Source organism: Zootoca vivipara, chromosome 11 (assembly GCF_965207765.1).
Source record: "Zootoca vivipara chromosome 11, rZooViv2.hap1.1, whole genome shotgun sequence".
Lineage (NCBI taxonomy): Eukaryota > Metazoa > Chordata > Lepidosauria > Squamata > Lacertidae > Zootoca > Zootoca vivipara.
In genome coordinates this window covers 33,752,743-33,803,669 of record NC_142594.1, presented here as the reverse complement: position 1 = coordinate 33,803,669, position 50,927 = coordinate 33,752,743, and the positions used below count along the sequence as shown (strand labels likewise).

The 50,927-nt window shown below is 43.3% G+C and overlaps 1 protein-coding gene across 12 annotated transcripts; it reads right to left on the bottom strand.

The window, feature by feature from the left end:
- Positions 1-12,254: 12,254 nt before the first annotated feature.
- Positions 12,255-50,366, bottom strand: LOC148684259 (uncharacterized). 12 transcript variants are annotated; one of them, XR_015946478.1, is made up of 5 exons: positions 49,972-50,324; positions 27,954-28,064; positions 27,184-27,371; positions 13,416-13,463; positions 12,255-12,511 (listed from the first exon to the last, which is right to left on the bottom strand). XR_015946478.1 is itself a non-coding variant. In XM_088654515.1 (3 exons), exons 1-3 carry the CDS (start codon positions 50,093-50,095, stop codon positions 12,426-12,428), a joined length of 321 nt encoding a protein of 106 aa, XP_088510641.1. In that variant the 5' UTR covers positions 50,096-50,307; the 3' UTR covers positions 12,255-12,425. The 12 variants fall into 12 exon arrangements, 1 of the variants encoding a protein (XP_088510641.1); XR_015946475.1 differs by having other exon boundaries at positions 27,203-27,371; positions 49,972-50,323; XR_015946479.1 differs by having other exon boundaries at positions 27,211-27,371; positions 49,972-50,323.
- Between the last annotated feature and the right edge of the window lie 561 nt (positions 50,367-50,927).

The following is a 50,927-nucleotide window of genomic DNA, read 5'->3' as shown; positions in this document are numbered from 1 at the left end:
TTTACCAATATGTTAAAAACAAAACAAAAAACCCACAAAAAACGGAGAGATAAACTTCAGCTAAGCATGCAGTAAAAGAGACCAACAAAATATGCAACCCTGTGTATCTCAGAGCTTACTAGCAGTATCCAAAGTCAGAGGCTGTTACCATATTAATCCTTGTTTATGCAATGAAGAAATTCCAGAACATTTTAGCTCTGACCCTTTGTTGACTACGTTGGTTCATTGACATATTGCTATGGAACTAGTCCTCTTCAGGCATCATTAAACTGAACGCTTGTTTGAGGCGAAGGGTCATGAAACCATCTTCTCCACTCTTGACAGGTCCAAAGGGGTCTTGTAATCTTGCTTGGCTTCGGATTATGGGTTTGTTTGTTTTTGTCAACACAAGCAAGCAGACCCTCTTACAAGGCTTATTCAGACCTTGCTACTAAATGCTGCTACAAGGTTACAGGGGAACCATGTGTAGGCCCAGCATGCAAGAACTCATTGAAGAGAATGGCTGTGAGTGCCATAGGACAACAACAATATTACCATTGTGATTTGTGCCTGTCATTTGCCCCTCAGCCATGCAAGCCAAGGATGGGCAGCCTGTGACTCTCCAGGTCCTGTTAGATCCTGCAGCTCCCATCAGCCCCAGAAAGCATGCCCAATGGTGAAAGAAGACCAGCAACATCTGGAAGTTCAGATTCCTCACTCCATTATAACAGTTAGCATTTAGTATTACTATTTAGTTAGTAACGCTATCTGCTAGTCAATTCAGTTTGTCACTGACAGGACGTCCCAGGGCATTTGGATCCCTGAGGCAAAAGACAAAATGGCGCCCCACTTTCGTTCCATACACAGAAGTGGACTAGACTAGACTAGACTGGAAGTTCACTCTTACTCCAGTGCTGCTGGTGGGATTGCGTCCTACACCATGCCTAAGGGCAATAGGCCACTGTAAGGAGCCCAGAACTGGCTGCATGGCAGACACAAATCTGTCTTCCAATTTGGGGGACGGGGGACGGGGGACGGGACATGTGCAGGAGAAATGGCAGGGAAATACTGTTGCCTCTCTGCTCCCCCACCTGCCAACAGATGGCCACCTTGTTCTGTGTTTTAATGTACTTAAAATTGTCTAGTCCACCTTTGGAGGAAAAATTCCTCCACAAAGTGGCTTATAAATATGAGAAAACACCCCCTCCCATGTAATGGTGGAGCCAGGACAGTCTCTAGAGTCTTGTAGACAACCAGCAGTTTGTTTGCTTGTCCATTTATTTCTGACCCCATCCTTGCCCTCCAGTTTTCCAAATAGAACTCTAATGAAATCTGTTTTTGCTGCTGAATAGTTATTGGGGAATTTAATGTGTGCTATAATTTGTCAAGAAATTAGTTTTGACAGAGAAGTTCATTGGCAGTTCAACTCCCAGCCATTTTAGAGGGCAAAATTGTCATGGTTATGGCTGCTAGAACTGTATTCTCGTTTTGTAGTGCCTTATTTTTGCAGCTGTGGTATATATTTACTTTACCGTTAGAGCTTAACCATTACATAAATACAGTAAAATAGACTAGGGAGCAAAAGATGTGCTGTTTATGTCCATCTTTCTTGGCTTCTCTAAATTGTGGGCTCATATTTTTATATTTCCCGTAACCGATTCTTTCCTGGAAACAGCTGGTAATGAGCCGAAAGCTCACCAGAAGAATGACCAAAAAGAGAGGAAAAAATGATCTAGAAAACATGGCAAACAGAAAGCAGTTTTTCTAAGAAATATTAGAAAATAAATTAAACCCAGATAAAAATAATTGGTGATTTTTTTAATAAAGTAAAATAAGGTTAACAAACTGTTAAGTTTGGGTCCAGATTCAGATCTTTTGGATCTGTTTGGCCGAAGTTATTTGGGACTGTGGTTTTGAGGGATACATTGACCTCTGTAAATAAAGACAGAAAGCCCCCAGGGAAAAAAATAATCATAGAACTATACATAGGGTTGTAGCTAATTAAGTTACAACCCATAATGGGCCGTTGTTGCTCCAACCAAAGCTAAATTGAGGGCATATTCATATGTCAAAAAGTGGAGCTTGAGGTTAGACAATAGAAACACGGAAAGATAAAGTGACCATGTTTCTGAAGCCAATCATGCAGAACACCAGATATTTGGTCTTCTGATTGAGTCAGGGAGCACTTCCTGTTATTACCAAGCATTAAACTGACTAATCATGTTTCCTGAAAGAAGCATAGTATATCATAACTGACCCCGCCACTGTCTCAATTTTAACATGAGAGAAAATAAATGTTTATTTTCTTGTTGGAACATAAGCATAGCCTTTTTCTTGATGAGACCAAAGATCATCTGGTACAGCAACCTGTTCCTCTCAGTGACCACATTTATCCCTCAAGGAAGGCCACAGGCCAGCATGAACAGCCCTCCTCTGCTCTCTCTCTCCCACCCAGCAACTTTTACCCAAGGGTATATACCCAAGGGACGCAGGTGGCGCTGTGGGTTAAACCACAGAGCCTAAGGCTTGCTGATCAGAAGGTCGGCGGTTCGAATCCCTGCGACGGGGTGAGCTCTCGTTGCTCAGTCCCAGCTCCTGCCAACCTAGCAGTTCGAAAGCACGTCAAAGTGCAAGTAGATAAATAGGAACTGCTACAGCGGGAAGGTAAACGGCGTTTCCGTGTGCTGCTCTGGTTCGCCAGAAGCGGCTTTGTCATGCTGGCCACATGACCTGGAAGCTGTACGCCGGCTCCCTCGGCCAATAATGCGAGATGAGCGCCGCAACCCCAGAGTCGGTCATGACTGGACCTAATGGTCAGGGGTCCCTTTACCTTTACCTATATTACTTTTTGGCAGTGCATGCCATAAATTAAATTAATAAATTAAACAAGCCTATTCCAAATCTACTGCTAAGTAATTGTGCTTGATGGCCCCAAGTTCTAGTGTCATGTGAAAAGGAGAGGGGAAATTGTGTCCACTTTCTTCATTTCATGCATAATTTTATAGACCTCTGTCATTCATGCCTCTGCAGAGCCCTTCAGATATTTGAAGATGGCTATCCTATCACTTCTCGGTCTTCTCAAACATACCTAACTCCCACGGCTGTTCCTCATAAGGCTTGGTTTCTAAAATGTAGCTGATGGTAACATTCTTTAGTAACTCACTGTTGAAAAGAGACCTTTTGGTTCCATTGTGTGCTGGTGGTTCAGCCGATTCCAGAGCCTACCGTATGTGCAAATTCCACTTATTTACAGCCGGAGCAAGAGAAACAAATCGAGTGTTGTAGGCAATGTGAATAATTCACCAGGGTGTGTGCGTCAGCTGTAAAAAATTCACTTTGGTAGATCACATGACTGCAGACGTGGCAGAAATATTTGTCATGATCCCAGCCTTAAATAATTGAGAAAATATTCTGCAATGAAACTGTTACGCTTGTGAAATAAAAGTCTGTAGTGTTTTATGTCCATTGGCATCACAGGATAAAAACGTAAAGTGTGCACCACTGAGTCCTCCATCATTGGCAAAGATGTATGGATTTCTCACTAAGACCTCCACCTGTTTAATCCAATAGATTAACCACTGCATCACAATATTTTACCAGAAGCAGGGATTTTATTAACAATTGTTTTTCATTTTGTTTTCATATAGCGATTTTAGTGAATTCATTTAAAATGCACACTTTATTTTGCACAGGCACCTATATTTCTTTCTGGTGGTATTCTGCATGTTCAACACCTTTCCTATACTGCAACCGGCTGCCGTTCACCCTGTTTGAAGCAAGTGGAACAAATGAAACGAGACCTAAATACTTCTCCTCCTACACCCTTCCTTGAAACTTTCCATCCTCTTCTGCTTGCGCAGGTATTATGCTGATACTTCCTTGTGCTGCTTTTAGCACACAGATCTTGTCCACACCAGAGTGAACCATGTACCTGCAGCTGCTTGAATACCCATTCGATTTGCATAATCCACAGGATGTTACCCTCAAACAACACAGGTTCCAATGCTTCCTCCCTGTAATTTCGGGTTTACTCGATAATGGGGATAATCCAATTAACTGGGAAAAATCAGGCTGCAAACCCTTTGGGGTCACAGTCAATTTGCTTTAGTGCTTCAGAGTGGGTGGATCAGCCTTCACATTCTGCTGCTCCACTTTCTATGCCCATTACTTCCTCGTTGCTTTCATTTCTTTTCCAGCTAACATGCCGTCTGTCTCTCTCTCCCTCTTCTTTGATCCCTCAGATTACCACAAAACCAGCACAGGCAAGCCACGTTAAAACTTCCTACATTGGATATTGCGCAGCAATCTGAAAAGTGTGTGCTTTTCATTTATGTTCTGGTGGTGCTCTAAAATATTTCCAGTGTAGATAATTCACTTTGCATGTGCTTCAAAGGTTTAGTGTGCCGGCAACCTGATGGTGGCTCTCTATGGACTCAGGCAGAGATCTTCTCCATTGCTTGCTACCTGATACTTGTCAGTGGCATTGCTGTAGTTTGAACTCAGGACCTTTTCCATGTAAAGCTCCTATTCTACGGCTGATCTAAGGTCCTTTACCCTTCAACCAGACAAGTGACACATGGCATAAAAGATTAATCTACTATTCTTAACTAAAAATAGAAACACCTCATGCAACTCTGCTTAAAGACCTCCAAAGAAGGAGACTCCACCACACTCCTTGGGAGCAAATTCCACTGCCGAACAGCTCTTACTGTCAGGAGATTCCACCTAAACATTAGGAAGAACTTCCTGACAGTAAGAGCTGTTCGGCAGTGGAATTTGCTCCCAAGGAGTGTGGTGGAGTCTCCTTCTTTGGAGGTCTTTAAGCAGAGGCTTGACAGGCATATGTCAAGAATGCTTTGATGGTGTTTCCTGCTTGGCAGGGGGTTGGACTGGATGGCCCTTGTGGTCTCTTCCAACTCTATGATTCTATGATTCTAACTCAGGCTCAAGACTTCCACAGCACCGTGCACCCCAGCTGCGGTGAAATAAGGCAGCTTTTTGCAGCACTAGGGAACTATTGCTCCGGTTAGATTAATTTTGAAATTATATTTCAGAAGTCAAGGCTTCCCATGAAACTGACGTTCTTCTAAACAATTCAGGTCTCTTAATCAGTGTTATAATGGCGGGCAGCTGGTCTTTCATGTCGCTATCCTCTGCCAAAACAGCTTTGTGTTTCATTTCGTTTAGCAGGAACTCCTCAGTGTTTTGTTTTGGGGAAAGGATAAAGACACTGGTCTGTTTGCTCAGACAAAAAACTGTAAAATGCACATTTCTGGGGAGGAAATGCCTGCAAAGCATCAAGCAAGGGGAGATTTTGCTTCATTACTGAAGCAGGGGAACAAAAAAACCATGCCAGAATAATCGATTCGAGAAAGAATTGAATTAAGTTACATCCACACCATATATTTAACACACCATATATTTAAGATTCCCCTTCATGGATCAATGCCTTGTCGTGGCGAAGGGGCTTGAATAACTCAGAGAAGCTATGAGCTATGCCATGCAGGGCCACCCAAGATGGACAGGTCATAGTGGAGAGTTTTGACTAAACGAGATCCACCTGGAGAAGGAACTGGCAAGCCACTCCAGTATCCCTGCCAAGAAAACTCCATGGACAACACGCATATAAAAGTTATGACGCTGGAAGATGAGCCCCTCAGGTCGGAAGGCGTCCAACATGCTACTGAGGAAGAGCGGAGGACAAGTACAAGTAGATTCAGAGCTGATGAAGCGGCTGGGCCAAAGCCGAAAGGTTGCTCAGTTGCGGATATGCCTGGAAGCGAAAGGAAAGTCTGATGCTGTAAAGAAAAATATTGCATAGGAACCTGGAATGTAAGAACCATGGATGGAGGTAAGCTGGATGTGGTAAAAAATGAGATGACAAGAATAAATATCGACATCCTGGGCATCAGTGAACTAAAATGGAAGGGAATGGGCGAATTCAGTTCGGATGACTATCATATCTACTACTGTGGGCAAGAATCCCGTAGAAGAAATGGAGTGGCTCTCATAGTCAACAAAAGAGTGGCAAAAGCTGTAATGGGATGCAATCTCAAAAATGACAGAATGATCTCGATACGAATCCAAGGCAGACCTTTTAACATCACAGTAATCCAAGTTTATGCACCAACTACCGGTGCTGAAGAAAGTGAAATTGACCAATTCTATGAAGACATACAACACCTTCTAGAAATGACACCAAAGAAGGATGTTCTTCTCATTACAGGGGATTGGAATGCTAAAGTAGGGAATCAAGAGATAAAAGGAACAACTGGCAAGTTTGGCCTTGGAGTTCAAAATGAAACAGGGCAAAGGCTAATAGAGTTCTGTCAAGAGAACAAGCTGGTCATCACAAACACTCTTTTCCAACAACACAAGAGACGACTCTACACATGGATATCACCAAATGGGCAGCATAGAAATCAGATTGATTATATTCTCTGCAGCCAAAGATGGAGAAGCTCTATACAGTCAGCAAAAACAAGACCTGGAGCTGACTGTAACTCAGATCATCAGCTTCTTATAGCAAAATTCCAGCTTAAACTGAAGAAAGTAGGAAAAACCACTGGGCCAGTAAGATACAATCTGAATCAAATCCCTTATGAATACACAGTGGAAGTGAGGAACAGGTTTAAGGATTTAGATTTGGTGGACAGTGTGCCTGAACTATGGATGGAGGCTCGTAACATTATACAGGAGGCAGCAACGAAAACCATCCCAAGGAAAAGGAAATGCAAGAAAGCAAAATGGCTGTCCAGCGAGGCCTTACAAATAGCGGAGGAGAGGAGGCAAGCAAAATGCAAGGGAGATAGGGAAAGATACAGGAAACTGAATGTAGATTTCCAAAAAACAGCAAGGAGAGACAAGAGGGTCTTCTTAAATGAGCAATGCAAAGAAATAGAGGAAAACAATAGAATGGGGAAAACCAGAGATCTGTTCAAGAAAATTGGAGATATGAAAGGAACATTTCGTACAAAGATTACCATAATAAAGGACAAAAGTGGTAAGGACCTAACAGAAGCAGAAGACATCAAGAAGAGGTGGCAAGAATATACAGAGGAATTATACCAGAAAGATATGGAGGTCTCGTACACCCCAGGTAGTGTGGTTGCTGACCTTGAGCCAGACATCTTGGAGAGTGAAGTCAAATGGGCCTTAGAAAGCACTGCTAATAACAAGGCCAGTGGAAGTGATGATATTCCAGCTGAACTATTTAAAATTTTAAAAGATGATGCTGTTAAGGTGCTACACCCAATATGCCAGCAAGTTTGGAAAACTCAGCAATGGCCAGAGGATTGGAGAAGATCAGTCTACATCCCAATTCCAAAGAAGGGCAGTGCCAAAGAATGCTCCAACTACCGTACAATTGCGTTCATTTCACACACTAGCAAGGTTATGCTTAAAATTCTACAAGGCAGGCTTAGGCAGTATGTGGACCGAGAACTCCCAGAAGTGCAAGCTGGATTTCGAAAGGGCAGAGGAACCAGAGACCAAATAGCAAATATGCGCTGGATTATGGAGAAAGCTAGAGAGTTCCAGAAAAACATCTACTTCTGCTTCATTGACTATGCAAAAGCCTTTGACTGTGTCGACCACAGCAAACTATGGCAAGTTCTTTTTTTTTTTTTTTTTAAAAAAATATTTTTATTAATTTTCCAATTAAAACCAATTATATCACATTCAATATTTCAAATTATACACATATATATATCAATCAAACCGAATGTTATGCCAAATCATCTAAATAATTTATTTTTGGGTTCCCATGCTTCAAGAAATTGGGAATTCCTCGCAACTGTCCACTGCCGTCTTATTTCTAAAGTTCAAATCGTCCTCCAAGCTCATAATATTCCAAATCTTCCCCTTACAGTCACCTAGATGTTTTCCACTTTCATCCAATTGTTCCAGCTGCTGAGATAAATGTCAAACGAAGTTTCACAGATGTTCTTTCTCCTGTGTGAGTTAATCAGTCCAGCCTCCCCATAAATCTTCTTAGTGGAGCTCCCTGTTGCGACGGAGTAGCAGCGCCATCTTAAAAGGCTCAAATCACTTTCATTTTCTCTCATAGCCATGAAGATTTACGATTTATTTATCTTTATAGAATTTACAGCTTTTTCAGGCAGGAGACCCAAACATCCAACCATGAACTCTTGGTAAATTAATGGATCTCCTTGCCCTATAGCTGAACTTAGCTTCAGGTCGCTGCTCCAATTTAAAGTGCGTCACAGCTCATAAATCCTCCGAACGCGTCCAGGACTCCTTCCGTCTGACTAGGGGGGGGCTTTTCTCATCGGCAACTTCACATCTTTAAGAAATATGCTCAGTAACAACAGCTATAGAGTTCAACTCACACAGTCTTTTGCTTCTCTTTCACTCCAAACAAGCCAGGACATCGCGTCCGGGAAGATACGAGGCAACAATATGAAGAAAAAATAAAAACTTGCTTCCCTTATCGCTCCGTCCCCATCAATCCTTCTTCCAGATGCCGTACATTCTTTGACTCCTCTCGCTCAGCAGCATAAAATTCTCAGCAGTAAACAGCGCTTCTTCCCCTCCTTCTGAAGTATGTCCATAGATTTAAGCCTAATTATCTTCTTTAACCATGGAAATCCCCGCCATGCAGATTAGCGTCCGGGAGTCCTGGCCGTCGTAAGTGCTCAGCCCAAGCTCCCCCCACTCCAAAAACAGTCGGAGTGGGTCTGGGGGCATCGCGGGCCAGCGGCCCCTCTCCGTAACCCCCGGAGAGGGTAGGGGGTTGCCATTTACTCCCCTAGCAACCGCCAAATTCCTTACGAAGGTCAGAGAGATGGAAAACAGGTCCGCCATTCCTGCAGGCGGAAACCGGAACCAACTATGGCAAGTTCTTAAAGAAATGGGAGTGCCTGATCACCTCATCTGTCTCCTGAGAAATCTCTATGTGGGACAAGAAGCTTCAGTTAGAACTGGATATAGAACAACTGATTGGTTCAAAATTGGGAAAGGAATACGACAAGGTTGTATATTGTCTCCCTGCTTATTTAACTTATATGCAGAATTCATCATGCGAAAGGCTGGACTAGATGAATCCCAAGACGGAATTAAGATTGCCGGAAGAAATATCAACAACCTCAGATATGCAGATGACACAACCTTGATGGCAGAAAGTGAGGAGGAATTAAAGAACCTTTTAATGAGGGTGAAAGAGGAGAGCGCAAAATATGGTCTGAAGCTCAACATCAAAAAAACCAAGATCATGGCCACTGGTCCCATCACCTCCTGGCAAATAGAAGGGGAAGAAATGGAGGCAGTGAGAGATTTTACTTTCTTGGGCTCCTTGATCACTGCAGATGGTGACAGCAGTCACAAAATTAAAAGACGCCTGCTTCTTGGGAGAAAAGCAATGACAAACCTAGACAGCATCTTAAAAAGCAGAGACATCACCTTGCCGACAAAGGTCCGTATAGTTAAAGCTATAGTTTTCCCAGTAGTGATGTATGGAAGTGAGAGCTGGACTATAAAGAAGGCTGATCGCCGAAGAATTGATGCTTTTGAATTATGGTGCTGGAGGAGACTCTTGAGAGTCCCATGGACTGCATGAAGATCAAACCTATCCATTCTGAAGGAAATCAGCCCTGAGTGCTCCCTGGAAGGACAGATCCTGAAGCTGAGGCTCCAATACTTTGGCCACCTCATGAGAAGAGAAGAATCCTTGGAAAAGACCCTGATGTTGGGAAAGATGGAGGGCACTAGGAGAAGGGGACAACAGAGGACGAGATGGTTGGACAGTGTTCTCGAAGCTACGAACATGAGTTTGACCAAACTGCGGGAGGCAGTGGAAGACAGGAGTGCCTGGCGTGGTATGGTCCATGGGGTCACGAAGAGTCGGACACGACTAAACGACTAAACAACAACAACAACAACAACAACAACAACAACAACATATTTAAGATTTAAAGCACAGATGACACATGTGGCTTCTTCCCCTCAACTCCCTTAACAAACTTCAGTTCTCACAATTCTCCGGGAAGCTATGTGGTCTAAATGTGCTTTCACTATATGGTGTGGGTGTAAACTTAGTGACAAATTCTGTCGTCAGTAAGTAGAGCGAGATATCTGACAATGCTAGGTTCATGTTGCTTCCTTGCTGTGGGCTGGCTTAAACTGTCTTAAGCCCTTAAGCAATATTTACCTTCGGGATTGACCCTTTGTGAATACTCATGTACAGGCTGTTCTTTGGCTGTGGACAACTGAGCAGTGTGTCATGCAGAAAAATGATGCTTTACAAAACAGCCTTTATATCCTTAAGAAATGTCATGATGGATGTTACTTTGGCAAGCACAACAAAGTTCAGCTGAACATGTTCCTTAAGCACCGAGCTAGGGAAAGGCCCAGAGGGTTGTGCAGACAGCAATGAATTTATGGAACTCTTCAAGCTACCTTATCACTGAAGCATACTGGGTCCTCTCATAATGAGGTCTGATTGTGCAGAAGGATAATCACTGTAACTACTAATGCTGGTTCCCCCCCCCCATATCCATTAGTAGATTAGAGCCCATTCACCCTAGAGCTTCCTTTGTGACAGAAGTGACCCAAGGGATTAATTATATGTTATGGTGTTCATAGGAACATAGGAAGGTCCATTGTGGTGTAGTGGTTAGATTGTTGGACTAGGACCTAGGAGACCAGGGTTCAACTCCCTGGTCAGCCATGAAACTCACTTGGGCCAGTCGCAGTCTCTCAGCCTAACATATCTCACAGCTATTGTGAAGATTACATGGGGAGAAAAAGAACCATGCATGCCACATTGAGCTGCTTGGAGGAAAGGGGGTATATATGTGCAAGAAAATGAATGGATAGATGGATGGATGGATGGATGGATGGATGAAGCTAGCTGCTTTATACGAGGTCAGACTAAATGCCAGTCTAGTTTCTGGAGGAATGGTGACCCTCCAGAAGTTGCAGAACTTCAACTCTCATAGTTCTTGGCCATTGGCTCTGTAGCCTGAAGCTGTTTGGGGGTTGGAGTCCAACAACATCTGGAGGGCCAGAGGTTCCTCATCCCTGCTGTACTCCTGATTGTGACTCTCCACCACAGGATCTCAGTAGATAAAGGTCCTCCTCATATTTACTGGTATTTGATTAGTTTAACTGGAGATGGCAGGAGTTGAAGCTGGGACCCATTGTCTGCAAAGTGCATGTTCACTCACTGAGCTGCAGTCTCTCTCCACCTTGTCCGAGAAGAGGATTGCAGGGATGAATCCTGTGCCTCCCCCATCTTCCCACCCCCCATTTTTAAAAATTAAAATTTAATAATGGCAGGTTACGGGTGGGTGGGTGGGAGATAGACAAAATAAAATTTTATTTACAGAGGGTAAGTTTTCACAATTGCCAGTAAAGAAATATAGGCTACAGCTATCCAATTTACCGGGTCAATAATAAAACAGACTATCAGTTCAAAGAAATTGTAGGTTATCCTCTTGCGCAAACCCATCATGGGAGAAACTTTGCCTTCTCGCTTGTTTGGGGCTCATTTGGCTGTTGGCTCCATCGCTGGAACTGCAGTGTGCGGAAATCTGAAAAATGTCCTGCATGGAAATAGTTCCATGAATAGAAATTGGGGATTATATCAGAAGTGTAGTTCGACACCTTCTCCTCCATCGGTCACCCTATATAATGTTGTATATATGTGACTCTAAAGCTTGGGTTCAATTTTATATCTGCTTACAGTGACTTCAAAAATGGTAAAAAACAACAACTGATAAATAATTTTTTAAAAATCATTTTGTGCGTGAGGTTTTTTTTTATCAAATCTCTTTGAAAGTAAGATTTTATCTAATCTTTAATCTTTAATGAAAGCTCATCAAATTATGATACAGGGAAATGAGGTTGTAAAAAAAGTCATCACCCTATGGTACACACTTCTTCGCTTCCTCAGTTAATTCCCACTACTACAGCTCTGTGGGAGGTAGGTTGGGCTGAGAGATGGTGGCTGGTCCAAGGGCACTCATTGAGTTTCATGGTCAAGTGGGGATTTGAATCCTGATCCCCCAGGTCCTAGTCTGACACTCCAAGCACTACACCACACTGGCTCTCAGTGTAGCCATTTCTTGATTGGAGAAGTGAATTGCAAAATCCAGAGAAACGTGAATTTCAAAGGATAGCTGTGCTTTGGTTTGTGTTTCGGGAGGTATGAATTAGGCAGGGCTGTACTAAAATGTAAAGTGAACGAAATTTTCTGATGGTTTCACTGTTTCCCTAAAATGACAACTGGAAGGAGGAGGAGCACAACCTCCGCATCCATCTGAAAATATTTTATCGTTCCGTCTTTCTAACTGGTGCATCTTCCGGTTCTTTCATCTTGCACCTATAGCTTCTCATTTTCTTTGTAAAACTATCTAAGGAAAGAAAACATGCAGTAATTGGAAGTACAGCAGATGGCTGGGATGGTAATGTCAGGGATGGATGAATCAGTCTGTTTCTTCTCCATGCCTGTTCCACACATGTTCATCCATACTTCCCATTTCTGCAGTCATCTGGGTTTCTTCTACAAAACCTGCATGAAAAAAAATGCATTAAAACAATATTTTAAACATATTTTCTCTCACATTTCTAATAGTATTCTCTCTCACATTTTTTAGCCAAGAACTGCATTGTCATGTCTAGAACGTGGTTCATAACTAAACCCTGCAATTCTAACCCACTTTAAAGGTAAAGGTAAAGGGACCCCTGGGCATTAGGTCCAGTTATGACCGACTCTGGGGTTGCGGCGCTCATCTTGCTTTATTGGCTGAGGGAGCCGGCGTACAGCTTCCAGGTCATGTGGCCAGCATTACAAAGCCGCTTCAGGCGAAGCCAGAGCAGCACACGGAAACGCTGTTTACCTTCCCTCTGTAGCTTTACCTATTTATCTACTTGCACTTTGACGTGCTTTCGAACTGCTAGGTTGGCAGGGGCAGGGACCGAGCAATGGGAGCTCACCCCATAGCGGGGATTTGAACCAGTGACCTTCTGATCGACAAGCCCTAGGCTCTGTGGTTTAACCCACAGCGCCACCCGCGTCTCCTCTAGCCCAGTTTACCTAGGGATAAATGGGGATTACATCTGAGTAGACATGGTTAGGATTGCAACCTGTTATCAATCTATTCCTTCCAGCAGCACCTTAGAGACCAACTAAGTTTGTCAGTGGTATGAACCATAGCTGCCAAGTTTTCCCTTTTCTTGCGAGGAAGCCTATTCAGCATAAGGGAAAATCCCTTAAAATAAGGGATAACTTGGCAGCTATGGTATGAACTTTCGTGTGCATGCACACTTCTTCAGAACTAAAGAAGTGCACACTGAAGAAGTATGCATGTACACGAAAGTTCATACCAATGACAAACTTAGTTGGTCTCTAAGATGCTGCTGGAAGGATTTTTTTTATTTTGTTTCGACTACGTCAGACCAACATGGCTACCTACCTGTTATAGATCTGTTAGTCTGGGAGGTGTGGATCAGGCCAGTTCATACTGAAATTCACAAAGATCAAATTCCTGTGTTAGGTGCTCTGCAGACTACAGCCGCCACTATCCCCAAACATTCACTATCCAGGCTGGGGCTGATGGGAACTATAGTTCAGTACATATTATGCTGACTATCCCTGTCCTAAGTAGTAGTTAAAAAGGTAAAGGGACCCCTGACCATTAGGTCCAGTCGTGACTGACTCTGGGGTTGCGCGCTCATCTCACATTATTGGCTGAGGGAGCCGGCGTACAGCTTCCAGGTCATATGGCCAGCATGACAAAGCCGCTTCTGGCGAACCAGAGCAGCACACGGAAATGCCGTTTACCTTCCCGCTGTAGCGGTCCCTATTTATCTACTTGCACTTTGACGTGCTTTCGAACTGCTAGGTTGGCAGGAGCTGGGACCGGGCAATGGGAGCTCACCCCGTCGTAGGGATTCGAACCAGCGACCTTCTGATCAGCAAGCCCTAGGCTCTGTGGTTTAACCCACAGTGCCACCCGCATCCCTGTCAAGTAGTAGTTAGCATGGACAAAACAGCAGCAGACTTCAAATCTGACTGTAACTTCTGTTTCTTTCCTCTCCTCCCCCCTCTCTTTCTTTCTCTCTCTCTCTCTCTCTGAGTTCTAGGATTATATTGGTCCTTGAGAATGTGCCCACTTAAATCTCCTTCTGTCTGATATAGTATAAATTCAGGTCCTCTTTGTTGGACAACCTCTAGATGGCATTATGGTACTATAAAGCAGTCGAAAAGGAATGTGTATTTAAGAAATCATTAAATTTTTACCAAGGGTATAATGTGTTCAAGGGGCTACTATCCAGACCTTTCTTGGGCTATCACAGAATATCAATTCCCAGTGTGTACGGAGTGGCCCTAGTGTTAACACTGACGTACATATTTTAGAAAGTATGAGAAAATTATTGAACATTAATAATTGAACCTCAAGTAACCGTGCTTTAAAATATTAATAGAGATTTCATTCATTTTTAAATACCAAAAAAGCATAGTACTTATTTTCCTATCAGTGGGGGTTTTTAATATATAAAAAAGAATAGAATATTTATAGCAGTCATATTTGACTACTATAGCAGTCATCTTTGAGTTATAAGAGTGCAAAGTGAAGGTGTCAAAATAGAAGAAACCTCTCTCTTTTTTTATTTGCTTTGGTAAGCTGTGGTGACCTTTTCGTATTTTAAACTTTACATATGGGTTTGAAAGAAAGAAATATGTCACAGTTTCCCACATATGCCCTGCTGGTTACGCATATGCCAAAAACACTTGTGGTTGAAACACTCTCATGTCTCGGCATCCACGGTTCCTGTCTATTGAGACCATTGCAGCAACTGTACACATGACTTTCTCCTCAGTTTTTTAAAAGATCAGGTCCCAAAGGCAAGGAGGTGTATGCTGTATTCAAAGAGAAATATAAAACTCAACCGAGTCTTGGAGTGCTTCCAGATGGGGGCCTAATTTGGAAACAGGTCATTGGCAACAGTTTCTGTATTTCCCGATCCTATTTCTCCTGAATTAAATTCTGGGTCAGGGGTACACTCTGGGATTTTGATGCCAACAACACTGTGTGGTCCCACAATAAACACCCAGCTAGAACCACCCTTGGCATCTCTGCTTGGTATCCTTGTTGTGTTCAGCTTAGCATGCATATACTTTTGCTCCATGACAGGGCTGGCCCAACCATGAGACCAAGTGAGGCAGCTGCTTCATGCAGCAGGTGTTGGTGTACATGAAGTAGCAGTGAGGTTTTGGAAACACACGTGCCACATGGTCTACCCTGTGCCACCTAAACTAGGCTCCTACCCCGAAACACAATTACAACAACTCTTGCTTGTAAGTAAGGAAGAGATCTTTATTAAGACTATTTAGGCTCAACCTAAGGCCAAGAAGTCAAGGCACATGAACAAGGCAAGAGGTTCATAACCCCACAGAAGCTATGACGATGTCCTGACAGCTGGCATGCCCCCTCCCACCAAGCTTTTAAATGTAAGGTGATGGGACTCTCTTGCCCTATGAGTCTGCTGTAGGCACACGCGCGCCATCTGGGCAAGATCTCCCAAAGGTGGCACCTGGATTTTGGTTGCAAGACTGTGTCCTGTCTCTCTGCCCCTCTGCCTCCCGCTCCAATGTTTCCTCCTCCTCCTGTTCAATCCCATCCTCTGGCTGGTTGAAGTCCTCCTGCCTCCTTGACGAGGCTCTCTGCTCTGCTGGAGGGACTGTAAGACCTGCTTCTCCCTCCCTGCTTCTAGATGTCAGAGCCACAAGTGGAGAAACTCTTCCTTACAACCCTGGGTGCCAGCCTTCCAGCCCCCTACTTCCTGGGTCTTCTGGGCTTGCCAAAGCGTGCCAGACCCTGATGGAGCCGAGGGGCCCATGACAGCTGCCCTCAGGTGCAGTGGATGGCAGCTTATCTCCAGTGTTAAACTAAGATTCAGCTACCTGCCAGGTTGGCTACAGGACATGGAGGAAGTGGGCGCCATTTTGTCTTCCACCTGTGGTAGCAAAATGGCTTGCACCAGTCCTGAATCTGAAGCAGATGATGAAAGGCATAAGTACAGTGCAACTCATTTGTTACAGTAGACCAGAGGTAGGCAGTGCGGTGCTCTCCAAATGTTTCTGGGACAACCACCACCACCATGCACAGCCAGCATGGTCAATGGTGAGGGATGAAGGGAGTTGTAGTTCAGCATCATCTGGAGGGTACCGCCTTGCCCAATATGTACATGATGTTGACTGAAGCAGAGGCCCAACACATCCCTACTGCTGGTTGGACCAACACTTTAAAACATCCTGCTGTGTCGTTCAGACACAAATTCCTGCTTTCATTTGTTCCTGCCTGCCTGTTCCTGCTCTTGAAGGTGACTGACACAGTCAGTAGGTCACTTTGCCCTGCTGCATGGCAGAGGCCGACCTTGACAGTAGCTAATCCAGGCTGATAAAGATCAAACCAGAACAATATCCCAAGCCATACAGCAAGGAAAATGATTGTTCGAAGGAGGAGGAGAACCTGGGGTAAGGGTATTGGGAGGGCAGTCCTTTCTGACCCACAAGAATCAGGGCATTTCCAGAAAATAAAGCTAGTCAGAGAGAGGGGTGGCTTGAATTGCAACCTCTTTGCTATGAGTCCTCAATACTATGCAGTTTCTTGGCCTTTGCTCTACATCTGCTTCCCCACAAAAGCTCAGGATAATGCAGCTGTCTGCTTCAAAAGGCAAAATGGCTTAACAGAAGACCACACCTCTGGCATAGCAAACTTCTTGGCCTCTGCATTCTGGCAGAGCAGCTGCAGAAGATGTTTCTGGGAAGATGGTGCAAACTTACTGTAAACTAATTTACAGTGCAATCCATTGCATGTGTAGTCACAAGCAAGTCACTAAGTTCAATGGGACTTGCTACCTTGTGAGTTTAGCAATGCAACCCTTTATACACTTAACTGGGACTGAGCCCCAATTGAAGGATTGCACTGTTACAGGTTCACTGCTACACATACCCCACTGAACTTAATGGGACTTACTCCTGAGTAAGTATGCATAGGGTTAGAGACCTACCGTTATTTGGACCTGTTTCTAGCACTAACAGGTGTAAAGTAGGGAACAAGGGGGTTTTAATCTATAGAATGTGTCATGTATAGGCACATTCTTCTCAAGAAATAAGTCTGCAAGACTAATCAAAACAATTTTAATACGTGTCACATGATTAATCACAAGGTAACATTTTGCTGCAAGGATATCCCACTGGGTTATTTGTCAAAAATGTAAATGCACTCCAAACAGAATTTCCTGCCTGGCTCCGTGTACACCCTCATTCATTATTGGTGTTCATGTACAAGATAAGCATATGAATTATGAGAAAGGGGTGGAAGCAGATAATATTCCTTTTCTTAAAATGTTTTGATAAAAGATTCCTCAAAGAAAATCTCCACCCCACCCTGCCAAATCAAATCCTACTGTGGTTTGAAAGAAAACCCACACACCGTAAAATGGAGATGGGATATATTTTCAGAAGCCTTGAGAAGCTAGTCACTGAACAATGCAGAATTTTTTTTAATTGTTGTTTGCTACCTACTAAAATATGCTAACCGAAGTTTACCGAAGGAGCCTCAGGAGATATCATAATTATGATGATCATGCTAGTTGTACCCTGCTTTTTATCTTCATTATTAGCTAATTAATTCTTCCAGCATCCTGTGAGGGAGGAAGCACAAACTTATTGGCTCCATTTTTTAGACACTGGAAAATAGAAGCAGAAAGGTATGAGAGAAGTTGCTGTAGGCAAACAAAGGAGATTTTGTATGTCAGAAGGAGGAGAAATTAGTTGGCTATGGTTATTTTCTGCCCCTCATCCATCTGTACACTCTAATATAATTACCTCATTATATAACCCCTGCTACCGCGTTATCAGCATGGTTTATCAAATGGCAGAATGCCTATGATGAGGTACAAGGAATCACCCATTGGCACAATCCTGAAACTGAGTGACATCGACTTGATTAAGCTCCAGTGGAGAAGCATCTGTCAGCACAGTTGCATGTGCAAAGTCATCTGTATTGTGCTGGCATCACAGAGAGAACATTGTTGAGGGTAAGGAGGTATTTGCTTTCCCTGCTCCACTTTTGAGAAGGATGTTGCATTGGTCTAGAGTTTGTGTTGATGGGTTGGAGAAAAAATAATTTGAGGAGCACATTGCTGAAATCATCACCATCATCTAAATGCATTCCAAGGATAGGATGGGAAAGAAGGAAAAGAAGACTGTCGAGAAGATGCATTGGTTCTTTGAATCTTTTATTTGCAGTGGGCCCCTGCTCCTGAGCTGACCTTTTCAGGAAGGAAGTCTGAGGAACTGAAGCAAGGAGTGGTGGCAAGAGAAAAGCTCTAATGTTGCCTTGTTAACGAAAAGCTAAGAAAACATTGGTGCAGATGGTATCCATTCAACCAACCAGGGGTGCCAACTTGAATAAAATATTGTGGGGGCCCAGGTAAGCCCCGCCCTGCCTAATCAATCACATTATGCAGTGCGCACGCACACACACACACACACACACCATGTGAATAGGAATGCCCATCAATGTTGTGGGGGCTGAAGCCCCCAGAGCCCCTAGGAGTTGGCTCCTATGCACCCAGCAGTTCTTAAAGAATTCAAATGTGAAGTTGCTGTTCTTGCAACAACAAAATGTACCTTGTCCCTAAAATCAGCCTTTGCATCTGAGGACTGGAAAATGGCCAAGGTAAAATCTATTTTTACAAAGGGATCCATGGGAGATCTGTGAAACAAATGGCCCACTTGCTTAATGTCTGTGGGAAACATTATTAAAGATAGATTTATCACACATATAGAACAACAAGTATTGGTGAATAAGATCCAGCATGGTTTTTGCACAAGTAAATCCTGTCCATTTCATATTTTAGAGTTCTTTGAGAGCGTCAATAAGGTGATTCAGGAAACACTGTGTACCTAAGACTTTCAAGGAGCTTTTGATAAGCCTCCAGAGTAAGCTTCCTAGCTTAGCAATCTATTTTCTTATGAATCAGCAATTGGTGACAGAAAAGGAAGCAGAAAGCAGGAGCAAAAGAACATTTTTCACAGTGGAGGATTGTAAGAAGTAGAGTCATCCAAAGATCAGTATTGGGATCTGTGCTTTTAAACTTGCTCCTAAATGACTTTTGTCTTAGAGCTGAGCAAAATAAAGAGACGGCCAAGTTTGCTGATGATGCCAAATTGTTCAGGTCACTATGAACAAAAAGGGATCACAAAGAGCTTCAAAAGGATTTCTCCAAGCTGGGTGGATGGTCATTAAAATGCAAAATGAGGTTCCATGTAGGTATTATCCCTAGATTCAGAGCTTTCAATTTTTTTAAAAAAAGCAAGTCTCTAGCTGCACTTTTAGAACTTGGCACATTTTTTACTTATTTCATAAAATGTATACACTGCTTGATTGTAAAAAAGAAGCTCAAAGCGGTTTACAAAAGATAAAAGAGTAAAATCAAGAAGAAGAAAAATCACAACCATTCTTTTAAAACATACAAAAGTTAAAATACTAAAACAGGTTTAAATCACCTCAACTTTCTAAGCATCTGGGTAGGCTTGCCTAAGCAAGAACGTTTTTGGCAGGTGGCCAGAAAGAACACAGTGCTTGATCTCAATAGGCAGGGAGTTCCAAAGCGTAGATGCTGCCAAATTTCTTATAAATGCAGAACGGGTATTGTTCTGTATCTGTAGTAGTGCCAGTTCTTCTGATCAAAGTTGTTGAGTGGGCATATGAAGCATAAATCACAGGCTTCTGAATACCAGTTGTTGGAAACTGCAGGAGGGGAGATTGCTACTGTGCTCAGGTCCTACTTGCATGCTTTTTGCACAGGCATCTAGTTGGTCCATGTGAAAAGAGGGTGCTAGATTAGATGGACCACTGGCCTGATGCAGAAGGCTGTTCTTACATCCCAGTAACCGGATGCTTGTTATGTATGTTTATTTATTAGGAGGATTTGCCCCTTCCCAACAAATCCCTGTTAACAACATGCGGAGAACATAATAAATCAAATCAAAATGGTACATTTATAAGCATCAGGTAGAGGGAATAATAGGATGCAATTGGGGTGTATGTAAAAAAAACTTGATAGAAAAGAGAGATTTTTTTTTTTAAAAAAAGAAGAATGAATAAAAACCCACAGGACTGATGAATAGCTCCAGCATTGGAGATGGGCTGTACAGTATTTCAACCCGTGCTTTGAACTAACCAGCCAATCCTTGGCCGGTTGTTTCCAGGAAGTCTGTGCTTTTTGAATACAGCTTCTAATTTTTACGATGGCAACCCAACTGCACCTCTTTTGTTCCTGTGGCTTTGATTGTCGAAAGGGTCTTCGAGAGACTGACATAAGGGAAATGCAGGGGGTAGCCTAATTGTACATTTTGGATAAGTACGAGGAGAAATGCTCTGACTCTAGTTTCTGTCCTGCTGAGGGCAAATTTATTGTGCACGCCTATATTTTTTGAAATTGCTCTTTTTGTATCATTAAGGAAAAGTGGAGAAGAAAATGAAAGTATTTACATTCCATGAAATCTTCAATAAAATTCGGAGAACAGAAGCTGTTCCATGCTGAACCTCAATAAATAGAGGGCAGTTAAATATTTCATCTGTTTGTGAAAATGCTGCATTAATAATGCAAAAAAACAATTCAGAGGAACACAAGTGCAGCCCAGGCCTTGTTCACATGTTGTCTTGGCATCAAGTGTATTGCACAGAAAGCCTTAGCTTTTCTTCCCCCTTTCTTTTGACGTTTGATGTCTGGATGAATTCAGGATTGAGCTGGGGTGGTGGTTGACGTTCCATGGAATAAGAAAATCCACCTTTTTATTGAAAAAGGTTTTGATCAGCTTGTCCATTCTGTTGAGTTTTACATTAGCCCGCTGTCTGCTGTGCCAGGGTACGTGTATGCAATGTGTATACACATAGAAGGGACATGGGTGGCGCTGTGGTCTAAACCACTGAGCCTCCTGGGCTTGCCGATCAGAAGGTCGGCGGTTCGAATCCCCGCAATGGGGTGAGCTCCCGTTGCTATGTCCCAGCTCCTGCCAGCCTACCAGTTTGAAAGCATGCCAGTGCAAGTAGATAAATAGGTAACACTCCGGAGGGGAGGTAAACTGTGTTTGCATGTGCTCTGGTTTCCGTCACAGTGTTCCGTTGTGCCCGGAAGCGGTTTAGTCATGCTGGTCACGTGACCTGGAAAGCTGTCTGTGGACAAACACTGGCTCCCTCGGCCTGAAAGCAAGATGAGTGCCACAACCCCATAGTTGCCTTTGATTGGACTTAACTGCCCAGGGGTCCTTTACCTTTTTTTAATGCAATGTGCATGTGTGTCTGGAGGATGGGGGTACGGCATAGATGGGGGGATATCTCTCCGATGCACACCTCCTGCTCCATAGGTCAGTGGAAGAGCTCATGCTTTGCATGCAGTAGGTCCAAGGTTCAATCCCTGGCATCTCCAGTTAGTAAGGACCAGGTAGCAGGTGATGGGAAAGGCAGAGCCCATGGAAATACGATGCCTCTCAGACTACACAATGCTGGGCTAGATGGGCAAATAGTTTCATTTGGTATAAGGTGGCTATAGAGCACAAAGCCCTCCAACTTTTCCAAAGATAAATCCAAGACATCCCTCCCATCCCGCCTTACCAACCACTCAGTAAGCTTCAGCCTTCCACTGCCACTGCCACTGCCCCACCCCCCTGCACGACCTTGCTGCTCGCCTCCCTACCCGCTCAGGTTGCATCACCCCGCCACCGCCAACCTCCTGCACGACCTCGTCTCTCCACCCATGCCGTTTCCCCTGCACGATTCTGCTGCTTGCCTCCCTGGCTGCTAATGCTGCCTCGGCCCGCTGCTGCTGCTGCCATCACCCGCCCACCCTACTGCCTTAGATTCGCCAGCTGGGCTCTCTCTTTGCCTACTCTGCCACTGTTGTTGCTGCTGCTGCTGTTGATGTGATGGTGCCTCAGATGAGGCCCATTGCAGCTGCTGACGTACTTCTGGAAGCATGGTGCTGGCTTCCGGAAGTACGTCAGCAGCTGTGAGGGGCCTCGGTGGAGGCTTAGTGGTGGCAAAGGCCTTGTTGCGGTGGCTGTGGAGGAGGCCTCAGCTTCTCTGTGGCAGCAGACAAGGAAGCAGGACATCCGGGAATGTCCCACTCAAAGTGGGACAGTTGGCAGGTCTGAAGCTTTGATGATATAAGTTTCAGAGCCTAAATATGAGAGGAAATGTATTGGGGGGGGGGACCAGTCTCAAGTGAAGAAGCAAATTATGAATGGCTACGTAGAAAAAGGCAATTTAACTAAAGCGCCCTTCAGCCCAGTGTACTGCTAATTCCTAATTGGCTAGCAAGTAACCATGCTGTTAAGCAACCTGGCAATTATGCTGAGTTGTACAACACTTACGAAAATTAGATGATACTCGTGTAATTACAATAAAAAGTTACTCTAGTAGAAAAAGAGGTTTGGTGTCTCCTGGCAGAAGATCTACAGCCGGCTAGCTCAACTGGCAATTACCGTAACAAATACACTGATTTTGACCAGGCTTTTTACTTGGCGCTTCAAAGTGAAACATTGCTTTAAATGCTGGGAACTGGGAACGGCTAAAGAAAGTAAGGCAGCCCCTTTTTCTTCTTCAAATGTTCAGAGGCCTAACTTCAAATCTTGCTTAACATACTGACACACAGTTAATTGTTAATTTATTGCAAAAGATACACTCTGCTGTCTAATGTCTTGCATAACTTTGGAGGTTTTTTATCTAGGGGGATGGATTCATAAGCTTGTGATAAATTCTGAAGGAACTAATTAGTGTGTATCAATTTTTTTAATGGTGGTGGGGGGGAAGCACCCTCTGATGATCACAAGAAAGAAAATGGGTTAGCAATATCTTGCGCCACTCCTGTGATCTTTGCATTTGTAGGAGTTCTGCCACAGGGGGACTAGAGAGCAGTTTGAATTATTTATTGCAGATATAGCTGCTCCTTTTTTTCAGGAGTCAGTGTTGGTTTATGCCAGTGGAGCTTGTCTTCAACTCGAATGAGCTCCTCCACCCATCCACCTACCACCATGTGCCGTATTTTGACTACTACATTTGCCAGTCTTCTCTGTGATTGACAAGATCACATGGTTCTCATGTGCTGATAAAGGACATAAGTCCTTTATCAGGTTGCTGAAATTGGGACTTCCCATGTGACGAATAATGAATACCAAGGACTCTAAATACTTGAAATGTGTTTTCAGGCTCTTTGTTGTTTGGTTTTTGCCTGTTTGCTAAATGCTAACTTTTAAAAAAGATTAAGAGCAACCTGGAATGTTCTGTACACATCGGAAATAGCATGAGCAAGCCCCCTCTGGGAGCAGAAGGATTCATGATGACTTTTGCAGTCTGTGTTAATATTTTTCTTCTGTGATCTGAATACCAGTCTGTCTAGCTCTGCTTTCTTGCAGCTTCACCCCACCAATCACAATTGCCTCCCCCCCCACCGCACTTCTGTACAGCATTCCTGGCTTCTCTACAACTTCAAGTGGCCAAACTAACTCTTTGATTTCAAGTGTGACTGCTGATGCATTTTTGACAGCACCAGAGCAGTGAGGCCTAGGTTTGTGTATATAGGACCAGATCCGAAGGCTTATGTGCAGGCCTGACACACACAACAGATCCAGCAAAAGATATGGGTCCTACAAAACAAAATATATGGGGGAGCAGCCCTTTTCAACCTTGGATCCTTAGATGTTAGACTACAACTCCCATCACCCCTGAACATGAGTCCTGCTGGCTACAGATGATAGGAATTGTAGTTCAACAGCATCTGGGGACCCAGTGTTGAGAAAGGCTGATTTAGAAGATCTGTAGGGATGGCAGTGGGCTTTCAGGAATAGGGGATCTAAACCATTCAGGGTTTTAAACACCATTGTGAACATCCTGAACTGAGCCCCAAAACAAAATGGCAAGCAATGGAGCTGTTTTAAAACAGGAGTTAGATTGAGATTTTTTTCCTTGAAAAGCCCACCTTCAGAGGGGGCAACTGGGGTGAGGGGCCTTTTGGTGGTGGCACCTCATTTATGGCCTGTCCTATCCTGATGATCCCAGGTATAAGAAGGTGCTGCTGCAACAATGCACTGCATGCATCTGCTTCAACTTTCAAAGAAGCCTGAGTGAAAGAGGTGGGCCACTCCCAGCTTTACTGTTGGAGCCATGGTTGCCTGCTACTCTATCCTAATGTGTCCCCCTGCCCAGTTTAAGATTCCTCCCATTGGTGACCAGGGTGGTATGTGTACTGTACATAAGTGGAATGAAAGTGACCAGCCCTCATTCTGCTCGTAGAAGCCAAGCAGGGGTGTTTGGCTATATGAGTACTTGCTATCTCATGGCACCCCCTAATGTGGCATGTTGCTTTGGAAACTGGTGACACTGCAAAGCAGAATAAAATAAACATTTATTAGAATTACATCCCTCCAGTATGCCCAACAGGCTCTCAGCTCAGTTTGCAAAAAAGTGAGCCCAAAGCTGGCACCAAATGAGATGATATGTTTCTGAAAAAGTGCAAGAGAGCAACTGGCTTCGGTATGCATTCTGACATCTCTTTCTCCCAGAGGAAGCTTTTTCTTGAGAACCTCTCTCTAGACAATATTCCAGGGAGAGGATGTCACAGAAGAACTTTCACTGAAGGGAAGACACATCAGAATTCATTCCCGCATGAAAGGGAACTTACCGAAACACACTGGATTGTTTATACCTTTTCAGGAATAAATTTCATCTGGCACCAACTTTAGGTTTCCATCCATCTCTATCCTTTCCCCCTCTCTATTTCTTTTAAACACCACATGGGGGGGGGAACCTGTATTTTATTCTTAGAGCACGAGAAAGCCAAGTTATGGCCATGTTATTAGTGAAACATAGGATTTCTGGATTTAAATCGATTGCAAAGAATGCTGGGCTTTGAATGGTGTGTGGCAATTATGGCTCCTCCTCCTCCTCCTCCTCCTCCTCCTCCTCCTCCTCCTCCTCCTCCCATTCGTTGCTCATTGGGAGAGGGCAGGAGAACAGGCAGAAACCATGAGGAGGTCCCACTTCTCTGCTATGGGTCCTCTTCCTCCCACAGCAGCCATTTTGTAAAGTAGCTGCCATAAGAGAGAACTGGACATCCATTGTGCTTGTTAATTACGCTTTATCCCTTTATCACAACAATGCCCCTTGTAACTGCTCCGCAGGACTGTGGAGGCTGCTCTATTATGGCAAATGGGGCACTGCCCTACCGACCTCTGTCTGCCGTCAGATGCCCCCAGCTTCCTAATTACAACCAGTCCAGGGGAGGCACTGGCTATCATTGTTCTTCCTCCTTTGTCTCTTGCAGTACTCAGCAGGGAGAAGGATAAGAACAAAGCAGGGTTTGCCTGTCAGTGGCTCCAGCTCCACCTACTGTTGGCCTCATGCCTTTCGCCCTACCAGTCTTAATGGGCACCAGGCACCACAGCTTCAGAGTTTACCTCTCTTGGGGGTTTACCTCTCTCCCTCTCCCTGTTGAGTGCCTGAGCATTGGATTCTGTATGCTATGGAAATATGATTTGTTCTATAGCTCTGTTCACACATTTGTGAGTTTGGATATGCACAAGAAAAATGTGTAGGTGAAAAGGAACGGACTTATTGGCGAGCACTTCTCTCTTGCTCTGCAGAATTCTTTCGCTGTGGGATCCAAAAGTCTATTAGCATCTCCTCTGTTCATTATTAATGCCAGGAAAGCAAATTAATGTAAAGGGAAGAGAAATACAAATATCTAACTAAAGCTCCATATTATGGGATATAACCGGCAGAATGCATGAAGTAAGATTAAAATGCAAGCTCTCGCTATATCATTATTATTAGTCTTTTCTTGGTGTGGCTCTTTAATTATATGAAGTTTAGCCAGACTTTCATGAAATCATCTAAATGAACCTTTTCACCTTCTGTTCTCAGAGTTGGCTGTGAAAAATTATTCTGATTGCGGGTTTTTGAAGTGTTATTGCTTTGTCAAATGGAAATATAATTAGAGCAGATATTTAGAATGCAGCGTAATTGTATTGAAACCATTTGATAATGCAATCACATCCTAGATGTTTTGTTCATTTAGTAATGGCTAACAACGCCAAACTTGGAAAACGATTTGCTAATTTTTTTAAAAAAATGCAGGAAAGAAAAAATATATTATTTGTTCCAGTGTTTCTCCATTCAGAAGGGCAGGCTGTCCTCAAAACTTCATTTTCTAAATATAGAAGTGTCTGAATTCAAGTCTTCTTGGAACAAATATGCTAACTAATGTCAAATCTTTTCTCTCTTGATTCTTGTTCAGAAAGGAGCTAGTGCATAGTGTGGTCAGAAGCTTTCTCTTCATCATTATAGTCATTATGATTACTATTATTAAATATTCCCTAATATTAGAAACAGATTTCAAGACTAGGTCCTGCTTAGCTTTAAGCCATAACCTCCCTCTTGTGGCTTATCTCCTGTCCTTATATTGAATGAGACCATTGGTTCATTTCCCCCCAAACTTGGGTCTCCAGCCGTTTTTGGACTACAACTCCCATAACTCCCAGCTAGCAGGACCAGTGGTGAGGGGTGGTGGGAATTGTAGTTCAAAAACAGCTGGAGACCCAAGTTTGGGACTTTCTGTTCTGAGTAGCAGCACCTCTGCTGGGTTTCTCCTTCATGTAACTGTTGGTATAAGAGTTCCAGAGTACAAGCATGCATGTGTGGAGCACTGATTGTTGCTTGGAATCCTATTGATTGAGTAGAAAAGAGGCTATTTGTAGAAAGAAATATGGTTCCCAATTGGGAGAGAATGAGCCATGCACACTTTCTAGACTAGGCTGCGGTCCTCCAGATGTTTTGGCCTACAACTCCCATCATCCCTAGCTAACAGGACCAGTGGTTGGGGAAGTTGGGAATTGTAGTCCAAAATGTCAGGAGGACCGAAGTTTGGGGATGCCTGCTCTAGACCTAACATCTGCCTAATTCATATGCTGCAATTCTGATACTTTATGACTGCATGAACATTTAATGTACATTGTTAGGTATCAGGTACTCCTACAATTATTAGAGTGGTCACACACACACCCCCCAAAAAAGAGGACAAAGATTTGAACAAAATTTGCATGTGCTAACTTACTGTATACGCATAGATACACATTTTGAAAGGACTAACTAATAACTTAAATAGAATTACAGTATTGGGGAAGGCTGACCAGGAGACCTGTGTGCTTGCTTAATCTGCTGTCCAGGTGATGTTGACTGATAACTTCAAGGCTGCTCCTCATCCTCAAAAGGCTTCTTTTTTCTTTAAATTGGACTTGGACCCAACAATCCTTGAAATAAATGACTCCTTCAAATAGAGAGCTATCCGATGACATACCTCTGTAAAGTAGGATGCATAATGATTATTTTTAGCATTTGTGTCTTATCAGAATGGATGAGCAGAATTTCCTGTTTCATTCTTTTATTGCTCCACTCTTCCTGAATTCCAGTATAACAAGGCTTCTGCATCACAGCAGATTCAATATAGGTTATGCAGGATTGCAATAATCAAGGCAAGGCTCCGTCTATCAGGACCTTGGACAGATCCTAGGTGCGCTTACTTAAGGAGAGCTGTTGTCTCAGCATCAAGCTGAGGTTTTATAAGCATACCTAGACCAACCAGCCTTTAGGGCTTGCTGATCAGAAGGTCAGTGGTTCAAATCGCTGTGATGGGGTGAGCTCCCGTTGCTTGGTCCCAGCTCCTGAGAACCTAACAGTTCGAAAGCATGTCAAAGTGCAAGTAGATAAATAGGTACCGTTACAGCCGGAAGGTAAACGGTGTTTCCGTGTGCTGCTCTGGTTCGCCAGAAGCGGCTTTGTCATGCTGGCCACATGACCTGGAAGCTGTACGGTGAGATGAGCGCCGCAACCCCAGAGTCGGTCACGACTGGACCTAATGGTCAGGAGTCCCTTTATCTTTACCTTTAACCAAGTATAAGGAGTTGGATAAAGCCACATTCTCTTGCTTGGAAGGTCCTGAAGTGAGGGATGAAAGGCTACCTGGTGCTCCCTCTTTCCCCTCCAAGTCTTCCCCTGTGCCAAGGAATTAAGCACAGAAAACATGACACAAACTGAGAGGTATGAACTATTCACACTGCAGTCCTCGCACTATGGAGGTAGTCAGATGAATCTCTGCTGACCACCTTCCTGAGCAATGGCTTCTATCCTGCACAGTTTTGAAATTAAACAGTAACAATACCTCCTTTTGCAAAGTTTCTGTAATTTGCTGAATTGGACAATAAATAAAGAGGTCGAATGCCCTGAGATTCCCACCACATAAAAGGCTGCTTTTACAAACTGCATGAAAGCCAATTTAAAAACATTACAGCAGCAAAAGCTCCATAATAGCAAAGGGAAAATTGTTGATCTAGTTACAGATTCCACCTCCCTCCAATAACCTTTGTAAGCAAAAAGGACAACTGGATTATGAGCTAAAGAAATTGCACAAATAATATGTGCATTGCACTTTCATTTTTCTAAGTCTTATCAGCTATGGAGAGAACATCTGGGAGAGAGCCGGTAAAGACTGCATAAGCTCCAGAAAAAGGATTTGGATCTGCCTATTTCAGCTTTAATTGCTCTTGGAGAATGTACAGTAACATCCTTCTTTTCCAAAGGGCCAGTTCTCTCATGGCTGTTCTTCAAGAATGCAGTATTAAGTAATTAAGTGCACATGGATGAAAGAGGGATCGCGAATAAAACACCACACACAGAGGTCACATATGCCTCCAAACACAAGCAGAGGAGGATGTTCAGGTGGTGCTTATGTAGGAAAAGCACTGAAGCCTAATTTGATTAATAGACTACCTGGCCTCTAGCGGGTGGGACTTTTATGCTGTACTCTAGAATCGGTCCCTCCCTTCAGGTTGTCAGTTCAGTTAAGAGGATAATTGTCACTTGCCTCAAGATGCTTCATTTCTCTCAGTCAGTATGTTACTATGTTTTTCTACTATTAAAGCTTTGTTTCACACACACACACACACACACACACACACACACACACGAGCTGTTTACTTCACTGGATGAAAAGACAAACTCTGCTAAAGAATGAGAAGGTGCAATATCTTACACTAGGTGAGTAAGGAGATGTTTCCTTGACAGGAGGACTGACTTTTAGTCACCCCCCTTCACAACAGCTTACATTTTACAATCACCAGGCAGATTGTGTGTTTGTTTCTACCATCTACCATGCAGTTAGTTCTAATCAGAGCCGATCCAAAATGTTTTGGCACCTGAGGCGGACCGTAATATGATGTCCTTCCCCACCCCACCCCCCAGCCAGGGAAGAAGAGAGTCAGGGAAGATCTACATCAGTAACAAGATGGGGGGAGGGAAGAAAGATTGACATTGGGATCTACTGCCCCAGGTGGTCTCGACAATCTTGCCTCATGGGTGGGCCAGCCCTAGTTCTAAGTGGACAATTCACTGGTGTGAGATGGGACAGGAAATCTAAATGTAACATTTAGGCCAGCAACATTTAATCAAATATGAAGTAATAAGTGAAGAGCCCAAAGACGGATACCAATTTGTCCAGGAAAACATGCTCTGAGAGATGATTTAGAAGAGGTGAAGGGAAACCTTTGGTCATCCAATTGTTGCTGAAGTATAATGTTATTCATTCCTGGCCATTGGCCATGCTTGCTCCCCGATTTAGAATAAGATACTACCAGTTGGGCTATATATGTTGTGTTTCTCAATCAATCAGTTATGTTGGGCTACTATATACTGAAGGTTCCTTTCACCTGAGAAGACATGCACATTGCAGGTGGATTTTTCATGTGCACCCTTGAACGCCTCACAGTAGTAGCTATTTGTTAAAGGGTGTTTATTGGTAGGGACAGAAGGTGAATTCCAAATAGTAGCCCTCCTTATTCTACTTATGTCATTCCCCTTCTAGAAGTGCCCTCCTCAGAGGAGAATCTGGAGCTCCCAAAAAACCAGCAGCACCCAGAAGCAGCTCGTGGCAATGATCTAGGAGAATCCCGAGTCCCTGAGAGAGACTGCCAAGGGTCCTTTCTCCCTGGGAGGGGTTGTTCAGCTTCAGAGTTAGAATAACCCCCAATCCACTAGGATCAACAGGCCAGGACCCTCACACTCAAGAGGGGGGGGGGCTTAGAAATGGAAAAGGACTCCTCGTGAGTAAAAGGCTACTTATGGGTAGGGCACTCCACACAAGTAGGACATCTTTTGGAAGCTTCTGAGAAGTTGTGGCTGCGTTTGGGCTTCTGTCAGCTGCTGCTTAAAATCCTCCAGACTGAGACAGCTACTGGAACAATGCATTCCTATCAATTGTGGGCATTGTCTGCCTTGCCTTTGGAGCCCTTGCTCTGCTCAATTTCCTTCTCAGTAACCTCTGGGTCCTGCTTTTGCCTGGAATGTTGTTGGGCCCTTCTGTCAAACTCATCTATCCTTAGCCATGCCTGAAGCATATTAAAACATATGAAACTTAAAACGTATGAAATGTGCTTTAGAAAAATGGAGACATGGATAGACGGCTCTTCCAGTCTCATTAGGTATATTTAATACCCACCTGCTGGCAACCACTGCCTTGGTAGGCTTAGTGCTATGGGCAAGGGAATTGTCCTTTAACCAGAAGTCTTCAGTTCAAAGTAGGAAGGTTAAGCAAATATGTTTATATCTTTCTCTATTTTTTTTGCTGCTTGGGCTGTAAGTGCTATCGCTTATTTAACCAAAAGAAGCACTTCTTTAACCAAAACAAGAGGGAGGTATCAGCATGCATGGGGGTTGTAGAAATTTAGAAGGTGGGGGACACCCTTAAGGAACGGAACTGAATGTGGCTCAATGATGACTGAGTATGGTGAATGACTAGACCAGCGTTTCTCAACCGCTGTTCCGCGGCACACTAGTGTGCCGCGAGACACTGGCTGGTGTGCCGCGATGTGCGGCGACGAGAAGGGCGATTTGCATTGTCACGTGCCTGGCAGCCGCTAATATGCAAAGCTGACCCGCCGGAAAGCAATATTTCTCCTCCTCTTTCCCAAAGCTCAGTGCAAACGAGCCTGGCAGCCGCCAATACATAACACTGACCCGCCGGAAAGCAATATTTGGCAAGTGTTTCTTACAGTCATAATTATAATATAGGGCGGCACAGAGTTAATTTTTTTAACTTTTTAAATGGTGGTGTGCCTCATGATTTTTTTCACGGAACAAGTGTGCCGTGGCCCAAAAAAGGTTGAGAAACACTGGACTAGACTATGGAACTCTGATAGATGGCTGAGGGCAGACAATGGAAAACCTGGGTGTGGCTGGGTGAATAGAATGGTGCACAAAGAGTTATCAGTTCGTTGCTTGACCCCATGATCTGTTTCATTACTTTCATCATGATCTGATTTGTCTCCAGTTCCTCTGGATCCTTCCCAAAATGAGAAGTGGTCCATTACATGGACTAGATCCTCAGTCCATCCCAAATCATTGTGTACTTAAGCCACATCAATTTGAGTGGAAATTGGGTGCCCCTATTGGGGAGGAGGGTGATAAAACTCATTTAAGAGTTGATGTAACATTTTAAAGCACTTTCCTATACCGTTAAGTGCACATGTGAGTGTGAAGCAATTTCAGAAGTATAATATGGAAAAATATATGTTGCAATCCCCCAGGTTTCCCATAATTTATGATGTGGTGGTAATGATTTCCTGCAGTTAGTAAACACTGTTTTGAAATTGCTCTTGCACATAGGGTTGCCATACGCCTGGGAATTCCCAGATATATCCTCTTTTGGGGGTCCTACATGCCCATCTGGGGGAATGTTACATTTGAAAACAAATGTCCTGGATCTTGACCCAGGCTCTGGCACGGGGTGGCCCAGGCTCTGGTTCATATCAGGCATCCAGCTTCCGAACAATTCTATAGCAATTCTAAGTCAACTCTCCCAATAATGAGACTGAGATTGTTAAGATATACCGGCTATATGTCACATATGGTTTAAATAGATGGTTAAAAATACAAACCAAGAGTTTACAACATTATTTTCTGCTTTTTTGGGTTTTGTTTGCTTGTTTGTTTGCATATAATAGGCTTTAACAAGTAGACATTTCCTACAAATTGGAAGCAAGGAACAAGCATTGTCCTTCTGCAACTTTTCCATGTAGAGGGATTCTGCTTTATCCTGTGTTACTTTGGTTCATGCAGTCATTTATTTTGTTTGCGTTCCTCCTCCAACTCCTATGTCTTATCTCTCCTCCTAGTATTCAATTTCTCTCCAGTACGTTTTGTGTCAGTAGCTCAACATGTTTCATTTTCCCTTTTCTTCCTTAGGAGGTTTTCAAGACTGTGGATATGATGTCTCCCATCTTGGTCGTTGTTCATTTTTTTCCTGTGTAATTGTTCTCATTTCCTCTTCTATATGTTTTGTGGTTGTTTGTGTGCTATCCTGTACTCAAATGATTGTGCATATCCTCGTTCAATCTTATTCCTGTGATTCAGTGGGCTGGATCATATGCATGTTTCCTCTACCTGGCATAAATACACACATTTTTTTCTTCTGGCTTCTCCAGATAAACTGTCTATTGAATACGGTATTCTTTGCAGCTCCAGCTCCATTTGCATGGCAGTTTATTCCATCTTCTCAATGTTTCCCTAACTATTAATTTCTGCTATATTTAGCATTCACATGATATAAAAGGCACTTGCAAAAAAATAATAGAATATATCATATATTTAGTACTCATTTTCATGTTATTTGATTCCATAAAATATCCATTTGCAGCTTTCTTAACTTGGAAAATTGCAGTACAGTGTACACCTCCTTCTGGCAACTCCTGCAGCCAAGCTGGTGCCAAACGTATTGCTCTGCTTTCCTTTGGATCACATCAGTTGTCTGGGCATCCCAGGACCTCCATACACACTGCTCAGGATTGCACCCTGAGGAGGTCAGTTTGGTGCTTCTAATGCAGCGGTTTGTGGCTGCAGGCACTTTCCATTGTCTCTTGAGACAGACCGATACCAACCAAAAAGTTGTGGTATGTGCTTAAATCATTCTGGAAACGGCTGGCCTCAAAGCTGGGAGCTGCCTACAGTCCAAGCACTGGCTCAGCAACTATTTCCAAGGAGAGCTGGTTGCAAATGGCCTTTGAAATTCTCCACTCAATTTGTGAGTAGAAGAACCAGGAGCATGATTTCACTTAATTTCTCCAGGAGGAAGAGAAATCCTCTAACAGTTTAAAACTGTTTAAGGCTTTTCCTTAAGGTTGGTCTGTATCTCTCTCGGTGTGTGCTCCTACTAGAAACGGGAATGGCAGCCGCAACTGTGTTGACAGCCTGGCCACCATTTTCCATACTTCCCAGTACACCAAACCTGGTGTTATTCTGTGACCAATATTGCACAGAGAGAGAAAATCCACCCACAAAAAAAAAAAGATTGATGGAGAGAATTCAGCAAATTGTCCTTTTTTCTGGAGATGGGGATAGTAAAGAAAAGAAAAATCTCAGAAACCTATCCTTCTGAGACATTTTAGCTCAGCTCTGCCTCCAAGGCCTTCTTGTCCTGCATGACTTATAGTTAATATATGTATTTGTAGAAAAGTATGATGACTAGCCATCTCATTACTGCAACACTTCAGAATGAAGGTGTGGGTTTGCATGATCAAGTGTTCTTATATATCCTTTTAAATGGACAAAACCCTTTCTGCCTCTGTGGAGATACAGCACGTTGTCATAATCTTTCTGCCTCTTGAACTAACATTCTGTGCCTGTCATATGTGTTCAAAGACCAGTTATGAAGTCCAATACATTCTCTGTTTCCAGAGCTGGCACAGTCATTAGGCAGTGTGATGCCACTGCCTCAGGCGGCAGAAGCCCCCACCCCCGGCAGCATGCCCGTGGGTGCCTCGCCTGCCTACTGCTGCCATCAGCACCAATTTTGGGCAACATTGCATCCATTTTGGGCATGTTCTCACTCAAAATCAGTGCAATTTTGGCTGAAGTTGGTGCTGATGGCACAGCTGCTTCTTCAGCAGTGGCAAATCTGGCACCAGCAGGGCAGGGAGGAGGAGGAGGAGGAGGAGGAGGAAGTAAGGGGTGGCGGGATCAGCGGCAGCGGCAAGGCAGCATTTCCCATCTTGCTCAAGCAGTGAAACAGGCTGTGCTGCCCCTGTTTGTTTCACATACTAGTCCCAGTCCTAATTAAATTCTGTTGAACTTTTGTACTGACTTGGTTAGCTTTGAGAGCAAGCTCTCAGACAAGTCATCGCCTCAAGTTCATTTCCAGAGGAAATTAAAAATGCCTCTTTGCCTCCCTAAACTTGATGTTTATCATGGAATCAACAGGCCATCATTTTGCAAAAAAAAATCTTATAGAAGTTTAGAAAGAATGTCTGTCCTTGGAACAGAGAGTTGCATACCACTGTCAAAATGAACTCTCATCCTTTCCCACGCCTTTTATTTTCTATTCTGGTATGTAGGTGGTAATGAACACTCAATGGCAGAGTGTATCTGTTACAACATAATTGTAAGGGCCATCTGTAAATTAGATTCATGGTGCTCTAGGCACCCCGTCAGCTAAATGCAAATAACCAAATGTTAACTAACAAACATCAGCAAACTACAGTGAGTCATTCAGTGATGATTTTGGTCAGGATTGACAGCTTTCCATCATGGATTTTTTAAGCACATATATTCTGTTTGGAAGATAGTGGATTCCTGTTTTCTGAAGTCATTGTCATTTTCTTCTACAAAATGCACATGTGAGTTTGTGGGAAGTGCTTCTTGGGACCTGCCAGCAAAAATGTGATGCAGGAAGGGTCTAGCTCAGGGTTTCCCAAACTTGGATCTCCAATTCCCATCATCCCTAACCACTGGTCTTGCCAGCTAGGGATGATGGGAGTTGTAGTCCAAAAACAGCTGGAGACCCAAGTTTGGGAAACACTGGCTAGCTGATATGAGGTTGCACTATACCAGGAGTATCATATCGGCCTGAAAAGCGAGACGAGCACCGCGCCCCATAGTCACCTTTGACTGGACTTAACTGCCCAGGGGTCCTTTACTTTTACCTACCAGGAGTAGGGTTTTCCACTCCCAATCCAAGGACCATGTTCCCACCTTAGCAACCATCTGGGGGTTTCATGCTAGTGATGGATGGAACTAGAGGCAAAAGCGGGTAGAGCAACTAATGTAAATTCTTTGTACCACTTTTATGACGTTAATTGCTCTGAGGGAAATTTAACATGAAGGCAGCTTCCCAGACATTTCTACCAGATAAGTCTACCACAAGGGGCTGGTGGGTGGCATTGCTACTGGTGAGCCATGCCAAGCAAGCTGTCCCCTGAGAGTTTTCCAAGGTTGCTGATGTCAGCCCTAGGTTAGCCTCTATATATAACATGTGGCTCAGCAACTCCCACCTTCCCGGATTATTGGTCATGCTAGATGGGGCTGGAGTCCAACAACATCTGGAGGGCCACATCCCAGTTATATTGCGGCTCGTTGGTTTGAATCAACATGATATACACAGCAATACAAATCCAGGTTTTGTTTTGCACCCTGAGCGTCTCCCATTAAAGCAGCCATGGCGCTGACACTTGCTTGATACAACAAGCAGCTGAGAAATCTCTGCAGAATAAATCAAAGAGTGCTTTGTCTTGGAGGATTACCGTGGCAGCATCTTCAGCGATGACTGAGAGCAAGATCTGTCAGATGCTGGATGGTGTCTAAAGGGATCCAAAGCTCTGAATTAATTGAGGAGCCATCTCTTCCGCACCCCCTCCACCCGGTATCTAAAAACCATCAGCTTACAGCTGTCTCATCACATTGGTGCAGTTAGGCTGAGTGACAGCAGTTGGGCGGGAGAGAAGAGACAAAGATTAGGATCTCCATCATCTTCCATTGCTTGCTTCTCATTCCCCACCCCCTTGCCAGGCTGATACATGTTTTCAGAGCTAGGATAAGGCAGTGCCAGCAAAGCCAAGTTGTAACAATTTTGGACAACAGCATTTTATGATTACCGATGTTGAAAGCTTTCTGTCAGAGGAAGAAATTGTTCCTCTCTTCTTTCTTCCATCAGCTGTGGCACCAGGAAAGCAGCAACACTCCACAGGATAAGTGTAGGTGTTTGGGTTTTTTAAAAATAAAGTCTATAGGAAAGATGCATTTTCTGCTTCGATAGGTCAACCCTACAAGCCGCTATCTGTCATTTCAGGAGAATGAAGTGTTTTGCGCTGTACAAGATGCACCAAGGAGTGTGTGCTACTATTGAAAAAGATTTGCACCCCATCTAGCTCATGTGGTCAACATTAAACTAAAAGCACTTAATAGGTAACTACAAAAGTTCAAATATTCTATCTACAGAGTGGCACCCTTGTTTGAATCGCAGTTGCTCAGGAAAAATACAGGAAGAATCATACTAGGTATCTGTTGTGGGAGATAGGATAGGTAGACTTTCAATTGGCTCCAGCAGGGCAGTTATTTCATTCTTACATATTTATGACCAGGGTTATGGTGTCAGCTGGCTGAGCACAGAGGTCTGCCAATGTGAATAATCTGACTGCAGATGCAAAGGGCCCTCATCTTCCCACAACCTCTCTGCAGTGCCTCTGGAAAGACACTACATCCCGGCATAGCTTTGTTCAAACAGAGGCATTGTCATGTCCTGTATATCCAGGTCCCAATGTTGTCACCAGCCTCAAATTAATTATAGGTCACACCCAGTGCTATTTTCTAGAAAAAACACATGCTGGAACTTGTTGTCTCTCACGCAGATTGCATTAGCCTGATGCTGTGTTCTGCTACAGAGAGATTAAGCACATGTCCTTTCTTCTCCAGTGCTTGAGAGAGAGAACAAAGACTAACTCCCACAAAATGAAGATTTGCAATTGAATACTCCCCATGTGATCTAAAGTTAAACACCTCGTGATAGAGTAGCAGAGTTATTTAGCAACTTATCTAAATTATCTAAGGCAGGCTTCCTCAACCTCGGCCCTCCAGATGTTTTTGGCCTACAACTCTCATGATCCCTAGCTAGCAGGACCAGTGGTCAAGGATGATGGGAATTGTAATCTCAAAACATCTGGAGGGCCGAGGTTCTAAGGTAATTATCAATCTGTTAGGCTCTCCGCAACTCATTTGTTTAGCTACTTCTACCTTTCCTCCACCACTGCTACTTTCCATTGTTCGGAGAGGGAAGAGGGGGAAACAGCAGAAAACTTGTGCCTAGCTCTAATTGAAATTGGTGGCACTTATCCAGCACTTAATCAGTTGCATATGGAACAAGATAATGACTGAGCTCACAGCAAAACAATGTCAGTTGCATTTCCTCTGTGAAATCTTACAAGTAAAAGAAATATAATAAGCTGGTATGTTGATATATGTTAGAGCTGTAGTTTTCAAGGAAGATAATATGAAATCCTGTTGCATTTAATTATTCTGCCTCAGACAGCCTTAGCCAGATACGTACTGGAACAATAACAACAACAACAACAACAACAACAACAACAACAACAACAACAACAACAACAGTAACAAGGGCAATATTCATAGGAATTCATAGGAATTTTATATGATGCATGCCATTATTGACCATAGCTGTCAAGTTTGCCCTTTTCTCACAAGGAAGCCTATTCAGCATAAGGGAATTTCCCTTAAAAAGGGGGAGAACTTGACAGCTATGTTATTGACCAACATTGCCTTTCTGTGGTCCTTATGCTTGATAACAAATGGATACAAATCTGACCTTAAAAAATGGCAATCTTCAGAAACCAGTGACAGAGCATTTCAGTCTCTTGGAACACTGCTGTTGACCTCAAAGCCCTCGTGCTTCAACAAAAAGACTTCAGAGGAAGGCTTCAGGGTGAAATTGCTGAACTACTAGCAGATATGAAGTTGTAAATCTGATTCAACAACAGATTTAACCCTGTTCAGGTACTTGGTACCATGTTCGTGAAGGAGCTTCTAAGGGTGCTTTCAGCTAAAATCACCACCTAGATGCTGATGTTTGTGCTGACCATTCCCTGCCAGTCAGTGAAAAATCAGCACCAGTCTGAAGTGGTCTTACATGAGTTTGCATACCATGAAAGTAGCCTAGTAATGCACACATTTGTACCTACTGTAGATAGGCCCCTTCAGATTGATGCCACCTGTGAATTGTTTGGGGTGGGTTCTGCCCGGACACTGAGGTCCAGCGCTGAGGGCCTTCTGCCAGTTCCCTCGCTGCAAGAATCCAAGTTACAGGGAACTGGGCAGAGGACCTTCTCGGTAGTGGCACCCGCCCTCCCACCAGATGTCAATGAGAAAAACATCTACCAGACTTTTAGAAGACATCTGAAGGCAGCCCTGTTTAGGGAAGCTTTTAATGTTTAGCAGACCATTGTATTTTAATATTTTGTTGGAAGTCGCCCAGAGTGGCTGGGGAAATCCAGCCAGATGGGTGGGGTATAAATAATAATAATAATAATAATAATTATTATTATTATTATTAGTTTGTGTGTTGCCAGGGTCTAGCTGGCAGGGTGCATTCTCTGAAGCTCTTCATGTGTTCAGTGACTACACCTAAACACCTGAAAAAGCATTATTGATTCTATTCCATTTACATAATTAAACCGCTGGTGTTCTATTGACATAGCTGGGAGCATAGTATTCACTCATTTAGTGCTTGTAGACATTGGCCGTTAAAGAACAAAGATAGTGTCTATTACATAAAACATGAGATTGTGCATCTTCATCAGTGACTCCTGTTTTAAATGAATTGTTCCATTCTTCTCTTGTATATATATGGACTCTCAATAGATGTGTTACGACTTACTGCAGATCATTGCATTTCATGACTATTGTCTGGCCATTTGTCTGATAAACTATCCTCTCTGTACCTTGTGTGTATAATCTGACTCCAACTCCCATCATCCCTGCCCACTGTCCATTCTTGTGTGCCTGATGGGAGTTGGAGTCCAGCAGCATCTGCAGAGTCATAGGTTCTCTATCCTTGCTTTTGAATGAAGCTCTATTACAATAATGGAAGGCAACTGATTGTACCTGCCCTATACGTAGCAAGGTCCTTACTCAAATGTCCTTTGGCGTTGAAATCTGGGGCTCTGATTCAAACTCTGTTAAGGTTTTGGAAACTGCAATATATACATTGCAGTTAAAGTATATTAAAAGAATTGCTACTGTGCAAACTGAGCGTTTTCCTGCAGTGTGCTATATGGAATTGGGTGATAACCAACTCTATAAAGCAACTCATCAAGATGTTTCAGACTGTTATTCTCTTCCAGAACTAAACTCTGCATTAACCTTGAATAAGTGTAAACAAAGGGATTGGCTCTTCTGGATAGAATCCAGATGAGACCTGCAACTAATTAGAAACACCCAGTTTCCCCCTTGGTATCCACTCTTGAGAACACAGTATTTTAGAACTAGTTATCTGACCAAACTCTCACCACTTTGCTTAAGAAATGCCTTTATTGAGCTGTGTTTCCAAGTGATGCCCACCACAGTCTTCGATGGCTGCCACAATAAGGTCCCATATGCAGACGGACCTTTTCTTTGTGGTCAACTTCAGGTGGAAGACACCACTCCTTATCTGTTAGCCTGCTCCTTATATAGAGACCCAAGAGATCACTTTCTGAAATCTTTGTTCAAGCAGGTACACCCTGCAGAAATGGTTTGGTTTCTTTGAGTGATAATAATAGTTTTGTAATACAAAGAGTGGCTTTCTATGCACTGGCTACAAAAAAAAGTTAGATAAAATTGTTTCAAGTTGTTTTGGTGATTCAGAGGCTGAAATCAAGCTAGATTTAAGATTGTTGTTGTCTCTGGTATCTTCTCTCTCTTACATCATGGGTGTCAGTTTATATGATGGCTGTATGCTCTCTATTATTTTACTAACATTATTGCTACAAGTTTGTCATGACTTGCAGCTATAACAACACACTTATGAACTATGAAATCCAGCTGCGTCATGGAGATCTTCTGATGGGGCACTTTGGGTGGTACCCCATGCCCCTGAAGTTTAGCTGGGCTTACCAGGGACTGATCATTTTATGAGACAAACCCTGCTTTCTGCTACTCCTTGCCAATAAAAGTCTTAAGGGGGCAGAAATGGCTTCTGCTGCACTATTCCATGCACACACCTTGATACCTATTTCAGCTTGCTGCCTTGTGCTCAAAATGTTTATTAGTTGTTTATTTTGTAAAGTAGCAACATCTTCAACCCAGGATGATTTACCTTCAGATAAATATGTCATCTGACGTAGCAAGTAAATGCCCCCTGTTGTTTCTCTCCCGGGTACTCTAGATTAAAGAGTGAGAGATCTCTTCCACATAAGATGGAAAGCAAAACGGACAGTTCCTTTCATCTCAGTTACCATGGTAGTCTTGCATCAGTGCCCTCCCAGCCCAGTGTTTTAAATCTTCACCATCACCAGTATCATTAAGTTTGATTTGATCTGATTTGAGCAAATGTCAGAAACATAGTCATCATCTGGAAGCAAGGAGAGATGTGAGCAAGAGGTCTAATTCCAGGCTGGTTGGCCTGGGTGGGGGCGGGGAGGGGGAGAGGGAGAGGGAGAGGGAGAGGGAGAGGGAGAGGGAGAGAGATTTTTATTGTCCGCCCTTCACCAGCAGATGCCACGTCAGGTTACAATACTGTAATTCAAAACAGTTAACATATGCATGTATGTATTAAATTTATATCCCACCTTTTAGCAGGAAGTTTCAGGGTATGCAGTGACTGGAAACAAAGCTGTATGTCTGTTTGGAAACTTTTGCTGGTAGTTTTACAGTAAAGTGGGATTATGTATAACCATCCCAATAGCACCATGAACAAAAAATAATCATGAACGCACAATAAAAATGACATCTGTAGGGGTCCTAAATCAGACAACCTGTTCTGTCTCATGGGCTCCTGAAGTGAGGTGCGTGTCATGGGTGACTGGTGATATAGGATTCATCTCTTTACTTTGGATTGATTCACCTTTTCCCCCTCGCTTTTGAGTCCAACTTTGCCCTAGCAAATTCTTGTTATTCACTTTAACTTACTTTATTCCTTAACCTCTCTAATCTTGGTTTCTGTTGCTGTCAGCACAAAGGAAGAAGGTGCTCACCTTTATCTGGGTGTTTCTCCAGCAGGATTAAGCTCGGGCAATATATGCTTTGATGTGGATGGAGTGAGTGGAAGAGCAAGAGAAACGAGTTTTGGAAACAAGAAAGGAATGTTTTTGTAGTTCAAAGATAGTCATCATGGAGCTGGGGAACACTCACTCAAAAGCGAAAGAAATTTAAACACAACCTATTGTTTAAAATGCTGGGAAAGAATCCTAATAGCATGTCTAGTTTATAGCCTGCAATGTAGGGTGTAAACTAGACGTACAAGTTTAGTTTACACCCTCAAGTAGATATTCTTGATGTGCCCATATTCTTGTGTGCCCATAGGCTGCAGAAGGGATGTCTAGAACTGTTCCTCACTTGACTCTTGGACATCCTTTTAAATATCTATAGCTGTGTTCATGGATCCTTTGGAAACGATGCCTATAGCTAAACATTTATATGAGTTTGCAGTGTGCAGGAGAAGTGGCTGCTTTCTTTGCAACATACCTGGTGTTGGCTCAGCCATTGCCTCTGCTGCATATTCCAGGTGGGCTATGTCCCTCTCTTTTTCTCGGTGCTATGTGAATAAACATATTCTATAAGACTGGAAGAGAGTTCCTACTACCACAAGTAAGGCATATTCACACCAGCAATGTCAAGTAGTTTAATAGGAATTTGCTTGGCTAGAAGAACCCTTGGAACTGGGTCTGGCGTCCTCATTGCTACTGATGCTATCTATCTTAATATCTTAGCAATGTCCCCCAGGTTCTGAAGCAGTGTTGATCTCGAGCAGAGTTTGGTCAACTGTGGCCTTTCAGATGTTAGATTCTAGCTCCAGTATGCCCAGTGGTTGGAGATGATGGAAGTGCAGTATGATGGAAGTGCAGTATGATGGTGATACAGTGCAGTACCCCAAATGCATTGTGGGGAGAGTTAAAATGGCGGGCACAAGTTACAGCTGGCAGTGAGAGAGTGCTGCTGGGCCAGAGTGTCTGTGATCAGCAGCAGAATAGGCAGTGGGCTTTCCAGGGCTGATGACCCAACAGTCTACCTCCTGATGCCAGGGCATTCTTGGCACTCTTATCAAACTACTCTTCCTAAGATGCTTTGGAAGAAACCATTATAGTTACTGATATTATTATTATTATTATTATATTATTATTATTATTATTATTATTATTATTAGAATTTATATACAATCCTATACCCGGGGGGGTCTCAGGGTGGTTCACAGAATAAAATCAAGATATAAACACACAAAATATCTAATAAAAATAAAAATAACAACCCAATAGCTGCCACCACCCCCACAAAAAACACATTTTAAAAGGGCATAGCATGTAAATCAGATCAACCAAAGGGCTGGTTAAAATGGAGGTAAATAAATATATAGAGTATATAATTAGACAGTGCCTTTGGGGTACAAAATCTAGGCTTTAGTTTGCTTTCTGTTAACGTTTTCAGTTACCACATGATTACAAAAGTACCCAAAGAGTTTTGCAACCTGAATAAATGTTTATGATTTAAAAGGACTTTACTGTCTTCTATTATTTCCTTCATCCAAAATGTAGATTTTGGGGTAGTAGACATTTTAAAAAATCAAATATCAATACATGAAACAGAGGATTTTTTAAATAAAAAAAATCAAAACATAATAAAATCTGAGAAATAATAAATCAGAAAGTATGTCTGTTACTTCAAGAGAAGGAATGTCTCTCAGGAAAATGAGGGAGAGGTACAGGGCATTGTAAAAAGGTAAAGGACCCCTGACAGTTAAGTCCAGTCAATAACAACTCTGGGGTTGCGGCGCAATTCTTGCTTTACTGACCGAGGGAGCCAGTGTTTTGTCCGCAGACAGCTCCCGGGTCATGTGGCCAGCATGACTAAGCCGCTTTGGCGAAACCAGAGCAACACACAGAAACGCTATTCACCTTCCCGCCAGAGTGGTACCTATTTATCTACTTGCACTTTGACGTGCTTTCAAACTGCTAGGTTGGCAGGAGCTGGGACCGAACAATGGGATCTCACCCTGCCGCGGGGATTCGAACTGCCAATGTTCCGATCAGCAAGCCCTAGGCTCAGTGGTTTACACCACAGCACTACCCATGTCCCACACAAGGCATTGTCGCCTAGGATAAATGGGTGGGTCATGTGGCTTGTTCAGTATAGTTAATTTTTGTGAAGTTGTCTGAGCATGAGCTTGATTCAGGACGACTGCACATTTCACAGTGTAGCCTGCCTCAATTAAAACCCCAGTCAGCCCACAGCTCTTGAAATTAATGCCTCCTCTTTACTATTACGTGTATACTCTGAACTAACTACAGACTTGCTACTGGTTGCTGTACTTTAAAATTACTTGTTAACCTCCTGATGGTGCTTCTGAGGACAAGCTATTATGTCAGCAGATAAAACTTAGATCAAATGACAAGGCTGCTTTATTCTCTCCTTTCAAAGGGGAAAATCACCACATGCTTCCTTTAATAAAAGAACAAGCCTCTCCAGTGGCTTGAAGATAATATGGAAGGTCATCATATCCATAGAGTTCGTGGTGCCCCCTGACCTGCTGTGCTGTAATTTAGCAATTGGCTTGTTATCTAGGGGAACATGTTAGAGTACTGTGCACCATCCAGCATTATTGTGCTTCTCTTAAAGCTCAGGAGGCTGTTTTAAAACTAATGACCAGGGCAGTTTCTATGTACTTTTCTGTAATGGAGTTGGGAAATTATTATTTTTCTTTCACAGTATTGTGGGCAAAAGCAGTGGGGGTGGGGGGAGTTTGAAGGCAGAATGCTGGCGTGGTGAATGTAAAGCCTCTTCTGAAGAAGAGGCATCACAGTGCAGTCCTGTATATGGCTACTCAGAAGAAAATCCCATTGTGCCTGATGGCCAGTTACCTGGGTACCAGCCCCATTGTGTTCAGTGGGTAGATACGTACAGGCTAGAGCTTTGAATTTCTTCACCATGAAGTTGAGTTTAATAACCGAACTACAGGGACCTCGTAGTGCCAAATGCTGCACTTGGAAAGTAGAAGATTCATCTGATTCAGGAAGTCTGATAACTCGAAGATCACCTTGTTCCCTATATACCCAGCCGATAACTGCATCCTGAAGATACCATCTTATCAGGAGGCCCATTCTACACAATTTCAGAACCAAGCCTTAAGCGATTACCTTTAGTAACCACCAAGTCCTATCAGCAGCAATTTAGCAGCCAATGAGTTCAGTAAACCCACACCTAAAAATCACATAACCCATTATATGATGGGTTGGTATATATATATTAAAAATACCTACAGCCTCCTAAAAAACAAAGCCCAGCATCCTTGGCCACCTCCCCTCCATCTTCTACAGCCCAGGAACACATTGTCCCAAGGAAATGGCTGAAACTTCAAAGTGCAGTACTTAATAAATCCCAACAAAATAAAAAAAATTCCTTCCAGCAGCACCTTAGAGACCAACTAAGTTTGTCATTGGTATGAGCTTTTGTGTGTATGCACACTTCTTCAGATACCATCTGAAGAAGTGTGCATGCACTTGAAAGCTCATACCAATGACAAACTTAATTAGTCTCTAAGGTGCTGCTGGAAGGAATTTTTTTATTTTGTTTCGACTATGTCAGACCAACACGGCTACCTACCTGTTAATAAATCCCAGTTGAACTATTCAGTAATTGCAGAGCAATAAAAATTACAAGCAAAGAGCAGAATTATCAAATAGTTTAAAAACAAAACCCATTATTGTAGCTTAATGCTTGCGAAGCACTCTGACTACTTGGAAGTAGTATACAGAGGGCTTTTTTCCAGCAGGAACTCACAGGAACTCAATTCCGGCACCTCTCAGGTGGGCGTCATTGCCATTCTAAGAGAACCAGGGAAGTGTTCGTGGTGAGTTCCGGCATCATTTTTTTCTACCAGAAATAGCACTGGGTATGCATCATCTCCCAGGATCTATTTAGTTTCTCCAAGTTCCATGGAGAGCCTCAAGGCTAGTGATGCTGGTCAGTAGGAATATATGGTATTGGTCAGAAGACTCCAAATGATTAGGGTGTCCATGTGGTAAGTTGTTGGCTGAACATAGTAACCTGCCCTGATGTTGAAGTGCCATAATGTGGGAATGTTTTCCAGCAACCGTCACTTCAGGTCCATAAAACAGAGAGCCTCGAGAATAGAACAGGCCATCCATCTAAAGAAATAAATATGTCAGGCCAAAGGTCTCTTATGCAAGTTTATATACAGCTTTTTGGCACAATCACAGTTGGAGTGCTATATACAGTTCTGGATGTCCCAGTTCAAAAAAGATACTGTATAGTTGAAAACGATGCAGAAAGGAGTAAAACTTTTAATGAACCTCTTGCATATAATCTTGTTTCACCCTTTGTGTTCGAACAGTTGGAATGTTGTGCAAGAACCACATGGATCTCAGGCAGGGGTCAGCAAACTTTTCCAGCAGGGGGCCGGTCCACTGTCCCTCAGACCTTGTGGGGGGCCAGACTATATTTTGAAGGGGGGGAAATGAACAAATTCCTCTGCCCCACAAAGAACCCAGAGATGCATTTTAAATAAAAGGACACATTCTACTCATGTAAAAACATGCTGATTCCCGGACCGTCCGCGGGCCTGATTTAGAAGGCGATTGGGCCACATCCAGCCCCTGGGCCTTAGTTTGGGGACCCCTGATTTCAGGCGTCTTATTTGAAAGTCCAGTTTGGCAGCATGCTCAAGGCAGTGATATTTCTAGGATTCTCCATTTGTGTCATAAAGAATATGACTTTCTCTTTGAAAATTGCTTCTCTAAAATGATTTTTGCTACATTTGTAATACGTATTTCATAAACAGAAAAATCATGTTAATGGAAAGGAGGTTCAGTTTGCAGGAAATGAACTTAAAACGCACAGGCTGTGTTCCTCTTTTAATGTGTGTGAAAACATTTTGGGCTCCATTAAATTTGTTCCATCTATTTTGACTGTCTTCTGTGAATTATACTTTGCCATTCCAATACAGTATTTGAATGTCATTGAAGAAGGAATTGGGAGTGGTGGAAGGGAAATACATCTACAGATTTCTAGTAGTTTAAAAACTGCCAAACATGTTCAGCTTGAGAACCAATTCATAACAATTAATTACATTTCACAGCTGAAAAAATGTTTGCAATTGTATAATTAATGTGTGCTCAAATAATCATATAATAGGAGAAGTATGGCTCATGCTTTCAGAATAATGTGGAAGGCACAGCTTCCTATTTTCCAAGTCATATGATGATTTGTAAGTGAAATGAGTATTTTGGTTACATTTTATTTTATTTATTGTTCACATCTGACGGTTGAAGCTGGGCAACATGTCTAAAAGACTGTGGACAAAGAACCAGCAGGCACGACCTTCAGAACCTGGAGAACAATAATCAGTGATGTGGAGCTCCCTTTTTCATATGGTGCACAAACTTAGATATTAGTACAAACTGCTATTGGTACAACCCTGTAAATAATTATGTTGTTGGGCATCTGGGCATCACAAATTGGCATGTTGAGATCCTAATTATTTTTCATATTGCTTTGCTGTGTAAAAAATTAACCTACAATAGTGCTAGATTAATTAAATAAATCCACTTCATCCCAAGTTGCTGCACAGAATGGTGCTGGTAGTTATGTCTTAGGAAAAAACATTTCATGCTTCTTTTTGTTTTTGTTTTGGTTAATGCCAGTTCAGATATTTTAATTATATGCCCTAGTTATATGGTCAATGTAGGTTAAGCAATAAAAATGTAGGTTAAGCAGACCATATCTTTTTTAAAAAAACAAACAAACGGATTGTTCTTCAATCAGTCTCATGAATAGTTCTTTACCTTATGCATCCCGTTGGGGTGCAATGATTTTAGTGATGACTTTATGTTGTGATGCAATTGGTAGCTTAAAGGTAAAGGGACCCCTGACCATTAGGTCCAGTCGTGACCGACTCTGGGGTTGCGGTGCTCATCTCGCGTTATTGGCTGAGGGAGCCGGCGTACAGCTTCCAGGTCATGTGGCCAGCATGACAAAGCCGCTTCTGGCGAAACCAGAGCAGGGCACGGAAACGCCATTTGGTAGCTTACAGTTGTTCAAATGCTTAAAACGAATTGTATTGACTATCTCCATTGAAGCCTGTGGGGCTAAGTTGGAGAAGAGTCAAACACTTTGGTTTACAGTAACTGAGGACTGGCCTGCCAATCAGCTTTAGCTGCTTATAAACTAGGCATAAATTGTGGTGTTGTTTTCAAATAACGTAGACAAATCTGTAGTATGAACACATTCTTGATTAAAAACAGACTGTTCAAAGCTCATAAATAACATTAGTGAGAGCTGGATAGGTAGTGCTGCTTTTGGTATGGAAATACACACACACACACACACACACACACACACACACACACACACACACACACACGAGTTTTTGGAGTAAATTATTGAATAATCTGTACCATTGGTGGACAATGTGGCATCCCTTTGATAGTAGACTCTAGCTCCCATCATCACTGATCATTGGCCATGCTGCCTGGGGCTAATGGGAGTTTGAGTCCCACAAGAAGGAGGCCACCATTTTGCCTACCCATGCTCTAGAGCAGTGGTCCTCAACCTTGGGCCTCCAGATGTTTTTGGCCTACAACTCCCATGATCCCTAGCTAGCAGGACCAGTGGTCAGGGATGATGGGAACAGTAGTCTCAAAACATCTGGAGGCCCAAGGTTGAGTACCACTGCTCTAGAGTTCTTAGTTTCCTGGTTTGAATGCATTAAATTCATTATTATTTGCTAAACTTCCTTAGCAATTTGGTTTTCAAATTCCTTCTTTGATTCCCCACTTGTTCACAACAGGAATTAATCTGTCAAATTACTTCATAATAGGTCCCAGGTGCTGATGTAGTAACCAGATAAATGCTACAGCAACCAGCGTATTCAGTATCTATTGAATTACTAGAATCTCCTTGCAGGCTTCAAGAGGATGAAAAGCTTTTTTAAAAAAGAAAGAGTGCAGTAAGGAAAAGAATTGTTTTTGCGTATATGCCATTAAAACTAAAGTCATGATTTCTAGTGTCAGACGGAAGCTATCCTTTTATTGTATGGGGACAGTGGTATTTGTTCTCCCAGGACTGTCAATCAACTGAAGTTCAGATTCCATTAGGAAATTAGGATGTTAGTGAATGGTGTGTTGCAGAGGTCATTCCTTCAGTGCTCCCCCCCCCCAATTTTCTCGAGTGAACACATCACTGTCAAAATCCTCCAGGCCAATACTTGCGGAAGTTGTATATATAGAGGACTATTATACATACCTATCTAAGACTGACTTTTTGTATCCAAGTATCACATCTGCTTGTGGGGTGAAAAGCCAGATTATAGTGCACATTCATTGCAAAAAGCTGCTTTGGTTGTAAGAGTTTAATAAGAATAATTCCATTGATTCTAGATTTACAGACCTGTTCTACATTTAGGGACATAAGAAAATCAGGGCCAGTGCTAGGGTTTTTTGAGCCCTAGGCAAGATCACCTTCTGGCGCCCCCCCCCCCATTAATAAAAAAATAAAAATTAAATAAAAATAAAAAATAGAAAAAACAAAAATAGAAAATAGGGAATAGGGGAAAAATAAAAAGTAGAAAAAACAAAAACAAAAAACAAAAATAAAACAAAAAACAGCTGAGAGGCGGCCCCAGGTTCGCGCTCCCCGCGTGCCTCCGGAGCTTCGCAAGCTTGTTGTCTCCGGCTTTGGAGGGTAGATCCTGAACCAGTGGCTTCAAGTTACAAAAAAGGAGATTCCGACAAAACATCAGAATGAACTTTATGACAGTAAGAGCTGTTTGACAGTGAAAGGGTCTCCCTCAGAAGGTGATGGACTCTACTTCCTTAAAGGTTTTAAGCACAAATTGGGTGGCCATCTGTCATGGATGCTCTAGTTGAGATTCCTGCCAACTCTACAATTCTATGATTCGAAGAGGCATTATCAGAGTTCAATGGAGTATTCCAGCCAGGCCAAAACAGGGTTTGAAGCAAGGTCAGCGAGGGGTGTGGCCTGAGTACAGGAGGTGTGGCCAAGGGAGAGTTCCCAGGGCAGACCGATATGCCTGGAGGGCCACATTCAGACCCTGGGTCTGGGGTTCCCTTCCCTGCTATATAGGATTGCAGCATTAGGCATATGTCCTAAGTGATAATACTTCATGTACTTAGTAGTTAATTTCTAAGCCAGAGTTGGGGACCATGAGGCTGTCCAGATATTGCTGGACTGCAATTCCTATAATCTTTGAAGACATTCTAAATAATTGCAATGAATGTGCACATTCTAAATAAATGCCTCTATGCTGGCCAAGAAACTTGGGAACTGTAGTCATGGACTTACATTTCCCAGCAGCCTTAACAAACTATAGTTCCAGGGTTCTTTGGGGTGCAGAATGTGCTTTGAAGGTGTTGTGTGTAGTACAAAGTTAGCAGCTGCAAACACATGCCATGCTTTTAAAGCACATTCAAAGCACAGATATACCTCACAGAATGATTTCCATTGTAACCGTAGGGACTTTGGGGCAGGGGTGAGGTGGGGAAGAGGCATCTATTTAATGAAAATCAGACATTTTCTGCTGTGCAATTTATATCTAAACAGCCCTTCAAGGGTCTTTTAACAAGTCTATAAACAGTCCTGGAGTTCCCAAAAATCATTTACAAATAAAGCTTTTCAAGAGCCGCGTGTCCAATCTGAGCAAAGAATACGATGCTTTTCTCTCTGTGCGTCTCTCTCCCTTTCTTTTAATAAACATTTAGCTTCAGGGAAGGGTGGGGGGAAAGGCCAAGGGTAGCAGAGAGCTGGAACTCCCTCTTCACTGCTGACCAGTGCTACATATAGGTTAATTTCTGCATGGAGCTGTAGAAAGCTGGCCGGGGCGCACCGTGAGGCGAGACGTTACCTGCTCCGGGCGTGGCGGGATGTCGGCGGTTCGCGGAGCCGAGCTCTCGGTGTGGCAGCAGCGTGCCCGCAGGCAGCTCGGCTCCGTCGGCACCCCAGCCCACTTCTGCCCACCAAGGCAGCATCGCGGCGGCAGCGGTGCCCGGGAGCGCTCAACCTCTCCCTCGCCTGCGGTGCCAAAAGCGCACCGCACTCGCCCAGCCCGTCAGCTGACGAGGAAACACTCCGCTGCCGCCGCCAGGCTGGGGAGGGGCACAGCTGGGCAGCGACAACCTGGCCATGAGGAGGAGGCACTGGCTGGCTGCCCCTCTGCACACACACCCCTCCGGAGCGCCAGGTTCGGCTTCTTGTTGGACATGCGCTCTCCGCGCACAAAGCACCTCAGAAAACACACCTGCAGACATGGGAGGCGGCCTCAGGCAGCAGCGGGGTGTGTGGGTGGCAGCAGGGGGGGCAGGCTGGCCAGCGCCCCCTCCATTTCGGCGCTCTAGGCGACGGCCTAGTTTGCCTATATGGACGCGCCGGCCCTGAAGAAAATGCATATTTGTTTGTTCAGCCCTGCATTGTCAGATCTGACTATCATAGGTTCTCCTGGATTTCGGGTGGAGGTCTTTCAAATCCCCTGCTACACAATGATGTAGCTGAACTGGATTGAACTGGGTTGGTTGTCTGGACTTTGTAGGTAGTGTATGGCCTCTCTGAGAGGAGAGGTGGTGTGGTTTACTTCTTTGATTCCCCTGGCAGTGGTGAGACCACTACTGAAGAAGCCCAGTTTAGATCTTAAGATTCCAGACAAATGCAGGAGTGTGGGGAGGGACCATGGCTCAGTAGTAGAGCATCTGCCTTGTACGCAGAAAGTCCCAGGTTCAATCCCCGGCATCTCCAGGTACATTTAGGGTTGTCATTTTACCCTTTCAATGCCTCATCAGACTATGCTTCAAAGCTGAATGAGGGTTC

Excerpts from the sequence above, each read along its gene's own strand:
- LOC148684259 (XM_088654515.1), bottom strand. The coding sequence starts at position 50,095 with ATGCTGCCTTGGTGGGCAGAAGTGGGCTGGGGTGCCGACGGAGCCGAG. Across the intron at positions 28,065-49,971 it reads TCCCGCCACGCCCGGAGCAG|GGGAAGACTTGGAGGGGAAA; the intron begins GTAACGTCTCGC and ends TCCTTGGCACAG. Across the intron at positions 12,512-27,953 it reads CTCCTTATACTTGGTTAAAG|GTTTTGTAGAAGAAACCCAG; the intron begins GTAAAGATAAAG and ends TTTTTCATGCAG.